The sequence below is a fragment of the Cydia pomonella genome, chromosome 14 (genome assembly GCF_033807575.1).
Source record: "Cydia pomonella isolate Wapato2018A chromosome 14, ilCydPomo1, whole genome shotgun sequence".
Classification (NCBI taxonomy): domain Eukaryota; kingdom Metazoa; phylum Arthropoda; class Insecta; order Lepidoptera; family Tortricidae; genus Cydia; species Cydia pomonella.
In genome coordinates, this window is record NC_084716.1 from 6,760,895 (window position 1) to 6,832,983 (window position 72,089).

A 72,089-nucleotide genomic window follows, 5' to 3' on the forward strand; every position below is an offset into this window, starting at 1 on the left:
GTCTCATCAAAACATACTACACAAGCTTTTTCCTTTCTGGTGGACGCAGGCGATTGATTTTTTCCCGGTTTCCTTCCGCATAGTTTATCAGGGTCGATTCGAAAAGACCGTTTGGTTTTTTTAAGTATATTTTACTTGTGGCCTGCTTGTGAATATTACTCAGTGTAAGATTCAACCACGGATCTAAATATAATGCAGCGCGAAATGGTCCGGGATCTATTAGTTAGAAGTATGACTTATATACATTCATGTTTTCTGCTTATTTTTAAATATAGCCTTGTGTTTAACTCGATCTTTCTAAGTAACAGTTTGTCCATATTATATAGAAATCGCTAAACGCTAGTTGCGTGTCTTGAAGTAATACTGTGCCTTTTTTTAGCAAGTTTCAATGACTGATAGTAGGTGATTGCTGAGAGTTTCAAATCTCACAATAATGACACGTCTTTTGTGTAAGTATCAAGACGTCTGCAAGTCTCGAATCGTTCGTCGAATTTAGTACTTGCGATATCTAATAGATAGTAGTAAAAAATACTTTATAATGTTTTTCCGCGTCTGTTCATCCTCCGCCTCATAATTAAAAAACATCTTAAGCCGCGTATCCACTAGAGGCAAACTCAGGTTGAGCAGCCTCAACTTGAAGCAAACAGCCTCAGTGTGAGGCTGCTCGCTCTGAGGCAAGGGCTTGAGCACGTTGCGGATCAGCTCGAGGCGAGTCGCCTCAGCTTGATCCAGTTCAGTTTAAAGTCAAAACGCGATGGCACCAGACGCGCGTCGTGTAGCTGCTGCTTTAATAGCAATTACCATAATTAAAAAAAAGACGAAGAGGAAGCAACAAAAGGCTATAGAAAAAAGGAAACATCGATGGTGGATAAAAGAATTATACCGCAATAGAACTCTACATGGATGTGAGCACTTGCTATTGGACATGACGTTTGAAAATGTCGATAGCTTTCAACATTTTACACGCATGAGCACTGATGACTTTGAGTTGCTACTAACAATGGTTAACCTTCCCTCAACAAGGTCCGCCTGGGTCTCATCCGGATCATGAAAGCGTCCGCCCGTGTGAAAATGTTCTGGGCGGACCCGGACCGGTTCCTGCCTGGCGAGGGCTTGACGCGAGATCGGTTCCTCCAGAGAAGCACAGAGTGCAGCCTGTTGCCAACCGTCTACGTCCCGTTTGAGCCTCGCCCCGCACGAACCGTCCGAATGCTCGATGAGCCTTTGAGGGCTCCGGTCCTGTACGGGCGTCGGAACGCCCGTCTTCTCCCGGGGCTTGAGCAGGTCCGTCGCGGGCAGCCTCGGATTATTGAGATGGCTGCCGAAGAAGATAGCGACGGAGAAGGTGGAGTGCTCGGCCCCCTCTCGTCCAATTCTCTCTCTTTCCCTGGTAATAGGGCATCCCCCGCTGAGAGCAGTCGTACTAGTGCAGCGACCGCGCGACGCGGGGAACGGGTTGAGTGGAGTCTCCCAGTACCGACCAGTCGGTCCGGACTCTCTCTTGGGGACGTCTGCACCGTTGATAGAAAAGAGAAATACGAATTTTCGTTGTGCTATTTCAGCAAGGGAGAGACTAATTGTAACGCTGAGATATTTAGCGACTGGTGACTCATATACTAGTCTACAATATCTGTTTAGAATATCAAAGCAGTCAATATCTAAAATTATACCACAAACTACTAACGCCATAATCGAAGTTCTAAAGGATTATGTTAAGGTAAGTAAAACGCTATGTTATCAAATTTAAATGTTTTTAATCGAATACAATTGCCGGGTAGTGAAAGTACTATTAAGTAAAATCAATTTGTTATATTGTCAAGGATTAAATGTAGAGCCTCAAGCTGGCTTGGTGTTGTTGTTGGTGGTGTTGGGGCTTGCGGACTAGGCGTGGGTGCTTGCGGGCTTGGTATGGGTGCTTGCGGGCTGGGCGTGGGTGCTTGCGGGCTTGGTATGGGTGCTTGCGGGCTGGGCGTGGGTGCTTGCGGGCTGGGCGTGGGATTATATGTTGAAGATGCGTAGGTCGATGCAGAAGCGGGCTCATTTTGATATGGCGAATATTGATGCGTAAAATATCCATAATTGCTCTGAATTCGTCCCATATCTGCGTCGAAAATGATGTCCATTATTGATTTTTTTACGTATGTTAACGTGCGGGTGTCATATTTTCTTAATTCAGATGCGACGAGTTTTCCGAAGGTATCGTACGCATCATCCCTTGTATTAAGTACATCCAAAGCATTCTGTAGCATCATGTCCTCTTCGTTTGTGTCTAAAACAGATGAGGCTTCTGGCTTCCTCTTCTTGGCCTTCCTTTTGGTACTGGCAGAGCTGGCAGTCGGCAGATCAGTGTTTGATGATAGTTGAGTTGTTGATGCCACATTAGAGTCATTCGTTTCATTATTTAAATTTTTTTCATTAGTAGGCAGATCAGTGTTTGTAGATAGCTGAGTTATTGATGCCACATTAGAGTCATTAGTTTCATTATTTAAATTTTTTTCATTATTTTCATTAGTTTCATCATTCGTTTCTGTAGTCGCCGAGACCCCTATCGTTGATATTTCCTGTGATCAAATAATTAAATTATCATCTTATATTTACAGTTACCATCATGTGAAGAGGAATGGCTACAACTGGCGCACGATTGGGAAAATAAATGGAACTTTCCCCATTGCATATCATCGATGGATGGTAAACATATAGCTCTTCAAGCTCCAATTAAAAGCTGTGCAGAATATATAAATTATAAAGATTATTATAGCATAGTTTTGCTTGCCTTAGTTGACGCAAATTACAATTTTATTTATGCTAACGTTGGCTGCCAAGGTCGAATTTCCGATGGCGGAGTATTCAAAAATACTGTTCTATTCAAAAAGTTAGAAAAAAATGAACTGAGTTTACCAGAGCCTCGCATTTTACAAATACCTTATGCAATTAAAGTTCCTTACATGATATTAGCCGACAAAGCATTTGCGTTAAATAATTATACAATGAAACCATTTGAAGGAAATCCACCTTATGGGTCTTGTGAAAGAATTTTTAACTATCGACTATCCAGGGCAAGGAGAGTAGTAGAAAATGTTTTTGGAATAATGTCTTCGGTATTCAGAGTATTGCGAAAGCCAATGTTGTTAGAACCAGAAATCGCTACAAAAGTGGTTCTATCAATTGTACACCTGCATAATTTCCTGCGGAGATCTAATACATCTTCACAAATATATATGCCACCGGGATGTGTTGATATAGAAATGGATGGACATTTTCAACCAGGATCGTGGAGAAATGAAGAAACGTCATCGTTAACGCCAATCCGCGCCGTTCCCAGAAGAGCGGCTGACCAACCAAAATCTATTCGCTTACATTTAGCTCACCATTTTATTACAAATGAAATATTACCGTGGCAAAATGATTACTGAAAAATACTCACCAACGTTGTCTCCGATGTAGGACGTGGAGTAAATTTGTCTGATAAAAAATCGAAATGGTCGTAGGCAAACCATTTTGAAATATATATGTCGTCTCGTCCTGTAATTGAAATAAAATATATTAATACACGAATGTATTTTTTTATGACCAGTGTTCGAAATAATAATTACGTTTAGTTTTCAGTCTGATAAGTGATAACAGTGATAACAAAAATAACGGTTTGCTAATTAATAACCTAAAAATTTTAGTTACAAGAATTCACAAAAAAAATTCCTTAATCTGTGGCAAGGCTGTTTGTGTCGTGATTTTTCTCGTCGATATGACCCTGTGAGACTGGTCATTTTCTTTTTGATAGCGTCCACTGCAATCCCTAATTTGGAACTAATATCGTTCCACGCATCCTGTTTCACATTTTTGTCGTAATTTTTTTTATTTAACGGATCCCAGAGAACACGGTGACGCTCATATAATTTTATCAGCTTAATAGCAGTTTCGTTGTCCATTGCGATCCGAGGCGACACGCCCGTCTTTATCAAATGCACGGCTCGAACTGAGGCTCCTTTGAGCACGGCAAAAAAACCGACAAAATATGGCTCGGCTCGCGGCAACGAATTTGCCTCGTGCCGCGGCGTGCCTCAGGTTGAGGCAGCGTCTCCACTTGCGCGGCCTCGGAGTGAGGCAGCCACTCGACCTGAGGCTGCCTCTAGTGGATACGCGGCTTTACGCGCACGAGGGCGGGCGGGTGCGGTAAATTCTGTTGTTGCCTCGACTTCTTCCACTACTGTTTTTGCGCTATTAAGGTTTTGCTTTATTAACTCCCCAAAAGCCGACTCATTACGGAATTGAGACAAACTCATTTTTGCATTATCAATCATTTTCACCGCTTCTGATAATATGACGTCTGACTTTTGAAGAGCCTTGCTAACTATATTTATCCTGCTTAAAATTTCGAACCAAATAAGCAGCGAACAGATGAATTTAAACGACTTAATTTTTGCCAGTAATAAATTTGCCATATTTCTTGACTCTGCATACACTACTACACTACTACTTTCCCCACATTAAACCATAGCGCTTTTACGCATCAACCCTGCTCTCCCATCAAGTATTTGAGAGTGGTTTAAGACTTAAAGTTAGCACGTCTCTGGCAAGTATTTGCCAACGTGCTGTTGAAGCAGAGAAAAAAACATAAATTTCTTGCACAATTGAAAAGAAATTGACAATTTCTAAAGAACATTTGGCAGCGTAATTTACTACCAAATTTAGGCTGTGTGCCGCACAAGGTACATAAAATACACGAGCGATGCGACACTCACTATTACACCAAATATAATCTTTATTTATGTGTTTTAAGGTTCATTTCACGTTGAAAAAACAAGTTTATATTTATATTGCAAAAAGCCGAGCCGCTCGTGGCGCGCCTTGCTTTGCTGTAATTGGCCTTCCTCGGGTTGCAGTAGCATTTGATGGACGCCTGGACCTGTGAAGGAGAGAAGTACAGTGGATCATCGTGTGTATCAACAGGCACACTGAGATAATCTCGGACGTGCTGAACGATGTCCGCTGTGTGTTGCGGGTCGGTGTCGGGATTGGGCCTGAATTGTTGCTCAAGGCTGTACTTCAGGTACGTCCGTGTCGTCCAGTAGGGGCCGAATAGTAGGGGGTTCGGGCGCCGTGCTGAGTTGTCTGCATAACCTGTGGATGGACGGAACGTGATCAGTTATGCTGTCAATGTGTGTTTCCCAGCTTGCAGCTCTGTGCTAGCTGAGTTTGTCCCTTAACAGTCACTCTAGACGATTGAGCTCAGTATTGACCGACTGAGCCCTAATCCTTTGCCACTGTTTTCTGTACCAACGCTTTTTCTCCAAAAGCGCTTGGAGCGGCTTCGGGAGAGGGGTGCGCCGGCCCGTCTGCGGGATCGTGAACTGCACCCTTGGCGCCTGAACCCTTGGCACCGGTCACACCGGTGGCATTGCGGTGGCCCGGGCTTACCTCTCCAAGGTTCGACATGAACCTTGGTGTTGATGCCGGCTAAGTCGGTGAGGTCCAGGAAGCCTGGGTTCTCACGTTCCGTCCCGGCGAGGTAGAATACGCTGCTTCCTCGTCTTCTACCTGGGGATATAAGTTTCGCATGTGATACATTACACCCCTTTTCGGCGCATGCGTCCTTGACGTCCTGCACCGTTGTTGTCGGCGGAAGGCCGCGGATAGCGGCCTTCATTGGCATGGCGGACCTCTCCGCGTGCTCGACGAACTCGAGCTTGTGGTGTAGATCCCGCTGCTCCGTGAGGTACTTCTTGACCCCAATGTATTCTACCCCGGACCTGGGGTAGAATCGGACGCCTTTTGGGCCGGCGGTCTCGATTGTGGCCGGGAACCCGAGCAGCTTGTTGATGGCCTGCACGTGTTGGCGCCAGTCCGGGAAGTCCTCGACCAGGATCTGGGGCAGCTTGTACTTGGCCGGTTGGCCTAGTCTCCTCTTGTCGCTGGCTGGTGCGCCTGTGGACGAAGAGGAAGCGGTATTAGCCTTTGGGCTTTGGCGGCGGCGATTTAGCATACGTGTCGGTACTAGCTGTCGGCGTAGGCAGCAGTACTTTACGCGACCCATATGTCACTTTTACCCCCCCCCCCCCCCCCCCCCCCCCCCCCTTTTAAACTCGTCTAGGGTAGCACACCTAGGGACCCATTCAATTCGCATCCCCACCCTTTTTTTTTGTAACCACCCGTAGATTGGCGATTATTGATTTTAATAAAATGGTAGACATATTTTCTTAAAGGACTTTTATTTTGCTTTCAAATGATACCAATATTGATAGGTTACGATGATTAAGATTAGAGCTATATTTGCTTGAAACGAATTTTGCGGGAGGTGCGATTTTTTTGGCGCCGAGTGTAGTTTATAAACATTGTGGTACGACGGCCGGGCTCAACACATGACAGTTATTTTATCCAAATTCTTCTGCCAAATACAAATGTGATAAAGGTGATGTAAGCAATGAAATGGTTCTAAATGACTATATATTGATTCCACTCAGCAATCCCCAAACACATGCAGTCATCTAGAAATGTTATATAACGGACTTTCGGAGTCTGGAAAAGAGTATTGAATTTAAGTATCGACCTGAGATGTAAGATCCTCTTGCCCAAAACGTTATTGTGGCTACAATTTAGCTAAAATTTAGAATGTTAATAAAAAAATATTATCAACAATAACAGTATTAATGTGTTAAAAAGTAAATATGTAATGCAATGCTTAGATAAATATATATTCTTATTCTTGGTCTGCTTTTATTAATATATGTGACATAAAAAAAATATAACAATAGAAATAAATAATAATAATTGTATTGCTTCATTTTAAAACTGGCTTTTTTGCATTAATGGTGGTAGACAAAAACTGAAAAAATTAATCATTATTTCTTCGCTGCATTGTTTGTAACATTATTTCATGCAATTCTTGCTTTCTAAACTCCTAGCTCGTTCCTTAAGTTCATCATTTTCAACTCGTGCTCTTCTATAACAAATAAATGTTCCCTATTTGCTATTTCCTTTTGTAGTTGGACCAGCTCCAATCGTGCAGTACTTAATTGGTCCAGCTTTGCTGTGACGCTACTTTTACAAGGCTTTAACGCCTGTGACACTTTACTCTTTAATGGTTTTGGATTCCATGTTTCCCCGTTTGTTTTCACAATTTGTAATAAAAATTGATTATATAAGTTTAAAAAATATGCCGTCATGTCATATTATTTATAAAGTCAGATACCAACTTTTTAAAACTTCACCGGCATCAGTTGACTCAGCAGTCACCCTATTTGTAGGCGGTCCAACTGACTCCAACCCTGCTGACTGTATATCGCGAGGGGTGCAACCACATTTGTTGCAATCAAACCATTTATGGTGGCATGGCTCGAATTATTTAAAAGAGTTTGATTATGAACATAAAAATACAAATTTGGGGGAACGTTTGGACGTACCAGAACTAAAAGGCACAAATAAGACGTGCCAACTGCCATGTAAATGTGAATGTAAAAAGTCAGTTTAACTTTATGTCAAAGTACTCAAACATTGATAAAATAAAAAGAATAATGGCGCATATGTTTTAAGATTTTGCAAAAATTGTAGACTACATAAATGTCGCAAACAGAAACAACTCAGAATGCAGATACTCTCACCCTGCGTTTTGTTAAACGTAAGATGTAGTTTTTTGAAACATGTTCCATATTCGTTTTGTATGACATATGTTAACGTCGTCTGTTGCCAGCCATTAGCCGATTAAAACTGATCGCATATAAAATAACATATTTTTGAAGTGAAAACTTCTTTAGCGGCTCGGTATACTTTTTGTGATGGGGAAAAAATGTTAAACTTGCGACAGGTCGCGTGACCGACAGATTCGTCAGATCGAAAAATCGTAAGACGGACACGTGACCTGATCGAAAAATTCCATGATGGTTCTAGTAATGATGATGATGATAGTCGTTGAAATTATGGATGGAAGTTGATTTTTCTGACAGTTAAACTTTTTAATATTAAATAATTGTAATAATTCAGAAGTGTTAAATTTTTAATGTAATATAAATTTTCATGTTTGTGTACGATAGCGCAATAAATGAATATTGTATTTTACCACATAAATGATAGTACTTTTATACTGGTAATTAAAATAATTCGTGCAAAATTATTCCCTAACCATTCCAAAATATCAAAAATGCACAACGTTTTTTTATACGATAACATGGTGTCAGAGAAGTGGTACAGAAAAATGGAAGTAGAAGAATATAAGAAACTTCTGCAGCAACAGTCCCAATTGGTAGCCGTGATGCAGCAACAAATGATCATGCTGCAAGAACAACTAAAAAATGCCACATCTGCAGAGGTCTGTGTCCTGGCCGCAGCCTTTAGAAGTAAATGATGGCGATCGTTATGAAAATCTTACTTTTTTAAGAGCCGCTGGTAAGACTATTGCCTTGCTACCGGAATGAATAATTGGAGTACCCAAAAAGATGAAACAAAAGCAGGCCTTCTCTTGAGCGCAATCGGTAGCAAAGTCATGAAAAAGTATATGGATTTTGGATTGCCTGAGATAGAGAAGAAGAGTCGTAATAAATTATTAGCAAAAATGGAACAGGCCATATTTCAAAAAACAAATGTAATATACTCGAGGTACTTGTTCAATATCAAAAACCAGAATGAAGAAAGCTTTAACGAGTATTTACTGACTCTAAAGAAACTGGCTAAGAGATACAATTATAAGGAATTCGAGGAAAAGATGTTAGGAGACATAATTGTTGTGGGAATAAAGGATGGTGAAGTTACCAATGAGTTATTGAAAAAGCAAGACCTAACTTTAGAAACAGCCATAAACATTTGTCGTGCTTCCGAAGATGCAGTTGCTCAAGTTACAGATTTACAGAAATCAGAAGCAGTTAACAAGATTTCCAAGAACAAAAAGCCTAATGATGACACACCTGAGAAGTGTAAAGTATGTGGAGGTATTCATATGTAACAAAAGAAAGTATGCCCACCTTAGGGACAGCGTTGGGGTGATTGTGGGTGACAAAACTTTTTTAAAATTTGTAAGAAAAATACATTTCTTCCCAAATACATGTTGAAATGTTCAAAAATACCAAAACGGTAGCCATTGTCCTCACTTATCGATGTTGTCATCGCATTGTATGCGCAAAAAGTTACGTAAGCTTTTATGAGAATTTTCGAGGGCACCTATGGACCGATGGTGATATGCCGCAGAATACTGTTTATCAATACTCAATAACTTACAAATCTCTTCCATGACTGAAGACATGAATCCCTCTGTCAGTCGCTATTGCCTTAGGTGTACCGTATCTTAGTATTCTTACTATAAAATTAACGCTTAACGCTTTTGCGGCGGTGACGGTGTGCTTTGCTGCTTAAGCATACGCTTCCACGTACTTACTGAGTTCGCATTGTATAGTCAAAATATATACATTACTATCTATGTCCTTGTCCAAAGGGCCGACTACCTATGTCTAAATATATTTAGTAAAATTCCGACTCAACTGTTGACCTTATTAGCCATTGGTTCTTTTAAAACAACACTTTACAAACATTCTTTCATCGTAAATATTTTCTCATCATTGTCGACAATAATTAATAATTGAGGACCGGTCCACTCTTTCCTTGAATTTATTTCAGTCGAAGTTTACTTTTAGCTGATATCTTGTACTATCATTTAACAATAAAAAAGTACAGGCCAAAACGACCTCGTTTTAAAAAGACAATGTAAAATAAAGTAAATTTTTTATGACAATTTTTATCATTGTTATTTGTTATTAATCCTCGAGTATAACAGTCATGCTTGAAATTTATGCCCTAATTCATAAGCTATAACGACTGCTTTTTTTAAATGTGCGATAGATAAATGGACAGATAATGGTACATTAACCAAGTGCAGTCGTGTTTGGCGTCATAAAACTTTGAAGGGGGTACATATTAAAAATGGTTGAGAAAAAACATAGGTATGGGGGACGATTTTTCGATAAAATTCAATGTACTATACGTGGTTAATGGCTCCACTATACGTGGACCAACACATTGTATATAAATATATATGCTGTAACCAATCCTTTGTTTTGTAAAGTAAAATGTTTATTACTTACTAACATACCTTTTATTTTCGAATCGTGTAGAGCTGATTTCAAGTACGAGATTAAGTCTTCTACGACTGAAAATGGTTTATTGTGAGTTGCTAAGAATCCGCTAATTCTAATTTCTGCATTGGTGATATTCAAGTGAATATTTTTTTGGAAGTAAACAATACAGGGTGTTTGGTGCATTGTTAGCCAAAAAAAATTGGAGGATTGCTGGGGTTATTTTCTATCACCTTACGCCCTCTAAAAAATTCTTGGGCAAACGTATAATTTTTTTCGTTTTTCTTGTAATTTATGAAAAATCTTCAGGGCCGATATGCTTAAATTTCATTAAAAAAATATTAGTTATGGCTAAGATCCTTTCATCAACTGCAACATTGTGTCGAACCACAATTCCTCTCGGTTCATTTACGTTCAAATTACCAGTTTCCCTTAAGCGTCGGTAAGTGTTTTGAAACGTATTGCGGTTTGGTAAGCGTCTATTGGGGAATCGTTCCTGGTAGATTCTTTGCGCTGCTCGTGCTACACCATCAGCTTTACCGTATGCCATCAACATGTCCGCATATTCTTCATTCGTAAAGGCAGCCATTTTTGAACGATCAAAACTCAACAAAACAGAGATTAACAAAAACAACAGAAAACTAACAAAAAAAACAACAGTACTAAGATCGCAAATGCTTCAACCACAAGAGACAGTCAAATCACGACTAATGTCTAATTGATACCACCACCACCCCCCAGGTTCATCTTTGCTGGGTTCTTGGGTTAAACGTCGAGTAAAAGAGAGAGACAACTGCACTTAATTGTGCTGTGTAAGAGAGAGATAGCAGTATTTACCTGCTTCGCACGTGTTGTTTTCATGATTTTTTCCTTATCTTATCATGCCTAATCGCTTACGCTCAAATTTGTGAAAGTTGACCTTGAAGTCCAAATTTACGAAAGATAAGTTTCAAATCTTTACAACCTGTAGATCAACCTGTGTGTTGAAAGAAAATGGGGACTTCAAAGCTGTCAGCAAAAGGGAACAGTGTCAATGTTTGAATCTCGATAACTTTACCGTTGCGTTCGTTACTAAATCGTGAAAAAAATTAAGTTTATGAAAGGTTTTTTTAAGATAATTGTACATCGTTAGAAAGAACACAAAACACAGTTTTTTTTAAAACAGTTTCATGACCGCTGTCTGTTTAATTTTTTTTTCATTGCAAATCAAAGTTGACTTTAGACTAAATTTTTACACGTTGTAAACATGAAGGCCAATAAAAAAAAAAAATTAGACGTTACGTGTCAGTAAATTTGATATTATTCGAGCCGTGCAACGTTAGAGATTACGATGCAGTAAAAATTGCATCTCTTTATCACTTACTTATTTTTTAAATCAAGTTTAAGCATATCGGCCCTGAAGATTTTTCATAAATTACAAGAAAAACGAAAAAAAATTATACGTGGACCCAAGAATTTTTTAGAGGGCGTAAGGTGATAGAAAATAACCCCAGCAATCCGCCAATTTTTTTTGGCTAACGATGCACCAAACACCCTGTATTTATTTTATTTTCTATTTTTACTTCTGTGGGATTTAATGACACTGATAACTGCTTTAAACGGGCTGTTGCTCCAACTGCACTTAGCCATTTTGTTGTCTACTGGGTAAGGTCTAAGGCCTGTACCGAAAAAAAACTGTAAATTTCAAACCCCTCTAATTTTGTTTCTAAGCAAGATGATTACGGCATTTTTACCGCGATAAAAAGTCTTATTATTATATTATATATTCCAATATAAATAATTATGTTTTAACGCTGTTCGACTTAACACCAGTAATAGAAGAGATGACTAAAAATTGGGCTTTTCCAAAAAGCAAGAAAATTTACAACATCCTATGTAGTGTGCCTGATTTCGAAACACTAAAAATTAACTCGAAGTTTCGTGTTATTCATAATAAATAACTAATTTAGTATGTTGTCTTTTGAATAGAGGCCTCGAAGCGGCAGATCTCTAGGAACAAGTAACTCTGGGCCCATCTCAAAGATTGCTAATAGAATTTGCGAAAACGAAGCATGCCTGTCATAATTAAATTAAATTAAATTCGACCCCAAGCTACTACTAAGTGGAAGACGAAAACATAGAGTTGTCTCAGTACCCAGTAGTAATTCAGCTTATGCTAGGAGACAATATGATGTACAATCTGCGGTCTTATATAATAAGATAAATAGTGAACTAAATATTTATTCGAAAAATTTATACGAGTGTAAACAATTACTTTGTGATTGGTTATATACATTAGACTACAGTAAGACTGAAAATTTGATTCAAAAATAATAATAAAAGTTGGATCTTATTTCATGTAAATTAAGGATAAAACTCTATTTACCTAATAATTTAATATTGTAATTTAATAACCCAACTGCTAACATGAACACACACACTCACAACATACACACACACACACACATACACACACGCGCGCGCGCGCGCGCACGCACACACACACACACACACACACACACACACACACACACACACACACACACACACACACACACACACACACACACACACACACACACACTCTTAGCTTGCAATTTTGTTACTTAGTTCTTTAGTTTTAGTTCTTAAGATACTCAATGTAGTGTTATACTCAAATCATATTAAAATGTTCTAATTAGTTACCAATTGGAAGAGCGAGACTTTCTGACACAGGTTCTATACGTGTGTCCCAGGGAGAAGTGACCGGCGGAAGTAGGTCGATTATTTGCGCAAAATTATCGATAAAAAACATTACTTAGGGGGGTCTATCGACAGAAGTTTTTTTTTAATCGTCATTTCTTTTTTTTTTGTAGAAACGGCTGACTTGTTGCACTTTTATTCAAATATTTCGGTTGTTTAAAGTTTATTTGTCATTCTGATTGATTTTATTTATTGCTATTACTGTAACATATCCTCTTAGTTACAAAAAAAAATAAAAAAACGGGGATGGACGCTAACGACAAACTTCAAATTCTAACCAAAAATTTGCCATTTTTTTATTAATTTGGCTCTAAACTCAAAAAAATGTCCCATAAATGTTAAAATTTTATGTTTTAATATTAAAGCCCATGGTTTTCTCTAAAACTTAACTGAACAATGCATTACGATATTATCAATACTTTTCGAAATACGACTATTTGAAAATGAGCCTTCACGCGGTTTGAAAAAGGGTAACGCAGGTAAAATCAATTGTCTCTTCCATTCGCCTCCCCTCTCCGTCGCCAACAGGCATCGTCCCTACCTACCTATCACTACCTACTACTTCTTTCGCCTCGTAAGTTTAAAAATAAAACAAAATCTTACTTCTTACTATTTATTACTTAACATTTACATACATAATTTAAAACTGTTCAAAATGACCACCGTTAACTGTCACGCAGGCTAGAGCTCTAAATGAGATCCTTTGAGTAGCACGGCGTATTTCAGCTGCATTTTCTGCCATTTCTGCCGCTGCAGTTTCAATCCTTTGTCTTAATTGTTCTCTGGATTCGATAGGCACCGCGTACACTTTTTGCTTTAAATAGCCCCAAAAATAATAGTCCAGGGGTGTTAGATCTGGTGACCTCGGAGGCCAAGCCACTGGACCGCCTCTCCCAATCCACCTAGGATAATTTTCTGTAATAAAGGCACGAACATTATTCGCATAATGTGCTGGGGCTCCATCCAATTGGAAGTACAGTTTGCGTCTCGTCAACAATGGGATGTTTTCTAATAACCCTGGCAAGTCGTCACGCAAAAAGTGTAGCATGGCGTCTGCGTTAAGCCTTCTTGGCAATTCGAACGGGCCAATAAGTAAGTCGTCAATCATTCCAGCCCACATGTTAATTGAAAATTCGTGTTGGAATCTTGAGTCTCTTACCGCGAAGGGATTTTCCGCTGCCCAGATGTGCAAATTTCTGTAATTCGTTATGCCGGCTCTAGTAAATGTTGCCTCATCGGTCCAGAGAATGGTTCGTAGAAAATTCGGATGAAGCCGGTGCTGGCGTAATATCCACGTACAGAAAACCAGTCTCGGCACGCTATCGTCTTCAAGTAAGTTTTGAACCCGTCGATAATGATATGGGTGAAGACCTTCTTTTTTCAATATTCGCCAGACTTTCGTTTTTGTTATGCCAAGTCTTGTAGCAATCCTGCGAATGCTCAGTCCTGGGTCCGCTGTCACTAAACGTAGCACTTCCTCGTCATCATCATCATCACGAATAACTTGTACAGGTTCATTTCTTCTTCGATTTAAACCCAATTGACATAATTCGCGATGTACTGCAATAAAGGAGCGATAACCAAGGGCGGGCCGGTCCGGATATTGTCTTCTGTACTCTTCCGCAGCAGCACGTGCATTCCCATTGCATAAACCATACACAAAGTGCATGTCACCAATATGCAATGGTGGTAAATTTGCAATTCTGGCCATTTTTAAGTTTTAAACTTAAAAAGATGGAAAAATAGAAATACGTAGCGTCACGAACACAGGGCACGGTCGACTAACGATGATAAAAGCCCATAAATACCACAAGGACCGACGACGCCTGTTGGCGACGGAGAGGGGAGGCGAATGGAAGAGACAATTGATTTTACCTGCGTTACCCTTTTTTCGAACTGCGTGAAGGCTCATTTTCAAATAGTCGTATTTCGAAAAGTATTGATAATATCGTAAGGCATTGTTCAGTTAAGTTTTAGAGAAAACCATGGGCTTTAATATTAAAACATAAAATTTTAACATTTATGGGACATTTTTTTGAGTTTAGAGCCAAATTAATAAAAAAATGGCAAATTTTTGGTTAGAATTTGAAGTTTGTCGTTAGCGTCCATCCCCGTTTTTTTATTTTTTTATTTTTTTTTGTAACTAAGAGGATATGTTACAGTAATAGCAATAAATAAAATCAATCAGAATGACAAATAAACTTTAAACAACCGAAATATTTGAATAAAAGTGCAACAAGTCAGCCGTTTCTACAAAAAAAAAAAGAAATGACGATTAAAAAAAAACTTCTGTCGATAGACCCCCCTAAGTAATGTTTTTTATCGATAATTTTGCGCAAATAATCGACCTACTTCCGCCGGTCACTTCTCCCTGGGACACACTGTATACCTACTAGAAGGTCTCAACCCCTTGTATTATTGTATCATTTTATATTGAATGAAATAAACTTTATTATTATTATAAACTTTATTATAATTATCGTAAAAACTGAGGTAGATATATGCGGCTAAAGTGCAAATAACTACGATGAAAGACAATTCAGTTCTTCGTACGAAGGTTAGGATAACTAAAGTTACAGAAAATGTGTGTTACTTAAGTCTAGGCCAATTCGAAAATCATACAATTTTCTTCATTCAAAAATCGCAATTGGTCGTTGACATAGAATCTAGTAAGAGCTTCAAACGTCCTGCAGTGCCGTTCTCTCAGCCATTATTGGGCTCAAATCAAAAGTGTATTAAAAGAGAAGAATGAAACAGCCAAAAAACATAAACAATTCCAGCAGGTGACGGGCTGATGCAGGCAAATATGAAAAACGGGTCCGTAAAAGCTGCTACTGAATGCGCTAGGAAGAAGCTGCCTATGACTTTTCCAGAAAAAAATATGAATAAAAAAACTGACAAATATCTAAATTAAGTCTCTTTTTATTGTAGTTATTCTAAAAACCCTAGTTTGTTCTCAATCGCATCAGTTTTTTTCATTTGAAATTACCAGTTTTTTTCGGTACACCCCTTAAGCCAAGTCGAAAATTCTGGATCCACGTTCCCATGCTGTGCGGTACTTCTTGCGTCCGTGGTCTTGTGTTCCGGCCACTTTTCTTTTTTTTTTTTGGAGTTGACGCAGGTTAATGTCCCTCGTCCTCGTCCTGATCAGACGAATCAGACGACGTCATATTTTCTGAAATAATTTGATAGGTAATACAAATCTTGCTATGTAGATATACCGGTGTGAAGTTAGCGGCCGATGATAACCTGACTAAATTAAGAATGTATGTATATTTTCAACAAGAATACTGTTAAAACAAGCAGAACCGCAAAATCTCTACTTATAAGTAAACAAATCTAAATATTATAAAGCGCTAATAACCAGAAATGCACTTTAGCCGATAACTTCACAACTTAGCAGCCGAAGTGGTTTTTGATATCCAAGTGAATATTTTTTTGGAAGTAAACAATTTTTTTTTTTTTCTATTTTTACTTCTGTGGGATTTAATGACACTGATAAGTGCTTTAAACGGGCTGTTGCTCCAACTGCAGCCGAAGTGGTTTTGGATAAATTTGTCATAATTTCTGCATCTTAGACAACAAGCAATTAGCTATCAAATAACCCTATTTCTAGGGTGATACTCGACGGCATATAAGAGTGACAGAGGCGATAAAGAAGAAACATCAAGTTTCTATGAAAAAGTGCATTCATTCAAGATTTGCTGCAATCTTCGCATAATATAAGTTACGTGAACGTAATTGTGATTCGTATCGCATCCGACTCACGAGGTAACCTTATCTGGACCCTTTCCGGTCACATGCCCGCAGTAAATACAATTATAGAATTCAATCGTTGTTAAACTGTTTTTTAAGAGTAGAATCTTCGATGTTGAGGAACGTCACTTGATATATTCTTATTGTAAAATACCAGGGGCTCTGATTTCCTTAAACATCATTCAGTGAAATGGGTATGGCCACCATTCTATGTATTGGATTTGTCTCTTCTTCATGATAATTTTCTCTGTTTAATTTCGTAGGTCTGGTTTTAGTAATTGCATGTATCTAATGATTTTGATATAATTTCCATCCTTAACAACTGTGCATTTTATTATTATTTTTGCCCCTTCAACACGTTTGTCTTTAAATCCCAAAATATTTTCTATGGGAGCATTGCTCACCAGCTTTTCTTTCAACAAGTTAGTCCTTCTGTTATAGCGTATGGAATAGCGAAGGTTCATAAAACGAGTTGTGATTTTATCCAATATCGTTAAATTCAGTCTGATCTATAACTTGTACAGCACGTTTGTAGAATGCGCTATTTCTGAATATGGAAGTCTTGATTTTGTCATCTTTCGACACAGACGTACCTGTAGTCCCCATGTTTATAACGGATTCCATTGTTTGAGCATCAAGCTGACAAAGTAATATAATATTTTCTTGCGCGGTTGTTGAATCCGATGAACACTAGGGATTGTAATATCGGACGGTTTCCAATTCCGGAACTGATTTTCGATTTTGGGTCCCTATTCCGGAATTCCGGAACTGGTTCCGAAATTGGGTGGCACCATATTTTTATTAGATTTTTTTATAGAAAACAACAAAAAATGTGAAATTTTAATACTTTACGTTTATCAAATGAACATTAATATTGTTTCAATGGATCTTAATTTGAAGAGAATTCCTCAAAAAGTTTGTACATTTCTTAGATAGATGTAACAAAAAAAAAATGTGATTTTTTTATTGCATATTATTAAAAGGTTCCTTACAATTCAGGATATATACATTATTTCGGGATTTGAAGTGTAATTTTATGTGTAAAGTGTATTTAATTGAGTTGGGACAAACACAATTTCCTTTTTTGTTACTATAGCTTAAGTAGGAATTATTAATAAGTAATAACTACGAGGTGCGGTCCAAAAGTGTCCGGCCTAACAAAGAAAACAAGTAGATATATTTACAAAACCTTTTTTATTTTTCGATATAGTCCCCCTCTATTTCAACGCACTTTGCAGATCTCGTGATAAGCATTTCTATCCCCTTAAAAAAATACTCTGGAGTTTTGTCCTCAAAATGGGCGAAAACAGCTTGAGCCACTTCATCATCCGAAGAAAATCGTCTTCCCCTTAAGTCTGCCTTAAGTCTCGAGAACAGATAATAGTCGCTTGGGGCCAGGTCGGGGCTGTAAGGCGGGTGGCGAATTTCCTCGAAGCCACATTTTGTTACAGCAGCTTTGGCAATTGCAGCGGTGTGAACGGGAGCATTATCGTGGAGAAGCCGAACACCTCTACTGAGTTTTCCACGTCGCTTCTGCTTGATTGCCTCTCGTAATTGCTCAATAAGGGTGGCGTAGTAAGTGCCATTTACCGTGGTATTCCTTTCTTTTATATCAATCATTAGTATTCCGTGACAATCCCAGAATACCGTTGCCATTATCTTTTTGGTGGATTGCGTTACCTTGGCCTTTCTAGGCGGCCTTTCACCAAGACGGCGCCACTCCATCGATTCCCTTTTCGACAGAGGATCATAGTATAAAACCATGGTTTCATCTCCCGTAACAATCGACTCCAAATAACTTTTTCCGTAACGCCTATACGCATCTAAAAATTCTTGAGAACACGCTTTTCGCTCAGTTCGCTGCAAGCTCGAAAGAAGTTTGGGTACCCACCTAGCACTAACTTTATTCATGTGAAGATGTTCATGAAGAATCCTAAGTACTGAAGTTTTCGAAAGCCCGGTTCTTGCCGCTATTTCTTTAGTCTTAAGTCTTCGATCACTCAGAACTTCCTCTTCCACTAATTTGACACAGTCCTTGGTGAGTACTTCCACAGGCCGGCCGGAGCGAGGTTCGTCGTCAATGGACTCCCGCCCTAAACGAAACTGCTTACTCCATTCTTTTACCGTGGAAAATGACGGAGAAGTATCCCTGTACACGGCATCTAACCTTTTTTTTATATCGGTCGGACTGACCCCTTCCTTTGTCAGGAATGTGATCACGGAGCGATATTCCAATTTGAACATTTCGAAAATTCTTCGACTTACTATCGTTAAAACGCCGTGAAATCAAAACAACAACCAACAGAAATCCCAAAACCATACACGAAAAAGCAGAATAAATGACAATCGCGATGACATATATATATATTTTTTTAAGCCGCCAAATTTCTCCAGCCAGAAATTTTTGGACCGCACCTCGTACACACGAATTAATATGGTATTATTTATTAAATAGGGTAGTAATAACAAATACGCCCATATTTATTAACAAAACAATACTCTTGCGTAAGGTAATTAAAATAATAAATTGGATTAACACTTCTTAACGTTACCATTTAATCAATCCTCGGTTTTAAAATTAGGTTGTAACGCGTATTATTTAAGTAATCTTAATTGTCATTCGAAATTATCTTATGATGTTGACTATACTTAATTAATAAACATTTAACAAGTTCAACTTCTTTATAAAAAATAAATATAAATCAATAAAATTCTCCTAAATTTTCAAGGGACAGTAACAATAATAGGATCATTGGTAACAAAGTAAGAAATCTTAGGCATAGTGTTCATTAACTAGTATTTTTCAATATATACATTTTAATGTATACATTTAGTTGACGAATAGTCTACACAAGTCTTTGTAACTGCTAAAATTATCTGTGGCTAATTCCGAATATATTGAAATGAAACACTTTTAAAATAGATTAAACCGCATATATCAACCACATCCCCACGTTACGAGTTCTTTACAGCACTCTTTGTTATAGGGTTGAATGGATGACAGGACGTAGGAATGCTGATAATATATGCGATTCAATCACGGTAACAGAAGAAAATATTTCGTATCATACATTTTTCAGCGTAAGTACTCCGAATATTGGTTAGCTATGATATGGCAACAGTGGTTTTGAAAGACTGTTATAGTTTTGAAACAGGTAAATAACTAATTATCAAAATTAATCGCCATTTAGTGACCTAAAACGCACCATAAACAAAAAAAAAACCACTTATTCGTTAATAATTAATACGTACTTAATCTAGGTAAATTAAGATTTGTAAGAGATCGTTATTCATAATTTTACTACAGTGATGCTAAGTAGTCTACGTCTGTCACTAAACACGTCCAGGAGCGCACTGCGAGCGCGAAGCGAATCCCTTTGTGTTCGTCAAAAAACCGACAACTGGCGGAACGCAGCTGAGCACGAGCGAAACGTTCGGAGCGCGCTCGTTCGAGGCTCGTAAGTCGGTCGACTCTAGACGAATTGTGTTCGGCTCGTGCTCCGCTCGTGCTCGGGTCGCCTAGCGTGGACCCACCTTTCTAATTTAGTGTTCGTTAAAGGCGATTCCCTTAAGTATATTTTGTTTGTTCTCAAATATAACTTTTTGTGTTTTGAATTGCTGATATAATTTCTATTACATATCCAATTTGTTGCGGAACCTCTGTAGATCCGGTAATTATTGTTTGGGGTTCTGTCAATTCAGGGTCAAGATGTTGACTCGTATCCGTCAAAAGTAGGGATGCAACGATATGGCTATTACGATACCGATACGAATGACGAATGTATCGTAATAGCGAATACGATAACGAATGCATTACGATTATTTAATTTACATCTAATAAAACAAGTCAATTCAGTAAAATCAACATTTACTTAAGTTTTAAGGACAATTTACCACTTAATGTCGTAATTAAAATCAATTTCTTACTTAAGTATATTTTGTTTGTTCTCAAATAGAACTTTTTGTGTTTTGAATTGCTGATATAATTTCTATTACATATCCAATTTGTTGCGGAACCTCTGTAGATCCGGTAATTATTGTTTGGGGTTCTGTCAATTCAGGGTCAAGATGTTGACTCGTATCCGTCAAAAGCAGGGATGCAACGATATGGCTATTACGATACCGATACGAATGACGAATGTATCGTAATAGCGAATACGATAACGAATGCATTACGATTATTTAATTTACATCTAATAAAACAAGTCAATTCAGTAAAATCAACATTTACTTAAGTTTTAAGGACAATTTACCATTCTTGTTAAGAAAACATAATTTTTTTAAATTATCTGTTTTGAGTCTGTTTCTTATACCTATCCGTATGGATTAAACTGGCTGTGGAAAACAATCTTTCTGAATCCACTGTTGCTGGTTTGATGGACAAATACTTATGGGCCAATTTTTTCAAATGAGGAAATATAGTATTTTTTCTCCAATAACTTGAATAGCTTGTATCCATCTCTGCATTGGGTGCATTTAAATAAGCATTAATTTCGGCCATATAGTTTTGATCTGAAACAACAAATAAATAATAAATATGAATATTATGTAGGCACATTATTTCATTTTATTAAAATAATATCTGTTAACTAAGCAGTACTTAGTAAGTATTGTATTAGAGTATTTAGAGTCTACTTCATATCAGATTGTTTTTGTTTCATTTCAGTTTAAAAAAATCAATTCTGTATGTAAAAATTTCACTGATTTATTAATTAGTTATAGGTAGTACTAGTATCTAAAAGTTATTTATATTTATTTATTTTTCTGTTATGTATGTACCAGCTTTTATCTTTTTTATTAGGTAGGTAGTGTAGTATCTAAAATTCAAAATATATAAAGAAAACTCACTTCATGAAAAGTTTGAAAGAGGTTCCACAAACTCCGTGTCTGATATTATCTGTTGACAAACATTCCATATATTTTTTTTTTGAAGTAGATGGTCCAGGGTCCGTTTGAATTTCATTTATGCATGATGTGGTAGTAGAGGCAACCAACTCTATTTCTTCCTTCAATCTCTCTTTAACATTTCCAACAGCACATGAATTTTTAAAAACTCTTGCCTTGTACCTAGGATCCAAAATAGTAGCTGAGGCATATATTGTATTGTTCTCTATGTCACCATAGCGAGCTCTCATTTCAGTCGAAAGATTTTCTGCCAGCCCACGCACTGACTCTGGTAAGGTACGAGGGTGGGATGATAAGTAATTGGCCTAAGTAGAAAATACTTGAATTTCGGTGTTAAAACTAATTTTATTTTTCGACATAGTCTCCACCTAGCTCTATGCACTTATTCCATCTTCGCTCTAAAGCTGCGATGCCCTCCATAAGTTGCTAAGCCTGGTCGTTTTTGATGAATGCATTGATGAAGCTTATCTAAAAGATTAGCATAGTATTCCCCATTAATAGTTTTACCTTTGGGAAGGTAGTCTATCATCAAAATTCCACTAGCATCCCAAAAGACGGAAGCCATAACTTTTCCAGCCGACTTTACAGCCATAGCTTTTTTGGGACCCGAACATCCAGATTCAGTCCACTGTTTTGATTGAATTTTTGATTCTGGCGTGTAGTGGTGAACCCATGTTTCATCTGTTGTTACAAATCGACGCAAAAAATCAGCTTTATTTTTCTGAAAACGATCCAAACATTCTTCCGAATTTTGCACGCGGATTCTTTTTTGATCGTGCGTAAGCAATCGCGGCACCCAACGGGCGGATAACTTTTTCATATTTAATTCTTCACTTAGAATATGATGTACCCGTTCCTTTGATATCCCTGTAGTGTCAGCTATTTCTGATAACTTCAATCGTCGATCTGCCAAAACCATATCGTGCACTTTGGAGACCATTTCCGGAGTTGTGGCACTTTTTGGACGTCCAGAGCGGGCTTCATCTTGGACACTTGTACGGCCTCGTTTAAATTCAGCCACCCAGTTTTTTACTGTGGCGTGAGAAAGAGCACATTCACCTAAAACATTCTTTAACTCTTCATAAATACCTATCCCCTTCATACCCTTCATGTAAAGAAACTTTATCACCGCTCTTTGTTCAATTTTATCCATTTTGAAAACAATCGTCACAATATATTTTCAAATAACAGAAAATCGATAAAATATTTAAGCCATCAAATTTAAATTTCGAACACAGATAGCCAGAGACACGCTTACACGACAGCTTAAATTACGCTAGTTTATTTTTAAATTCAAACTTTTTAAATAGCTAAGGCCAGTTACTTATCATCCCGCCCTCGTATTATCATTAGTTGTGTTATTTAGGACCTGGCAAATGCTGTTGACCAATGGAATTACAACCGAAAGCGTAACATCTGCTTTGCTCAGTGTTTTTGTTGCTTCCTCAAAGTACTGTAAAATCTCAACAATACTGTTTATTTTACTCCATTGTAGACTGCTTAAGTCATGCTGACAGTTGACTTTCGGTAATACAGCTTGTATTGCAACTTTTGGTAAAAATTTAGATTAAAGGCCTCCTTTTTTTTAGGGGGGAGGGGGGGGGGTACCCCCTAATACCACCCCCACCCCCCGAAACCCCATGATTATGGAGATATTCATGGTTAAAGTTTATAGGTTAGAACAGCGCTATTTCACAAAAAACATTACAATTTCAATAGGAAGGCAATGAAGAGGGGAGGGGGAGCGGTTGGGGGGGGTCCCGGGCGAAGTTGGAGTGAAGCTGTTGGACTTCCGTCACTCCGGCGCTGCGGGAAGAGCAGCCCTTTCGCCCTTGCGTGCCGAAGCACGGTCACTTCGCTCGGCTCCGCAGCTTCGGCTTTTTGGTCGCCTTCGGCGGGCGAGGGCTGATCTCCCTCCGCGCCTCCGCTTCTTTTATATACACTCTAGGGGTAGGACAGACAAGACCACGTGGGAGTGGGGTGCTCTGATTCGGATTTGGGTTATTTTCTACTTTTGAGCATGTTTTAACCTAACCTATCCGAGTCGGTGCTGCCCAGAGGTCTTACTCGCTCACTGGTACTGACTTTCAATATATTGAGTCCGTGGTAGGTAGTGAAAAAGAAACAAAAATTATGTGAAAATAATCAGATTTATTGCACAATTAATTATACTAATTAAAACTAAACTAATGCTAAAACTAAAATAAAACTACAATTTGTCTTTAAAAACATACTTTATTGCCTTAATCATTTAACATATATCCTACGCCTCCATACTGACTCTATCATCCAGTCCTCAAAATAATTTTTATTTTGCTTACATCTAAATCGCTTCTTTAAATTTCGCCATTGGCTTTCAATTCTTTGTGTATGTGTCCCGTCTGGTGCCACAAATTTATTCGTAGGGTCACTATGGTTTACCTTCTTGTGGACGTAGCCATATTCTGGCAAACAGTCATACGCCCTCCAAAAGTCTGTGTGTATGACTGACCCTACCTCAACGTGCTTTTGGATTAGTGGCACCAGTGCCTTCGCAGTTCTTGAGTTGTCGGGACACACCTCCAGCCTTAAGTCGTCGCTGCCATCTTCGATTATTCCAATGACCCAATGTCCTTATGTGACCCAATGTGCTATCTGGCGACCCCTATTATATTTGCGTTTTCCAAATTTTGATTCATCGATCTGCACAACTTTGTCAAGGCCGCCAATCTTTCCTGCTGCATTTTGGTAGTGGTCAATTTCATACTGTGTTACCACCTCGCGACAGTAATTAAACCAGTCATTGATTGTACTGCCCGAAAGGACTGTGTCATGGTCCCTCGAAGACACCTCATTTTTAGTAGAGTTGTAACTCATGTCCTGCGAGAACGCGTACATCACCTGGAAAATGAAGACCAGGGCCAAGCGCGCGTTCTCAAACCAAGTCCCCTTGGCTTGAGAGACTGGTTTGGTGCGGCACCCTGCCTTTCTGCACCGAAATCTGCCCAGTTGCCCATTCTCTTTTGTCGGGAGAAGCGGCCGGCGCTCCTTTGGCAAGAGAGTCCGTGGTGTCCAAGGACGTCGACGTTAGTGCCGCAGGGGCACCTATGTGGGGCACAGACCCGGACGCCGAGTCGCAGGCAGGCAGCAACGCGCAGAGTGTGCGGTTCCAGGAAGGTACCGGTATGTACCGACGGGAAGGCGTGTAACCAGGCGCCGGATTCCCTAGCACCTGCTGCTAATAGTCTGGCGCGTGCTGAACCTGTACTGCGGCTTAAGAGAGAGTCGTAAATGATTTTACATTGAATGTCGTCCCAAAATTGATTTGATTGTATTTTATTACATACAATCAAAGTAATATAAAATGATAATTCAAGTTTACTTACATTCTTGAACAAAGTATGCACTTCATCTTAATTCCATAGTATTCGCTAGGACGAGGGTACTGATTTTTGTCGTCAGCCTTTCGCATCCAGGGACTAAATTGATAGTAATTTAATTTCGCAGTGACGTTTTCCAGACGGATTGAAGTCCCCTCCATATGCCTGCAGTGTTTCCATTGATCTATCGCCTTATCTGCTATAGCACTTTTTATAAACTGTTCCGGAAATACTTTCCATTTTTTCGGAATATAACACGTGTACTGGTTGGCCATTCTTTATGAGACGCAGAAATCCAATTGACACTACAAAATCCGATTATAAAGTGACGTCCGGTATTGGCAGCAGGTATATTTATAAAGGTAACACGGGATTAAATATAATATGCATAAATTATAGATTCGATGAGTGTATTCCGTTAGACACTTAGACGTCTGTGGGTCTAACACAATCATGTATTCACTGTAATATCAATAACGTTGAATGTTGTATTGCCTTTTTGATCTCTAACGTGTCAACTGTGAATCTCATTATTCTAATTAAGTTTCAACTCCAGTGGCCATAATTATTCGATTTTACGACTTAATAGTCGTAAATGTTTGATTTTATAGACTTCAATGAAATATTAACTGCTTTTACATTTGTTTAGAGTATTGAGTGAAAGTTTCTTAGGCGCTCTAAGTACTATTTTTCAAAAAAAAAACAATAATCTAGGACTATGCTTGGCCTAAAAGTCCAGATGCTTCAAAAAACAAACCAGTTTTTGTATTAGCTTTATGGCTCTAAGTTTTACGACTTTTTAATAAATGCAAATGGATACGGCCAATTTAATGCTACATACAAATGGAGACATTATTGATTTGAGAGACCCGAGTAGTAACGCGTATGACGTTAAGTCAAATAAAGTGAGTAATTGATGGCCATAAACCTGTCAAATCGAGACGTGGAGGATCCATATATATTGTTTTGGCTAACATACCAATATAGAAATTGTATAATAATTTTCTAATGGTTAAGACAACGAGCATGATTGTACTTAGATTGTAGGCATCTTGACTTTACTTATGTTCATGTACAATATTATTTAATATATTGACATTTATTTTAATGCTGGGAGCAGAAATTTCTCTTGAATTAGCACCGATTCGGAATGTAAACAAACAAGATAGATGATCCACATTCCACAGATTACACGCGATTTTGGAATTATTCGAACACAGTGTTGCTAACCCGCGATTTTTCAAATTTGCCGCGTTTTTCTACTGACAAGATTTGCTTGACCAACTATATTATAAAAATTCATATAAAATCACAGGCAACTGTTTCTTATCTGCTAATAGAAGTAATGGGCTTTAGTTTTCAATTGCAAGGGCAGCACATTCCCGAATTAGGTCACTCAGCGTCTCTTCACTCTAGGCAGGGACTACAGAGTGCCAAAGCAACTGTGCCCGCGCCAATGCATCTATGGCATAGACGCTTAGCGCATCTGCATCGCGACGGTATGTACGTTCTGGGTGGAGGAGATCAGTATGTTGGTGTTGTGTTTCAGAGTAAACACGATTTGCCAATCAGCTGCGTGCCATGCCTTGCTGAGAAGATGTTTGTCACAACTGTTCTTAGGCAAGGAAGTGGACGTGCTGCTAAACCACTGGAGCTGATCCACAGTGACGTGTGCGGTCCGATGCAAATCAGCACTTGGAATGGAGCCCGCTTTTTGCAGACATTCACTGATGACTGTACCAGGAAAAGCTTCGGTTATCTCATGAAGAATAAGTCAGAAGTAAGTTCCCGTTTTATTGATTTTAAAAATATGGTAGAGAAACAGACTGGGTGGGTTACATATCAAAATTTTACGTAGTGATACAGAATATTGTAATAGTAATTTATCCAATTTTCTTAAACGTCATGGTATAATACACCAAACGTCCCTTACAATCCAAACCAAAATGGTGTATCAGAGAGATTAAATTTAACAATTCTTTCATAAGCTAGAGGTATGTTGCAGGAAAGTGGTTTGGATGATCGTTACTGGGGTGAAGCATATTCCCATGTACCACATCAGAAAAGACGAAAACTTGACGCTAAGGCTAAACTATATATATTTGTTGGTTATGGTGAAACATGTAAAGGCTATAGATTAATTGACCCCAATAATCCTCGCAAGGTAATTTACTCTCGAAGTGTAACTTTCTTAGAGGCTGAATTTATTGACAAGACACCAGTTACGAGGCAGGATAGGAGCATTTTATTAAAAATGATCAATTAAATTTTACCAATTTTAATAATAACTGTTATAGTGATATTTTACAAAATAATGAAATTGCTATTTTAATGATAAAAATAATGACGATCATGTAGTAAGTGACAAACGGTGATACTAGTTTTAATGAGAAGTTGTAAAGATTGATAATACTGTCAGCGAAATCAAAAGTATCGACTTTGGCGTGCCACAAGGCAGTGTATTAGGCCCAATATTATTTAGTATTTACCTAAACGATTTCAGTTCAATACTACAATCAGACACATGCCAGTGTATTTGTTTTGCTGACGACACAGTAATAAGTTTTGTGGGTAAATCTTGGGATGAAGTAGGTCTTAGAGCATCGGAGGGCTTATCAGTAATACAAAATTGGTATGAGAGAAATTTATTGAGTCTAAATATCTCAAAAACTAACTACATATGCTTCTCGCTAACCAAGACAGGACAACCTAAGCAAAACATCAGTTTAAAAATTCATAAATGTCGTCCTACTCCCGACGTTGCCTGTACATGCACTACAATTGATCAGGTACACTCAACAAAATACCTAGGTGTTGAAATTGATGAGAACTTAAAATGGGATCTACATTGCAAACATATTGCTAATAAAATTAGACAAACCGCGTATATATTTCTAGAACTTCGAAATATAATTGACCAGAGAACACTTGAAACTGTGTATTTTGCCCTAACCCAGACTATACTTTTGTATGGAATCATAGCGTGGGGTGCCTGTAGCGCAAAGAATATAGCAAACATAGAAATTGCACAGAAACTAATTCTAAAAATTATTAAAAGAAAACCAAGGCGTTTTTCTACTGAAGCAATCTATAGGTTAAGTAAAGTGCTAGCACCACGGCAACTATACATCTGGCAAGTAATTATGTATATGGGAAGACATATAGATGATATGGTATTAAATGTTAACCCAGCAAATCTTCGAAACACAAGAAGTAAATATAAGATACCAATTAAGAACAGCGCTGCAGCTAAGAGACACTACTTATATATTGGACCTAGGATTTTTGACAAATTACCAGGTGATCTACAGGACATACTGCAATCGAGCTATTCAAACGGGCCTACTCAAAATAATCAAAATTACGTGAATAGGCTAAATAAAGAAACGAAAGTGTTTCTCCAGAGTTTTTCCTTTACAGAATTTAAGGAATTCTACACTAAAATATTTCCCCAATAAATAGATTGCTACGTAACTCTGTGTCATAAGTATTTCTCCATTCTTCCATAATATATATATATGTCTCTGTATTGTATAACAAATACTATATATATCTACTTACATAATTTTAATACACAATATACGTATGCAGTATGCTATATATATATGTAATAAAATAATAAGAAAACTACACTGTATATAGCCAGTAATGCATGGTTAATTAAATAATCAAGCTTTTTTCTTAGACTGAATACATTTTATATTAGGTATAGGAAAATTACTTATCCAAAATCCGATCGCTCTCTAAACTTGGGTCACATATATTGTAACTAGCCCTAGCACAGGCCTCGGTCTTTTTGGGCTGTTACTGCACACTATGTCTTTAAACGCTGGTTTCAATTCAAATGTATAATTAGATATAGTGAAAATTTTGCTGTACATATTTAATGAATAATAATAATAATTAGTGATAAGTCTAGAATAAGCTCTAAAAATATTTCAGATGCGGAAGTAACGCCAACTGCGCAGTCTCGGCTCTCTGATCAGTACCTGTCGCTTGATGAAGATGGTGATGAGGGTGAAGTGAACCTGCACTCAGACACTCCATCCTCGCTGCCAGACCCATCACTTCGAGGAGGAGAGTCGATTTCACCGGTTGCTGCCAATGCGTCGACATCTCGCCCCGTTCGTAGTACGAGAGGTAATTTCCCAGAGAGATTTAATGATTTTGAACTGTTGTCGGTATATGTCACTGATTGTTATCAAGATGAATCACAAACATACTCCGAGGCTATCAGTTCCCCTGAAAAACATGAGTGGCTAACAGCTATGAGAATCGAACTTGATTCAATGGTAAGAAATAATGTATGGGAACTGGTAGACCGGCCTATGAATCATAATATTGTTAAAAATAAGTGGGTTTTTAAAAGAAAATTAGATTCTGCAGGTAATATTGTTAGATACAAAGCTCGTTTAGTTGCCTGTCAATAGAAGGGTAAAGATTTCTACTCAGACTTTTGTTTAGCATTTCAAATCAGCTGGCGCTACATATGGATCATATAGACCAGGGGTGGCCAACAGGTCGATCGCGGTCGATCGCGACTGTTAGTCCAGTCGATCGTGGCAAGGCAAAAAATATAAATACGTAGACCAGTTTCATTTAAGGTTTCATGAAGTATGCAATTGGTAGATCGCACAAGGTTTCGTTAGTAAACAGGAGATCTTGGGTCTAATCAAGTTAGACGTTACAACCGCGTTGAACGGTAATCTTGATGAAACAATCTATATGGAGCAACCGGCTGGATTTAAAACTGACAAAAATAGTAATAACGTAGGTATGTTTATTGAGAAAAAGCATATACGGCTTGAAGCAAGCAAGTCGTATGTGGAATGTAAAAATTCATAAAGTGTTAAATGAAAATGGCTAAAAAGTAAATGTGAGCCTTGTGTTTATGTTAAGAAAACCAAAGAGGAATATATTATCTTAAGGTGGCGACTGACTTGTAACATTTCGGTGTAATGTAACGTGTTACAACCCGAGCATTACAACAGTCAGTGCAGCGAGCCGAGCCGCTCGACGCGAGCACCGCGTGCTCCACTCAGCTGTCGGTTTTTACGCGAATCCCTTTGAGTGTTACATTACAAGTCAGTACAGGTTCGCAAGTCGCCGCGAGTGCACTTCTTCCGTGATTGTGCTTTTGGAACAGGATTTTAATAAATATGGAATGGGATAAAGAGAAAGTTCTATTATTTATTGACAAATACAGAGATAAAGAAATACTGTGGGACCCCACGCACGGAGATCACTTCAATAAGTTAAAAAAAAACGATGCGTGGGTAGAATTATCCGAGGATATGAATATAACGGTTGAAGAGGCCAAGAAAAAAATTACCAGTTTACTTGCCTCACTAAGAAGAGAGAAGGCTAAAATAAAGAACAGCACTGGAACGGGCAAAGGTAAGTTTAAAATGTTTTTTTACGCGTCACTGGGCCTGGGCCCCGATTTTTGAGCAAGTGAGTGATTCGATATCACGTTTTTTCCATACAAAAAAACGTGATATCGAGTCACTCACTTGCTCAAAAATCACCCTCCAGGGCGGTAAGTGAGATTTGCCGCGGGGTAGCGGCAAATCTCACTTACCGCAAAGGACAAGACTTAAATTCGAACCACGGGCGGTAGGTAATAAACAGGGAGCGTACCTTTCGTGCCGATGATAGCAAATTTACGTCACGTTGCATATAAATATGTAGGATAATTCCAGTTAGTCTTATTGTAGTCATCAATCATTAATCATCAATCGTTTATTCATATGTGTTACATACATCATAAGTATCATGATGAATGATTGATAATTTCAGAAAAAATTGTATCATCCTATATGCAACCTGACGTCAATTTGATGTCATCGGCATGAAAGGTACGCTCCCTGGTAATAAAAAAAGGCCTCAAATCGCTTGTTTATAGTATTTATTTTTAAAGTGTCCTAATGATATTATTTATTTTTCAGGTGCCGACGAAATCTATACTAGTACATGGTTTGCATTTAAACCATTACTATTTGTGTTGGACCGAAATAAACCACGAAATACAAATGATACGGTAAGTTTTTCTAAGTATATCTTTCTTGCCAGTTCAAAGCTCCCTCCCGTGAACAGTATTCTGCAATTTCGTGGCGTATTTGTTTCGCTGTTGTACTTGTTCTACGCGGTCGCCTCTCCAAAGCGAAAAGGCTTGTAAGTTCGCTGTCGTTTCTCCAATTTCCTGGTCTAACAACTCCTTCTATTTCATGATCAAATGTCCCTGAAGGTGTGTAAATGTCACTGGATTCATCACTTTTTCTGAGATAGTTATGAAGATGCGTTATTGCCATTACTACTGAAGAGGCGTGGTTTGGTTCTAATAACATAGGCTTTCTTAACACTCGAAAAACTGCTGAAACTATACCAAATACGTTTTCCACTACTCTTCTCGCTCTGCTAAGTCTGTAATTAAATGTTCTCTCTATAGACCCTTTTGCATGGAATCCCGAGTAAACTTTCATTACATTTTCTGAAAGGGCAAAAGCTTCGTCACTAATGAAATAGTATGGGATGTCTAGAGTTCGCAAAGGTAATGGGTTGGGTTCAGGAATATTTAACGATTTATTTTTTATTCTTTGACAAAGTTCAGAGTTGTTAAATACACCGCCGTCCGATATTCTTCCTTGACATCCCGCATTTACATATACAAAGTTGTATTTAGCGTCAACTACAGCAAATAATACGACGCTAAAGAAATTTTTATAATTATAAAAATCACTTCCACTATTCATCGGTGATTGTATTATTACATGTTTGCCATCCATAGAGCCCAGGCAATGGGGGAAATTCCATAATGTGTCATATTGTTGTACTAAACCTTGCCATTCCTCAGGTGTTGTTGGCATCTGCAACAAACAATAATAATATTTTTTTATGTATTTTTTAGTTAAACCCCGATGAAGAAAGCGAGCAACGTGGTGCGACCGTGGATACAGTTTTGGACAACGGGTCACATACCGAGCGACCGATTCATGTCGCTAAAAAAAAGAAAAAAGCAGTCATGGATCCCGAGGAAATAATGGCTTCTACATATGACATTTTAAAAAAGACGTCAAGCGAGAAAAGTTCGAAAAGTTTGGACGAGTGTGACAGCTACGGAGCTTTCATTGCAAACAAATTGAGATCGTACTCTAACCAGACCAGAAACTACGTACAACACCATATTTCAAATATTTTATTCAATGCTGATCGGGGACAATATGAACCCAACTATGGTTACGGTTATTCGACTCGTCAAGGCTATTTTTCTACACCTGGACCAATTCAAACTCATTCTACAAGAACAACAACTTCGCAGCAATACAATTATTCCACACCTTCACCTCAAATGTCGGATTGCAGTCAAGATAGTGCTGGATTACAACGCCCAGATACTCACACCCTCACTTCAGCCCGCAATTATTCGTCACCTTCACCTCAAATGTCGGAGTGCAGTCAAGATACTGCTGGATTACAACGTCCAGATACTCACACCCTCACTTCATCCCAACGCAATTATTCCTCACCTTCACCTCAAATACCGGAGAACAGTGAAGAAACTGCCAGGTTCTTGCGAGAATTTGGCGACTTGATTGATTAGATATATAGAATGTGTAAGTCTTGGTTTCCTATTTTCAAATTACATTTTTAAATAAAAAATAACTAAAGCACATGTTGGTTTGCTTACCTTTATACAATTCTTCAATACTTTCACTATTGCTTCACTGACTTCCTTTACTATGAAGCCTATTCTCTGTCTAGAAATTTTAAAAAGATATTGCAAGCTTGTAAAAGAATCTCCAGAAGCGTAAAAACGTAGTGTAACTGCTAGCCTATCTGTAACAGATATAGCTTTTCTCAATCTTGTATCTTGCTTGCCCACTAACGGTCCAATTAAATTAATGAGTCGGTCGAAATCGGTAGACGACATCCTAATAAAGTTTCTGTATTGTCCAGTAAACTCTTGGTTTCGAAGAATATTCATTATATTCGTATCATAGTTCCTTCTTTGGTACAAATTAGATATCCAATATCGTTTCGTTTTTTTCTTCTTGTATTTTAGATAGCAATAACTTAGTACAATAAGTGAAGCACACGCGACCTCCATATCCGACATTTTGAAACAGAATGGAGCACAAACGAACAGAGCGCTCAGGGCGAGCGTTCGCCGCGTAGCTGTAATGTAACTGTAATGTAACACGATCGCCGCGAACGATACATTACACCGAAATGTTACTAGTCAGTCGCCACCTTTAGCATTATATGTGGATGATTTTTATGTGTTTCATAAAAATCAATGTATTGATAAATTGCTTTCACTTTTAAAGAACAATTTTGAGATTCGACATAAATGACAACTGTAACTGTGATAAAGGAAAATAGAAAAATTGTCTTGGCATGAAAGTAACTGTAACAAACAATATCACTGTATTAGATCAGTCAGACTACATAAGGCGCATTTTAGCTACTTAAATTTAAAATGAGTAATTCTGAACCTGTATCTACTCCATTGCCAGTAAACTGCAGGCTAGATTTATCTGATAAGCCATGTTTAGAAGATGAGACATTTTAATACAGACATCTTTTGGTGTCACTTATGTTATGTACCTACTAATCAGTGTACACCTACTCTGATGTCTTACCTAACTTCCTTACCTAAATTGTTTTCGAAATCCGATGGATGATTTTTTTTCTTACTCCTCATAAAACACCATTCAATCTTTCCCTAACGCACCCTATATTAATCTTTTAATAAGGGGGACCTCTAGATGGGCAATACTATTGCGGAAATGTGATTACTGATTATTTTATTACGGATTGTGTTATTTCTTTTTTTTTAATAAAACAAATACTTATTTTTAAAATATTTATTGTATTTTCATTTAATAACAAACGAATTTCTGGAATCAAACGGAACTATGCTCGAAAATTCGAATAATTTGTCACATTATTTGCCGTCTTTTAATGAGCGGTACATTGGAAAGTTAACGACCCACAAACAAACCAAATGATATATTTGCTTCTTTAAGGTTATCTACGGATTTCAAAAATTCGCTCTGAGTACCTACAGATATACAGCGTACAGCTTTTTCTTCCGTAATTTCATTTTCACCGTTTTTTCAATTGTATGTCTATATTTGTGTTTTCTTCATTCTCGTTAGATAAATCACTTGATTTATGTTGAGAATATTCATGGAACTCCCAATCTTGAGTATATTGTGTATTAAAAAGATCAATTGAATTTTCGGCACCACCTGAAACAGTCATAATAATATTATCATGATTAAGATTAATACACAGTACAACCCAGTACTGTATTCGTATAATAAATTTACCACACCACATTTATTTCAAAAACTAGTTACGTACGTTTCATTAGCTCAATGCAATTTCGTTTCGTTTCGTTCGATGAGAACCGATTTAATATTTAAAATTTCAAATACGAAGAACTGTGAATAATGTGATGATGATGATGATGATGATGACGTGTGTCAAATCAAGCATGTATATGAACTATTTAAAATTGTAAATACGGAGAACTGTAAATATGTACAAATTGATTATGTATATAAAATCAACTTGTAAGTACGCCTGTAAATGTAAAAACGCTTGCAGTCAGTCCTAAGCCTGAACAAAGTACGAAGGGAAGTTGATTATATTATTTATTTCAAAACTAGTACGTAACGTTTCATTCGCTCAATGTAATTTCGTTTCGTTTCGTTCGACGGCATATCCCTGTATGCCGTCGAACGAAACGAAACGAAATTCAGTTATTTTCGAAAGTGTTTTTGAAAACAGTTACGCGATTTAAAAAACGGTTGTTTCGTTTCACGGAAAACTCGAAACGACCCAGCTCTATTGAAAACGTGTCTGCACCTAGGGAAGCGTAGAGGTAGTTCATTATCAAAGCCCATCTCATCATCATTTTTAACAAGTGTTGCCATTGTTGTCTTTCATTAACTTCATTAGCAATTTACATCCATTTTTTGACAGATAATCAAGCCTTTTCAAAATGATTAGAGTGACTGTCCGTATATTAAGATTTATAAATAAATGTAAAGGAAAATCAGTTTCATCAAACCTAATTTCTGTAAAAGAGTCTAGAGACGCTCTAACCTTAATAATAAAAGGTGTGCAAATTCACTATTTTCATAACGAGTTTCTGTGTATTGAGAAGGATAAAACTATAACCTCCAATTTAAAATCACTTAACCCTTTCATTGAGTCGGTACTACCGGCTACCCGATACTAGAGGCATTGATACATAAAAACTACCCTCAGGGATGAAGTTTTACTAGATGGGTTGAAAACAGGGTGGTGGGCAAGAAGATATACTACTTCACCTTCTAAGTTATACTCAGAAATGTCGACATACTTTGCATGGCCCAACCGCACATACTCATCAATGAAAGCTTTAAATTTTATTATCTTTTTTAAAACGCAATTCCAAATTTAAGAATCGTTTTAAAGCACATGACAGTGCATCACCCAAATACAGATCATTAATATTCTGCTTGAGTGGCAATGCCACCTATTTATTATCCAAGTCTACAGTCTCCTGAAATATTGTTTCAGCTAACTCTTGTTCAGAGCTGATCTCTGTATATGTTTCTGGAACTTACTCAGTTAACCAAAATTGGGATACAAGATTATCTAATTTACCTATGTCATTATTCTGTGTCAGCTGTTGACAGCAAAAATTTGAAGCTAAGTTAGTTGCCGCGGCTGCATTGGAGCAACCGGCCAGGCCAGCTACAATAAACCCGAAGCGTGTATTTTGCAAGACCAGCTTGCTAGGCAAGGCAGGCAGCTGCTCCGGTAAAAGTACCTGGAATAATACGTGGGATGCTAATAATATATCGATCCTTGAAGAAATATCAAAACTATCATCGGTTAATTGGATATAAGGCGGTATGTTTATTCCTGAGAGAGAACTGTGGTATATTAGCCGTTATATTTTTAACAACATTGCATGTCACTGTGACACTATAATCCGTTACCATGGAATGAACCTTCAATGAGGTTTGCCTGGCTTTAAAGCTGGGAGCTTCGCACACCCCTGAGAGTACCGAATCATCAGGGTATAATTCACATCCTAAGATCTCTGCTACATCAGAGCGCAAAAAGGTAATCTGGCTACCTGTGTCTAGAAGACAAGTAACAATCATAAGTTGTCCGTGCTTATCATATATTCTTGCCTTTATAGAAGGTAAAACGTCATTACCTCTCCTACTTAATAATAAACTAATATACCTAGAAATAGGGTTTTCGGTTGTTTCCATTTGCGACACAGTCGCACACTGTCGAGCAATTTCCTCATGCAATGCTTATGCTTGCCCTTGCAAATAACACACTTAAAAGAGTAGATGCATTTTTGACCAACATGTTCATTTAAACAAATGCTACATAATTTGTTAGACACAATAAATTGTTTTCTCTTATGAGGCTCCATTAATTTTAAAGTTGAACACTAATGCAGCTTGTGAACAGGAGACTGTCTACTTACATTTATTACTTGATGTTGAACTTAAACTAGAGCATCGCCCAGTAGGCGTGCGCTCTCCCAGTGACTCCAAGGCAGCAGCTCGTTGCTCTCACCACTAGACCCCTTCAAATTTATAGGTGGCAGCCTGAATGGCGACGCGTTACAGCCCGTTCACACAGAGTCTCCGTATTTACGGTACCCGTTTTAACGGATACAACAAAACTGTATGCTTTGTTCACACATAGGCACCGTATAGCGTTTAACGTATCCGTCATTAACTGAGAGCCCGTTTACAGCCCGTTCACACAGTCTCCGTATTTACGGTACAAAATTCGCAGTATAGCACCGCTAGTCTACCAGGATGGACGTTGTCGTTATGTATTGGTACTACCGCCGGCGGAGACGGTACAATCGGCGTTATTGGCAGCATCCACTCTTGGTGCAAAGAGCTAGAGCAGGTGCTTACCGTTTACTCATGAGTCAATTGCGGGGAGACGACTCAAATTTTTTTAATTACTTTCGTATGTCGATGTCTTCTTTTGATCATCTACTTAAACTACTGGAAAAGGATTTAAAAAAGCAAGACACTAATTGGAGGAAAAGTATCTGCCCTGAAGAAAAATTAGCAATATTTTTAAGGTAAGTACTTTTTATTTTTATAAAAACGTTTACAATATTAAAACACAGACATATCTAGCGTATTCTCATCACTGTACGGAGATTGTACTGATGGCGATGGTGTATTATCACTATACATTACAATCTGGTCTTGTAAAATTGTTATTTGGTTACTATTAGCACCAGATGCTTGGGTAAAATACCCTTGTGTTTGGTGATTGCTAGCACCAGATGCTTGGGTAAAATACCCTTGTTTGGTGATTGCTAGCACCAGATGCTTGGGTAAAATACCCTTGTGTTTGGTGATTGCTAGCACCAGATGCTTGGGTAAAATACCCTTGTGTTTGGTGATTACCAGCACCAGATGCTTGCGTATATGGAGCTAAACAGTTGGAGTTGGGCTGGTTAACTTTCCTTCTTTTAATATCTTGCAATAGTTTAATAACTCCAGACTGAAATTCTAGAATTTCATCATCATTTAGCACAGTCAAGGATGGCAAAACGCCTTTGAAGAATGAGAGATTACGATCATCCGGTTCAAGTTTCTTGGGTTTTATCTGGTGGTCTATGTAGGTCATCATTTTATTCATTAAATTTTTTTTTTGGTGCTCTTCGTTTTGTCGGGGAAGATTTTGTTTGGTTGTCATTGCGAAGATGTTCTATCTCGTCACTGTCATCTTCGTTTGTTTTATGATTTTCGTTTACTGCAGTGGTGTCAGTTTTTTCAGCAGAGGCACTTTCGTGCGTGTCAGTTTTTTCAGCAGAGGCACTTTCGTGCGTGTCAGTTTTTTCAGCAGAGGCACTTTCGTGCGTTTAACCAGGCTCAATAATATTTTTTAAAAATAACATCTGATGATGATATTTGTACAGCTTTGTCTTTGAGGCAGCAGAACCAGATGACTTGCAATTCTTTTTATCTTTTAACGTTCTCACCCAAGCATCTCTAATCTGTCTCCACTTTTTTGTAACAAATTTTCCTGAAACAAATAATATTTTTTTCTTTCAGATATGCAGCATCCGGATGTTCTTTTAAAGATCTACATTATACCTATCGTGTTGGTGTATCGACCGTTAGCAACATTATAAAAGAGGTTTCAAGATGCATATGGAATAATTTGAGTGCTTTATATATGCGACTTCCTACATCAGTCGATGAGTGGAAACAAATAGCAGATGGATTTGACAAAAGAGCAAATTTTCCACACTGTCTTGGTGCAGCAGATGGCAAACACGTCAGACTTAAAAAACCACAAAATAGCGGTTCAATGTATATGAATTACAAGGATTTTTTTTTCCATCGTATTATTAGCGATCGTAGACTCTGACTATCGCTTTGTATACGTTAGTGTTGGATCTTATGGGAAAGAATGTGATTCATCAATATTCAAGGAGACAACATTTTGGAAAATGATGCTAGACGGCAGTTTACAAATACCAGCACCATGCTCATTATCAACAAACTCAGAGTTGAGAGTTCCATATGTGATCATAGGAGATGAAGGTTTCGGATTACATGAAAATTTACTTAGGCCGTTCGGCGGGACGCACCTGGATAAAAATAAGCGAATATTTAACTATCGCTTAACTAGAGCTAGGAGATACGTTGAGTGTGTTTTCGGTATCTTGGCTAATAAGTGGAGAATATTCCATCGACCTTTAGACACTCATAAAACAACAGCTGTATGGATCGTTAAGGCATGTACTGTTCTACACAACTTTATCAGGGATGAGGAGGGTTTAATCTCAAACAGTGATAATATCAGCGTATCTGAAGAAGTTCAACTCGAAAACCTACCTAATGAGAGAAGGACACGAGGTGGTAATGCTGCCAATTCAGTTCGAACAGAATTTATGAACTATTTTTTGTCTGAAGCTGGATCGGTTTCATGGCAGGAAGAATCTATCTAGAATATACCTCAATTCAAATATAAAAACGAAAACTTACCGAACTCTTGTCTTTGTTTTTGTTCCATAACTTCAAAATTTTGGTTTAAAATTACGCATATTTCACGCCAACCAGCAGTACTAGCAGTCTTGTCTTTGTATTTATCCAGCGTCTTGTCCCAAAGAACTGGTCTCTCTTCTACTAAACTAATTAACAATTCCTTGTCTATTAAGTTAGCCCACTCCTTCATTGACATGGTCGGTCGCAACAATAGCACGCGTTCTTAATAAATGCAAAATTGACAATGCGTGCATGTTCAAACTTGTTTGTCTCTGCACCGCTCCCCCCGCCCCGCACCCCACACACAGTTTATATCCAGTAAAAACGTACGCATACATGACGGATACGTATTCCGTTCATCCAGTATTCGATAACAAAACGGAATGTCATAATTTAACGGACCGATATTTTTTACTGTATACTGAATACTGTGTCATATGTGAAGTCGCTCATACAACTCCATACGCCACCAATGAAAAAAACGTATACGATAAAACGGAACAGTAAAACGGAAACCCTGTGTGAACGGGCTCTTACAACCCCCGGGGGACGTGAAGGATCGCTGCGGGCGATGCGACTACCATGATCTGTAGCGATGCTACGTATTTGCCTAGGATAAATACATGTTTTTCCATACAAGATAACCGGTACAACATGACTGTCGCATTTCCAACAAAATAACATACACCAGAGTATGACACTTATGTAAAACTATAATGTACCTTCTCAGCTGTAGGTTGATTAGCATATCCTGCTTCCTGGTTAACTGGTTTCGAAGAAACAAGTCTAAAGAGTATGCCACTTGAACGGAACTTGTCACCCGGATTGCGCGGAGGTTGTTGAACCAAACCTGGCTTCATGCATATCAAAATGATCCTCCTGGTTTACCCTAACTGCTCAAATAGGTCACATCCTAATTTAATTAGTATTTTAGAATCATTTTCGGAATTTTTATGAAACATAAATAGAGATTATGAAAGTGTCAAAAGGTTGAAATTTTTGACAGGAGAACTGTCAGAGAGTAGACTATGCGTTTAGTTACCGCATCGGAAAGAAGGTATTCTGAATGAAACAAGGTAGAAAACGTATGATAAAAATATAATTATTAGTAATTATTATTAACCACTTAAAATATTACAAGTATTAATGAGCATTGATATTTTTTCGAGAGTCATATGATTTGGAAAAGGTTTAAGTTGGTTTGACGTTTGATGCGTCGATATGGATCGAAACGGAGGGCGGGGGATTTTTCTAGAATCGACGATGGATGTGTCAGTTGGTACTGGGGCACGCTAGCAGTTATACAGCTCCCAATTGAATATCGAAATAAACCGCCTCGCCCCCTTCCGCCGCCTGCCCTGGCCGGTGGAGGATTGGGATATATGTAAAGTGCGCCGTGTGTGTGTGTGTTGTGCGCGAAAAGGGCGTAGCCCACTGAGTGCTTTCCGTGCCGCCGGCGTGCGCAAGCATGGCCGACGGTCGTGTTGCTCCGAGCGCCGTTGCGCGCTCCCTGATGTGCTGAGCGTCTTGGGGACGCTGGTTTTCACCGCAGGGCGCAGTCTTCAAGGCCTGTGGACTGCGTGCCGCCCGGCGATCCCGAGGTGCTTCACACAAGCCTCCCCCTTCACTTGCGTGGCCTGTCGACTCCGAGGCGCGTCACGTTGGCGCCACCATCAAGCCGTAGGGCACGGCCCTGACCCGCGAGCCGTGTGTCGGACAGCCGAGCCGCGGTCCGACGACCCCAAGGTCTCATCGCGCGGGTCCTTCTTGTGGAACTCCTGAGCGCCGCGGGTTGTTCTCGCCCGGACTTGCCAAAGCCGGAGCTTGAGGAACGCCTGTCGCCCACCGTCAGCGATCCGCCTGCTGCGTTAAACACCAGCGGGCCTGTGGATGATAGCTACGTTCGGTACCCGTGAGTGCGCTAGACTTTTATCCCAGGTTTTGGCCAAAACCCCGCGTCTCGTCCTTCTCGCGATCGTAGATTAAGCTTTACTATAGTGTCACCCCACAACCGCCGACAGTTTAGGGAAACTGATTGTATTCTGAGCAGCGCCCGCCCTAAAGCGGAGTGCATTGTAGTAGTTAGCGAATTGTATTAAATTGCATGTCATATATTTGGTCTTATCTTTTCAATATCCTATTAAGTTCCCATTAACCAGGTTAGAGTAACAAGAGGACCCTTGCACTCCAAAAGTGAAATGTTTTACTGCGGATCTTATCCGAGGCATCACTTCCATTAATCATAAAGACATCTTAAAAACCTTATTATTTCTCATACACAACAACATTATTTTTTATATACGACAGATCGCATCGCCCACAGCGATCCATTCACCCAACATTTACTATGCCAGCATAAAAGGATCGAAGTACATCGTACTCTTCTTCGATATCTTCGATACGCTCGGCATCATCTGGGTTCATTAGCAAGATTTCAAGATTGAGCTCCTTATACTCTTCAAAGATTTTATCCAGCCTATCCTTTTTTGTCTTAAAAGCAAAGGGTCCGCGTCACTGTTAGGAGCAGCTTCTGTTGCTGCTTTAAAGGCTGTCATTCTCGTGAGAGCTCCTTTCAACTGTCCCCTGGCCGCCCGTAGCCTCTTGAGATCTTCGTCAGTCATGATGACTTGACAACACCTCTGTAGAAAATTACATGAAATATAGCCCGAATGAAAACACGCACGAAACGTTTAGCCATTTATTTTAGAGTCACATGACAAAATCATGAAAAAATATAATTTAAAATATTTGACATTGCTGATCTCAAAAGAGTTTGCAACATCCTCCCACCTTGGGCAAGAGGCCCAAAACTCTTCTCTATATGTCGCCAGCCTGTGCTTCGCGTGGGTACAGGCGTTGCACTGCTCGTGTGAACTCTCCATCTGTTGTGCGCATCTTAGCCACTCTTACGCAACCGTCTGTACCGGAGAAAGTTTCTACAATCCTCCCTAAAAGCCACATAGTACGCTTTGTGTCCATCTTTATTAAAACTACGTCACCTACCCTTAAATTAGAGTCCCTCTCCTTGCCCCTCTGGATAAGCAACTGTATGTTCTCGTTACTGTGAGCCTGTTCATCACTGTGGAACTGGCAAGGTAAGTTTCGTTTCATGAGGTCCTTCAAAGAGCGTATGAGACGCTCCCACCAATTTTCCCGCCATGGCGCTGCAGGAGAACTAAACTTCCTCTTAATGTTCCTCACGTTCAGAGTCATCAGAAGATTATCAGCTTCGTGGAAGTTAGAATTATCCGTGTATTTTGTGTCAACTCTTCCACGTCTCGGGATAAATCTTCGTAAGGCTATGAGAAAAGCTTCTGTCATTAGTGGTTTGGTGAATTTGATATGCACGGCTCGGTAAACTGCACACATGAATAAAATTATCCAAACCTTCCCTCCGGACCGCAGAAAAGAAAGACCGGCAAGGTCTGTAATGTACTTAAAGATGAAAGTCAGTGTAGATAGAAACGTACTATAATCTGCAGTGTTGTTAGCGAGCACTACTTTCTTACTTTCTTTCATTTTATGTTCATTTTCTAATACTACGTTCATTAGCAAACTGCATGTGTTCATAACAGGTCCTTGAAGCGTCCATCCAAATTTAGTTTTTATTGCCACGAGGTTATTGTTCAGTTTTAAGAAACTCTCAGTGAGCAACACGCCTGCATGGTCTGCGCCGATCAACAGCCCGATGTCAGGTGCTGCCGCATCGCCGACGTCGCTCAGCGTAATATTATATTTCTGTAACTCTTTAAACATCTCATGGTCTACATTTAAACGAGGAACATACCCGCAGAGCGTAGACTTGTCTCGCGCGGTCATTGTACATTCAAATTTCTTATCCAAGCTTGCTAGCTTTAACTCGTAGGTATGAAATAGTTCCGTCTTAGTTTCAATCCCGCCAAAAAGACAATTTGACACGATTTCTTTGCCGACAGGTTTCAAGTCTAAATTTTCTATTATATCGCGACGTAAATAAGTCTTCTGTGCACCCGAATCAATAAAGCATCGTACCCGTATACATTTCTTATCGGTCATAATATTCGCCATGAACGTTTGCAACAGTGTAGTACTAGCCTTATATTGAGTTACGTTATTATTTAAATTTGACGTTTCAACATTCGAAGTTTTTTCAGTTTCATTTTGACTTGACATTTTAATGTCAGGGCACATCAATACAGAATGACATTTGGAGCAGAAAAGGCATTTTGTGAAATTTTTGCACCTTTTCGCATTATGTCCGGTTTTTAAACAAATAAGGCACGCTCCTTTTTTATTTAGCATTTCCTTCCTAGCTTCATACGACATTTTGTTAGCTTTGTAGCACTCGAAGCTGCTATGCGATGCCTTTTCACACCAAACGCAACAAATCTTCTTACCTGCGTCTTCCGTTGACACCATGCATGCCGCGGTGGGTTGAGTAGAAACGCTATGCAAACTGTCACCCGATGCTATCTCGGTGCGCGCGAGCTGGATCCGCTCTTCCGACTCCACTTCGCGTTTCAGGAACTGCATAAGCTGGTTCAGATGATCGTCGCCCTTCTCCTCCAGTACATGGGATCTCTGCCATGCTCGTAAAACAGATTCGGGCAAGGCGGACTCAACTAAAGGGAAAAGTAAAGCAGCGTATTTATCTATAGTGACACCTAAGCTTTCTAATGCTTGCAATTGCGTATTTAATTTATCGTATAAGTGGCCTAATTTATAAGAAGTATTACCTTTTGCTTGTGCTAGTACAAGATTAAGCAGTTCACGCACATAAATGTCGATCAACATTTCGTCACGTGCAAACCTGGACTTCAATTGCTCAACAGCCTTCTTGTAGTTATCTCCCGACGGCGGAAAGCTCTCGACGATCTCTCGCGCTGGAGTATCTGGAACAGTGCACTGGTAAAGGTACTGAAACTTATCTCCATCGTCTATTGTCTCGTCGTCGTCGATTTTCTGAAATTGACACCAAAAACCAATCCAATTTTTCGTATTGCCGTCAAACTTCCGTAACTCAAATTTCGGTAGACGGAATCGTCTTGAATGACAAGCACTATTGCATGCCGACTTCTCACAACATTGATGAGATTTTTGTGTGTTATTCGACACATCGCTGCCGCTAGACTTGCAAGACCTCTTCATGCGTTCGTTCTTCCGAGAAACGTTTTCGTACATGACTTTTATACGCTCCCAGTCGTTTAGATACTTATCGCTCGTCATGCAATCTTCATAAATTTCATCTTCAGTCATCTCGTCCGTTTTTAGCCACTGTTCTTTTATACGTAGGTCAACGTTGAACAGGGAATCGGCTCGAAGCTGGAGTTTGTTGAAGGCCGCGGTGATTTCGTCGATATTTGTTGACTCTAAATTAGCTTGAAATTCGTTTTTCGCGGTTGTAAAAAGCCTCCTGGCTATACCTCTTTCTTTTCGTAATATTTCCATTTTAATTAACGGTCGCCAGATGTAGAAAATTACATGAAATATAGCCCGAATGAAAACACGCACGAAACGTTTAGCCATTTATTTTAGAGTCACATGACAAAATCATGAAAAAATATAATTTAAAATATTTGACATTGCTGATCTCAAAAGAGTTTGCAACAACCTCGATGCATAAACACGAAACTGCTGTTTACGCCCAAAGCGTATATCGATACCTTGAGGATCAAAGGGCGTAAACGCCATTTACTTCAAAATTATTTTTTGATGCAGTTATGATCAGTTTTTTCTCTCTCTATCGAACTGTGTAGTTAATACTGCGAAAAGCGCAAGTCTGAGGCAAACACGCCCCATGGATTTTTAGGAGAATATTTAAATGCAATAGGCGTCTTTGAAATATTTTTTAATTTTTTTGGTTATTTGTGTTATATCGACACCTTTAGACTCAAAGGGCGTAAACGCCATTTTGGCCAAAATGACTTTTTAATGCAGTTTTGTTCAGTTTTTTTTTTCTCTATCGATCTGTGTAGTTAAAACTGCGAAATTCGCAAATTTTTGGCAAATACGACCCACGTGTTTTTCGTAGACTTTTTCGATTTTGTAAAAAACCAGAGTCGTATTGTATGTTATCTTTTTAATTAGTGATTATTTGGGTAATAAGTGTAATGTGGATCTTGATTTTTTGTTAAGCTCGAATGACCATGAACTGTCAATATTGGTCCCGGCAATAGTTCAGAGAGGAAAACTGCGCATGGCGTTAGATCGAGAGAGAGAACGCGTGAGCAGCTTCTTTTTTTATATGTACCTACTTGATCCATAATCTAGATCTATTCATTACTTTGAGTCAATTTTATTGATAATACTTTACATGTCCTTAGTTTTAAGGCCCAGCTACACCAGTAGCGTATACGTACACGTATGCAATAATCCTTAAGATATATATAGATCCTTAATTAATAAAAATATAAAAAAATTACATAGGTATCATGTTTGCTGTACTGTTTAAACATTATTTAATATATTAGGTAACATTAGTCATATAATACAATACGAGACAATATGAGACATGGCATACTGATTGCGTTACGTACGCATGCACGTTTCCAACATTTTAGAATTTGCGCACGTGGAGGTCTTCGCATAGATACGCAGCTGGAGTGCCTGGGCCTTAAACTTAAAAAGAAGGGGGTTTTAAAACACGAATTCGAAAACAGTTGCATACACTACTGTATATATGTTAATGGGCATTATGGTTAAATTAATCACTTCTAACTTTATTTTGTCTTTATAGAGAGGAGTTAAAAATTATCCGAGGGATGTAGATGTACAGCTTGCTGTAGCTACAGTTCAAAAGCAAGACTCCTTCGTGTTTCCATAAAGCAGCCAAAAATCTAGTTTATCGTCTGTTGTTACAACATCAACTGAATTATTGGTAATTATAATATTTATCTGTATTCTTTATTTAAGGTGGATCATGTTTTTGTTATGCAGGGGGTCAACTATCTCTGCAGCTGACTGTACATGTGTTACTATTTTTTTTTAACTAACGAGCGGTCAGCCTAGTTTGTCGTAACACTGTGCACTGCCTGCGAAGGTGCGGTCCCAGGTTCGAACCCCGGTCAGGGCAAATATTTGTGTGATAAACATGTTTGGGTGTTTTCTATGTATTAAGTATACATTTAACTATATAAGTATTTATATAGTCATCTAGTACAGTCAGCATCAAAAGTAGATGATCAAATAACGTTTCATAAGTATCTACCATTCTGTAACGGCTTAACAAAAAGTGGTGTCTTTTATATAGAACAACTAAGACTGTAGATATACTTTTGAGCGCGAATTTTAACAATTTATCTTTATTTGGAAAAGTTATCCGGAATATCAGATACTTTTGGCGCGTTGTTTCATCCGCTACTTTTGATGCTGACTGTACCCATATTAGAAGCTTTGCTTAATTTGGGACTAGGTTGATTTGTGTAAGATTGTCCCCAGATATTTATTTTATTACAATGTTATGATTGTGCCCAAATAACCACATGACCTGACTTCTAGTTCTTTAGTTACTCAGGGCTTACTTGATTTTCAGGAAAGGGGCATCAATTGTGACGACTTACAGTTTAGAGATGCAGGCAAACTCCTAGAGACTATACCTGATGGATCTCTTGAACAAATTTTAGAGACATCTAGTATTGGGAAACCTCTCCTCAATAAAAAAGTTTATCCTCTAGTGACCGAAAGATACTGTCGGCCCTTATTGTTGAGGCTGAAGTGCGGACATTGAAAGATACCACTGACCCAATAGGAAAAGAAACTTGGGATACGTGGGCATCAGAAATTATGAAGATTTTCCCAGGTGAAACAAAGGGGGTATATTATAATCCTTTTCGTCTTATAGATGGAAAAGCTATTCAGGCCAGTGGCTTAATAGTAAGAAGGAAATTGAAATCGCTGCCGCAGTAGAAGCCGTCACAGAGGTAGCGACAAAAGCAGTGACAGCAGCGAAGACCAAAAGAAGAGGAAAAAATCTGCTGTTAAATTTCCTGCACGGGTTAGACCTTTTCCTGACTCTTTTCAAATAATAAGTAGCAATTAAGAATCTGAAAAAGATACTGTGCAGTGGTTGAAGCACTCTTCTTCATTGAGAGAATTGGTAGAAACAAAATGGAACAGCTGTCTACATGAACGCATAGCACAACTACAAAAAGGCGACCATGTTAGTTATTTGATCATCTTCTTCTATTCTTCCGATATATGTAACTGTTGTTCGGGCATTGTAATCTTTTAATATGAGGGTAAGTCGTCCCGGAGCAAATTCGGGGGTAGACAAAAAACCTCTGACGTTCTCCTCTCGGCACGGGCGCGGCCTGCAACGCATGTCGTCTGTGCGCTATTATTTCCAAAAATCGGTATTTTGGTGTTTTCGGCGAACATAATATGGACATACTGTTACTTAGAAAGTGCCAAGATAAGCACAAGGCTATCTTTAAAATTAGCAGAACATATGAAAATTAGAGAAGTATAACTAATGGAATAAAAATGAACACATATAACCATACAGCATCAGACGTTTTCTTTTATAATATACAGGAAAGGATTTTACGAGCGATTCTAGTAAAGGAGCCGACGGACAACTCTCGAATAAGCATTAATGTACGCTATGGAACAAGCGCACTGTACTTTAAACATAGAAAAGTAGTATAACCAAAACGGTATAGGAAGCCTGTTCTGTTTTGGCCGTATTTTGCCACGTGCCACTACACAAAGAAAGCTACGTGGTATGAGACCAACAACCTCGAATTTCTGGAAAAAGACCATAATCCTCCCGTTGCCCTGAGTTGCGCCCCAACTAAAAATATTGGGCTAACGTGAAACAAAGGCTCTTAAAATATAAAACTAATGCAACGTCAGTTCATAACTTCAAGCGAAAGTGGAACGAAGTTTCAAAACTAATCACGGTTTCAGCCATACTGAAACTACAGACTGAATCAGTTGATTTAACAAGTATAATAGTCAATCATGTATTTCTATAACCTCTACTATCATGGTATTTTATATTCACAGTGAGATCCTTTTAAGGAAACATCTGTACTCCAATATGTAACCAACATTTTATTGTACCTGCACGTTCCATGTATGTTTCTGTGTTATCTCCTTGATAAATAAATAAATAAATGGCAATGCCAAAAATGAATTATTGCAGACAGCCGAAATTATTGAAGATTTAGATCAGCTCATTGACTGTACAAATGGCCCGGTTAGTTACAAGGTCATAAAACAAGTTTTCATCAGAACAAATGGAAAAACATATAAAGAAAAAATAAACAGTCTAAAATTTTGAAAGCTGGCAATAATGTTACCTTAAAAAAATGTTAGGTGTGTTAAAGGATACATAATACCAATGTCTTACCTTCAGGATATATGGGATTTTGTAAACGCCAGAGGAATAAAATATTTGAACCTGCGTCATGAACCAGGATTCGCTGGAGAATCTTTTTGGATTAATAAGGCAACACAGTCGGACAAACAGTAATCCCACATGTTACCATTTTGGTTCAGCATTAAAATCATCAATTTTGACGCGCTTAAGTACGCCCGCACTACGTGGTGCGAATTGTGAGCAAAACGACAGCCAAATAATTTTTGATTATCACGATGTCGGTTTGACACAAAAGGTGCCTTATAAGAACAACATAAGCACCCGCTGATATCTGGACCTACAAAAACGCAGTGCGTGTGCGTAGTGACTTATTGCCATGGTATGTGGTCACTAGCGGTTGTTCATGGTGTACCAGGGACCCGAATCCCTTACCATTATAAGGGTTTTTAAGCGCGGTTTATTATCATAGCTCCTCCATTCATTCTTATTTGAAAAACCCGAACGTGTGAGTTAATCAAGTTAAGCCGAAACCTTAACCTATAGGGTTAATGAGTTATTCAGCATTGAGCGCAAACAATATTTGGCTAAAGTGAGTGAATGAGTGAAGTACAGATACGACTTATTTTTGATTGAAGTTCTTCGAATAATATTGTGCTGCACAGGTTTGCTCCGACGCACGCGCCGGCCGGCAGCGGCGGCGTTTGTCAAAGACACCGCTACATGCTACCTTTTGTTTGTTTGTTTAACAAATCTGCACCTAATTATTAAATGAATAGATATAAGTTCTGTCCGAAATCAAATCTATCGCACTCGTTCTCGTTTTGGTAATTTGTTTGTTTGCCTATAAAGTTTGTTGCGACCAATCGCGCGCGTGATGCGAACTCATCAACCAATCGCGTTGTGGCGTCAGACTGCACGATTGGCTCGAATTCGTGTGCGTGACACCGCTGTACTGGCCCCATTCTTATTGACCGTAAGGCTCGTCCTTATATTTATATGTCAATGGTGTCTATAAAATAATAATTCAAACAAATTGTGTTCTGGCTCTAAGTAGATTGGTATTTCACTGTACACGTACCTACAATGCCACCAACTACGAAAGACGCAGTTTATCGCTATTTTATATAATATATATGATGATGATATGATGAAGTGTCCAATACTAGTTTGTGTCAACTATGTAATAATAAAAAGGTAAATAACTATTAATATTCGACCTATCTATAAGTAGGTACTCACCTACAGGTAGGGGCTCTAAAATAGGGCATGACCTTATATGCGTAGAATAGAAATGATTTTTTTTGAAATTTCGTTTAGTAGAAGTTTTGTACGTAAATCGTTTACTCGCTCTAACTTTTTTGTAATGCGATTGCTAGCAATGAAAACTAATACCCGACATAGATATATGCTACCAGAATGCCAAATTTCATGATCCTACAGCATGTCGTCTTAAAATGAGCGCGTAACTTCATTAATGAGAGCAGCTGCTTACGTGTGACTCTTAATTAGTCAGTACTTTTGTTACACCTTGTGCAACAAACGGTATAAATAAAATATATATTGCTTAGTACCCAATACCCTTAGTAAAAGCCTACAGCTTATTTTGGAACTAGACCAATCTGTCTGAAAGTGATATTTATTCAACTACAGTGTAAACTCTTTATTTAGTCTTCTGACCGAGCATTTCTTTATCGCTATAAAGAGTTATCGTTATATGGAGTAAATAAAAAATAAAAAACAAATTAACAACGAAAAAATGTATTTGATTTTACAGTTTCAAAGTTCGTTTACGACATGGACTACGGCACACGAGGCACCTGGTGTGTTTAGTTCGACACCATCATTTCCAAGTAAACCATATGCACCTAACGTAATGATACGGGTAAGGTCGTAAAAAAATATACTATTTAAACATTTTGAAGTGAGCCCACGTTTTCATCCGAATAAAAGGTGCTTAATCAATGAAAAATCATTATTGTTTTATTAGAATGTCGTAATTATATCCTAAACTTAACGTAGCAATAACTAGATTTATTCTACTGTCGTCTACAAAAATAAAAAATATTTCGTTATACTGAACAAAATACAACCTCCATAGAAAAAATAATTGTCTCCTTACTACCCAAGAATAGTATAATTTGCATAGAAAAAAAAATATGTGTAGTGGATTTAAATTTCCACTGTACTTTTTAATAGCGATAAAAATGTCGTGTAATAATCTATACATTATTTAAATAAAGCAATCCTAGAACACAAAAAACATAATCTTGAAACGTGTCTCCAAAATGTTTCTAGTGTGTTATTCGAATTTGATATTACGGTAGATTTTTGGTTTACTCGACTAGGCAACATATTCGACCAATTTTAGGTGTGGCAACACCTTACGTAAACTGTCAAATATCACTTTTCACATCACTATTCATTTTGTGGTCGCGATAGTCATCTGCAGTAAATTTCTGGTTTTAGTGCGCATGTTTCGGGCATTTGTTTTGTGATTTGTATAAGGTAAGTACGAAATTATTGTTTATTACACCCCGAATTATGAAAGTACAGGCAATGAACTGAGTAAACTCGTGGTTTAAATTGAAATCGAAGTAAATTTCTGGCTGGTATTGGTATTTTCGAGTGTGTTTGTTCCAGTTCGTTATGTGTGTTATGTTGGTATGTTATGTCACACACCGGAATTTTTTAAGGTGGTTGTACACGAAAGGTAACCGATTTTGGCGAAGTCAAAATGAGGGTTATGTTATTCTCACAAGTGAAGTGTAACTTTATGCAGATATACACGGTTCTACATGAGGAAACCGAAAGATTTTGACAGTGTATTACTGATCACATTTAGAGACTAAAATGTCATATAAACTTTTCTGGATTTCGCCTAGTTTCAGAGTTAATACCAATGTAAAAAAAATATCTTCTTATCGTAACTTAGTGCAAAACGCCTTTTTGATCGCGATGATGACATTATGGGGCGTAGTCTAAATATCCTTATTGATAGATGTTAAAAAGTGACAAGTAACCTTTGCAAGAACTAGTTTTTACAAAAAAAGAATCGTAAAAAAATATTTTCAGTGCCAGTTTTACCATAACATTAACTTTTTATGTACAAATACGTTCAAAAGTTGAAAAAAAAAAAAAATTTTTGGCGTAATTTACTGAAACTGATATAACATTTTTTCCTTCTTTTGGCCTCAGAAGTACGTGGTTAAAATCTTTCGGGTTCCTCTAAGCACCGTGTATAACGATTATGGTATGTGCGATATTTATCAAACTTTGTATTGGTGTATCCATGGTGTATCTTTAAAATTATCTCGGTGTATTCGTTGCGCAACTGTATGAAGAATATTGTTGGCTATTGAATGTTATCGGCTATGGGTATGGGCTGGAAGTCTGCTAAAAATTTAACTTTTACAATATTTAATGAAAACACAAAGATGTCATTTATCTTATTGATGTTTATTTTAGATTTACGTCTCCGGTGTTTTATTATTTTTATTTATTTTGTTTCAGATGCCTACTCCGGCCGAAAAGCAAAAACAGTACAGGGAACGGCTAAAATATATAAATCCTCTATGTTGTTAATAGTATGTGGAGCCCAGTTCAGTCGAACGTAAACCATTAATTTTATTGTGATGATGACGTCAAACAAAGATTATTTTAGCTTTTCGAATTATTTTTTGTTATTACTAATGCAAATGAAAAGTTTGCTTCCTATTGTTAATTAGTGGATTTGAATTTCGTACAAATAAAATAAATATATAAAATTGTAACTGCATTTTTTTAACCTAACATAGTCAAATGAGCACTAAGCTTTACAATATTCCAGTGCGTTATTGTGTTATAGTGTGTTATATCTTCCAGTGTGTTGATTTACAATTATTTGCGACCTTACCCATACACGTGTTTAAGGTAATTAAAAATAATAAAAGAAAGACGGCTGTTTATAACCTCAGAAGTTTCGGAACCGCAATACACGTGTTTAAGGTAATTAACAACAATAAAAGAAAGGGCTGTTTATAACCTCAGAAGTTTCGGAACCTCAATACACGAGTTTAAGGTAATTAACAATAATAAAAGAAAGACGGCTGTTTATAACCTCAGAAGTTTCGGAACCTCAAAGATTTGCCGGTATCTTTTGTTAAATGATTAGAAAACATGAACAATAACACCAATAATAAATATTTACTGTGTCAAAAATGAACACATTTCTTCGTAATAGAGAATGGCGGTTGCGCTATAGAGAGTTTATCAATGTATGGGTTTTAAGTTCAACCAACCAAATTGTTCTCACTTCTACGTTATAGGGAATTTATCGTCGTCAGAGTAAGCAACCACAAATCTCAAGAACCACCTTAGCAAAAAACATGCAACTGAATATCAAATTGTTACTGGTCTTAATTCTCAAACATCCAGTCAAAATAGTACTGAGAGTGACATACCACCTATAATAGAAAAAAAAACGTCTTAGTCTAAGAAAAAATGTAGAAATTAAAAAGTGGCAACACTATAGTGTCGTCCCTTTCAAATCAATCCAAGTGGAGTCCAGACGGGGGGCTGGTGACATCAACCGATTTGATCGGAAAAATTACTGGCGCCAATCTCGTCTTAGCGTCTACACGTACACAATTTCATCTCCAATTTCAAATTTATGGTGACATTAAAGCGCTCTAAATTAAAAATAATGCCCCCAAATGCGCATACTAGGGTCACACATTGGTATTCCGCATAATCATCTGTGGAACCCCTAAGAACGACAAGTGACATGACATTACTTTCGTTCATTCAATCCATTCGTGACAGCTTTAATAAACACTGATGCCAGATGGGAGGTAAACCTACTTTCGTATTTTTTTAAATTATTATATGTAGGGCTCCCAAAAATAATAAAATAATGATTTTTTTAATTTGTGTTTCCTTACATTCCATAGTTTATATTTAAGACACAAATAATTGGCTCAGTATGAGTCGAACACGCTCACTGGTCTCCTATATTTTCAAAGTATGTATTTCAAAGGTCTCCTATCGCCGCATAAAGTTTGCCCAGCAAAAAGATAAAAACCTGCAACTTCGAACCCCTGAAAGAGGAAGACATAATGGACAATTATGAAGACTATGTAAGAAATTTGGCCATAGGTTATGGCGAAACCACTATGCCTTTATTACAAACATATGAACCAGCAAATGTTCATGCAGTGGAGTGGGATCATGGGTATGGTCAAGAAAGTTTACAGGATACTCGTAGATTGTTCAAGATTTGCTACTCAAAGATATAACTAATGAGCAGATAAAGGAAGTGGAACTACAGATCAGGCAACAAGATAATTCTTCGCTGTGGCATGAAATGCGTTCATGTAAAATAGTAGCCAGTGTATTCTATATGGTCAGTCATTGCACCCATATTTCCAAAAAGGTCATAATCATAATACCTAGTCTAGCCATAAGAAAAAGGAAAAAGAGAAAACATAGATACGTTTTGAAAATCTATTGAAGAAAATGCGGCAAGGATGTCGAGTGATCGTCAATGTACTCCGGCAGCGATCGTTTCGCACTTTCGCCGAATCGTGCAAGGTCGCGCGCCATTGGTGCGAGCGACGTTGCTAAGCAACGCGCCACGGCCGCTTCGACGTCGCGAAACTCTTCATCAAGCTGATGTCAATGACGTAATTTAGAGTCACTTCAGTAGTCACTAATCTGACATTAAACTGTAAAAACAACATTACTACCGTTCTGTTTACTAACGTTAAACAACTACATTAATTCATTTTTTTTTCTGTTGTAGATAATTTTTATTACAAACGAACTTAAGAACCAGTGTATGGAGCATTTAGCTAATGCGGCTTTACCCTCAAGGGTAACAATAGTCAACTGTCCGTGGTTTGATTCAAAGCTTCCACGACGAACTCTCAAAGTTCGCGAGCGGAACGCGGTGTGCTTGCAGCGAGTCGATGACGGCCCAGGTACTCATTGCGTAGCTGTAACCGTTGCATATTAGGCCCTTCGCTCACGGAGCTACTCAAAAAGAACTAGTTACAAACGTAAATTGCTAACGAGTTGCTTGAGCGTCACCGCCCATACATTCTCATTGAGGTTCGCACACGACGCGACTAGTCACAAACCGTTTAGTAACGCGTCAGCAACTGATCGTGCATGACGCGTCGTGCCGGTCTCCGCGCTACTGGTTACCAGTTTTCTGTGATTTTGGAAAAAAGCGAGCAAACCTTAAATATTAAATTTGTGCAGGAAGTGGAAAAGTATCCATGCTTATATAATTATACACTGTCGGATTACTCACGAAAGGACTGTAACCTAAAAACATATAGACCGCGAGCCAGGAACAGATTTCCATGACCAATCTCGCCTTCCAAACGATTACGCGTATAGTTGCCGCTGTCGCTCCGTTGATGGCTTGAGGAATGGCAGCTACCAAAATCGATCGTCGACTCCCGCTTGATGATAGATGATAGTTTAGAAGCTATTGTGAATTTTAAAAAGTCGTCAGCCGGTTGTATCGCGGTGTAATCAATAATTATTAAAAATAAGCGCTTTACCTTTTTATGATAGTGATAACAAAATCATGATACTTTGCATGTAGCACTCCATCAGGCGTTTCAATAAACGGATTCATTAAGCATACTTTGCGGACATTAAGTGTAATGTGGTAAATGGCCACTTGCCAGTGTTTCGCAGCGACGCTAGTTTGTGGCGACATAAACGCATATTGCTTGTCGCGGCGTAACCTCAATGTATATAAAAATAGGATGATCTCAATATTTCCGACTACCACACTTTATTACCGCTATCTCTGTGTGCTGTTTTATACCTTTTTATTAGCTAGAGAAGCTTCACACAATACGGTAGTTGTGGCATACTAGATCTTTCGTATGCACAAAAAATGCGGGTTGAAAGCCGGTTGCGGCGATTTTGCGACAGAGCACGGCGGAGGTTTTTCGGCTCGCTATTTTATTGAATAAAAATCAAAGGTTTGGTAAAGTTGCTATTGTTATGTCATGTGTAGTTAAATGAATCCTCAACATTTTTACGGCAGTCCACGTAAGTTAGCACATTTGTATTACAATTATTTATTTAATTAAACTTTGTGACATATTCGGAACACTATGCATTAATGCCTTTTTTAACTATTTAAGACAAATGTTGCACATCATGCAGTCTGGTTATTTACTAAGGTCAACTCGGCGAAGACCGTCTGCCGGCGAAGGCCGTCTAGCAAGAATTACAGCAAATTCTGTACGAGGATGGCAACACAATTTACGTAATGATAAAACAGTTCTAGTTCTTATAAATTTACACAGATGGCGCTACCTCTAGCATGAAGAGAAAAACCGGCCTTTCAAGTTTAGTCAGGTTGGCAACTCGTATTGGGAGTACAACACGCTGTCGTTAAAAAAAAATTTAAGTGATTAAACTGAAGTGTTTTTAAGATCGATACAGGTAAGTCTATTCTTTATTAATGTATTTATATGAATATTATATTACAATAACCTTAAACTGGTTATTTCACGAAGATATTTCTGGTGGAAAAAAACTAACCTCAAAATGTAGTAGTGTCGAAGTCCGTCAAAAGTTTGGAGGCTAATATCGTCATATGCCGGTCTTCACCGTTTTCAGAAGTTGCCAACCTTTTCTGTATGTTTTTTTTTTTATTATTGACCGTAGCGTTAGCGAAGATGCCGAAGATCTACGTTTTGACTCGGGCATTTTGCATTCTCTACAGGTCGCAACTCTCAACCGATTCTCGTGAAATTTTGTGGCCAGATTTTAAAATTTAATAGACTTTTTTGTCGATCTAATTTTAGATTTTTTTTTAAATGTAGAATTTCATAAAGAACTTAAGCGCCAATAATGTCTATGGCGCTTATGACTATTATGAGTTTAACTGTGATAATGATATTTATCATTTTTACATTTTCTAAACTTAACGCGTCAACAGCTCACAGAGCCACTAGTATATAATATATAGTTAACTAGTATACTTGCTCAAAATGTGACAAGAAAAGGTCGTGGACAATGGACATACTTATAAAATTCTTGATAGAGCAGTCGCCATGGAATTTAAGATCGTGAGACTAAAAATGCCATATCTTAAAGGTGAAAACAGTAAGGGACCAACCTTGGTCAGCTGTTAAGCATTTTGTGTCTGTCTACCTCGAAATAGTTTATATGAATCAGCAGTTTATTTCACTGATGAATGTTATCACTTCCATTTCAATGCAATATACATTTGCTACTTTTTGTGGTATTCTTGGCCTCAATTTTTAAGAGTACTTAAATCAATACTCGTTTAGTATTTTACTTAAGAATTGTATTCATTAAAATACATTTGTATTGATCTCAATGTTTGATCTCATTGTTTTATTAATACTTACCTGCGTGTTTTCGACCCCTGTATGGCGATGTATGCCGGTCTTACCCCACAAACGAAACTTTGCATGAAATCAGCCATAATAAACCCTATTCTTGACATATTAGAGTCTACATTCAGTTGTTATTGTAGTTCGCACTCGTACAAACATCTATAATTACGTAGGTTGCCTATGTGTAGGTAAATTCGCCATTAGACGATCTTAGCCGACATTGGCGCTGAGTTCGACCATTGCGACGTGTTTTAAAAACGAGTGTTTATTTCACTATCCGATGCCTTAAATGAGAATTTGGCAAGTTTAATTAGAAACCAACGAAATATTTTATCAACTAATTTCAGAAAATTTTACTTTCAGGCAACAGGATAGCTAAAATTTGTCAATTAAGTTCTTTTTAAATAAAGTATGCCGGTCTTCGCCGAGTTGACCTTACTTATATTCATATTTGGAACTGTATGCAGTATGATGCATTTGAAGTAGATTAGGGTTTCGTAGTTAAAAATAATATTGCATCGATTGAAATATACACATACGAGTATATATCGAAGTAGCTGAAGATGGTTTTAACCATTGGCCAGAATGGATCTCAGCTCGCCATAGATGCAAGTTAGCTGCATACAAAAACCCAAGTAATGTGCCAAAAGTGTAAATGTTTCTTATGTCTAAACAAAGATCGTAATTGCTTCAAGGAATTTAATTTTAACAATAAATGTTTGCAATAAGTATTATACTAAATCAACAACAAACAAAATTTTGGATGAAAGTGTTGATTAAGTATCTACAGCAGTACTGCATATTGTTCCAAATTTGGCAACTACAACATTCTACACTGCAGTGCATTTGTTCAAGATTTGTACGCAATTGTTTTTTCCAAAATGTAGTTATTAAAAACAATTATATATTTTTTTATTATTTTTCCTAGGCATATTACTTGTTTAGAATGACATATATTTTTAACTAGGTGATTAAAAATCCCATGCGGTAAAGGGTTAAGTATTTGTTCCGTTATTAACACAATTTCAAAGCAAGATTTATATGTACCGACTGATATCTCATGCGTTATGTGCCACTTACACTGAAATAAGGAGGTTGCTTAATCCATTTTTAGGGTTCCGTACCAAAAAGGTACAAAAGGAACCCTTATAATGCGACTCTGTCCGTCCTTCTGTCTGTCACATTACTAAATATCTCGAGAAGTACTTAAGCTATCGATTTGAGATTTGGAATAGTAATGAACGACGCTAACCCAGACATATTGGAAGCGTATTTATTTTATCTTATAATTTAATTTAAAACTGTAGTACACGAATTTTTCAAGAGATGGCGCCACGACGCTTGCCCACTCAATGTATCTACAACCAGTCAACGAACATGAAGTGTATAAAACTATACAAGGTCTAAAAAGTAAACATAGTAATGACGTGGACGAAATACCTCCAACTTTGTTAAAAGCTTGTGCCAAGGAGCTGACCCGACCTTTATACATATTAATAAACCAATCGTTTGACCAGGGCATCTTCCCTGACTAATTAAAAACCGCACTAATAAAACCTATTCACAAAGGTGGAAAGTCAGAGGATATTACAAATTACCGCCCGATAGCACTCCTGCCGGCGATATCAAGTTTTTGAAAAGATAATGTGTAACCGGATCTGTAAATTCTTCGAGAAACATCAATTTTAGACGATAGCCAGTACGGATTTAGGAAAAAGCGATCCACAACCCTAAGCTGTTTTCAAATATACTAACGAAATCCTCAATATTATGCAATCTTAACAACATGCAATAGGCCTACTACTCGATCTAAGCAAAGCTTACGATCGAGTATCCCATGAGTCCCATGACATCCTTTTAAATAAAATGTACGGACTGGGAATCAGAGGCGTCGTCCACGATTGGTTCCGGTCCTATCTAACTCATCGCGCCCAAAAGGTAGTCATTGAATACTACAACAAGAACACCAATGAATACGAATCGATCCACTCGGCAAAAAAAGAAATTAAATGTTCTATACAACAAGGAAGTGTACTTTGGTGTATACTATTTCTCATTTATATTAATGATCTCCCAAAGGTAATAACAGCTAAAAGTATACTATTTGCAGATGATATCTCCCTTTAATTTCAGCACAAACGTTAAACATAATGATACACTTGAACACGCATTAAACTTTGTAAATGACTGGATTAGTGACCATAATCTAATTATTAATTTAAAGAAAACGAAACTAATCCAATTCCATCCACATCAAAAGCGCTCACTTGATCTACGTTTAAAAATTAAAGATGTCGCAATAGAAGAAGTAAATAATTTTATACTATTAGGTATAACAATAGATAAATACATGGATTGGAAGGAACACGTTCTACGTATTAAAACAAAACTTCCCGATTTACATATTTGCTAGCTACACTTCGAAGAACAACAACTTTAAAGACTTTGCTCTCAGCTTACTTACTATGCGTATGCGCACGCATGGATAAAATACGGTATTATTATGTGGGGTAACAGTACTGACGCGCACGATATATTGGTTATGCAAAAAAAAAATGCCTCCGCATCTTATTACACGTTCGTCCACGTGAAAGTTGCAGACCCCACTTTTCTGGACACGGTATATTAACCCCCCCGTGCCTTTTCATTCACGAGCTATGCATTTTTGTCCGTAAAAACCGCCACCTCTATAAAAAAAAAAAAACGATTCCCACATACACTTGTTCTGCCAGAATATAATATGCAATTATTCAAAAAGGGCCCATACTATACTGCAGCAAAATGCTATAATCATTTACCACTCCACATTAAAGCGACCGAAAATGAAACTACATTCATGAAACAGTCGTCCCTAACACAAAAATGCTATTATACAGTAGAAGAGTTTCTGCAAGACAAATGAATACAATTTTATTTATTTGTCTTCTAGGAAAACCTGCATTGTAATTATTTTTAAGAATGTATTTATTTATAAGAAGCATCTGTCATTGCCACACCCGATATGGGTATCATGTATTGAGACAATTTTATTGTTACCTGAGACCTGACATATGTACATACATGTAAGCAATTAAAATTAAATAAAAATAAATATTTTATTAAGTCAGTTCCAAATTTTCCATGTCTCCCACAAACATGCATCATTTGAGTTATGAGAATTTTATTTAGGTAGATAGGTATTTTCATTCTTAATGAAACTTACCTCGTTTAAAACTGGCATCAAGACGGTTCTAATGGTACCAAACACACAAGAGTAATCTAGACAGCTTCATGTGGAAATTCCAGAAATATTCCATTTTTATTTAGGCAGATAGTCCTATAATATCTATAATATTTATAGATATGTCCTATAATATCTATAATATTTTTAGGTATTGTATATTATTTATTATATGTATATTTTCAGTCAGTTTGGGCTGTTCATGTTTCTACCTTAATAAAACTTACCTTACCTTGTTTAAAACTGGCAAGATGGTTCTAATGGTACCAAACATAAAGTGTAATCTAGAAGGCTTCACGTGGGGATTCCAGAAAATTTAAATTTTTATGAGATTGGGCAAGTCACATTATTTCAATCTTGATGAAATTTAGCTCATTTAAAACTGGCAACACGACGGTTCTAATAGTTACAATCACAAAGTGTAATCTAGACAGCTTCATGTCCCTTTTATGAGATACTGGAAGACTATCTCGAAACAAATAGTAAGCATTTTATTTGAAATTCACTGATATCTTAATTAGCATGCCACATACCTTAACACATTTCATTTTTTATATAATATAATGTATTTTGAAAGCACTTTCGATCGAAAAACAAGATAATTGAACAAAAATTTAATTTTGACCACCTTACTAATGTGGTACAAAATAAATTTAACTATGTTAGAAGGAAAAATGAATCCTTTAACCGAATAAAACATAAATATAAAAACCAAGTGACAGTGTTAAAGAATAAAATATATAATCTAGAGAGAAGCACAAGAAAGTAACATCATACTCCATCCCAGAAGAATGCGAAGAAAATAGTCACAACCTTCTACTATTAGCCCTAGAAACACTCAAAAGCATCAAACTACAAAATAAGCTAAGATAATAAACCTTTACCTGTTCCATATTTATCAAAGTTTTTTATATGTATTAATTACTAAACAGATTTTGGTAGACAACTGGGAATATTATTTTTTATTTATTTATTTAAATCTATCATTACAGGTTTAGCCTAATGTGATAGATAAGCGACAAACCAATAATCAAGAGTTATTGACAAAATAATTATAAACTTAACCTAATGTTAACATTGCAGCCTTAGTGAGATCATTTAGAGAACACTTAAATAAGTCCAACTTCAATGCAAGTCCATTTATAGTGTGAATGGCCCTTGTTAGCGGGCTTCCCTCAACAGTTTTGCAGCATGTATTGTTTTCCTTCAGATTTTACTGTTGGTAGCAGACATCAATATTTGAGATGGTGGAAATAGTGTATCTCTGGCTGCAAAATTGCATGGATACTTTATATTATATTATGCAATTTTGCAGCTCGTACATCAGTCACATTGTTCAGATTATATACAAGAGAGAGACTAGCAAACAAATAATCATCCTAGTTTTGATTAGCATTAACACACATTGACAAGTCTAACAACACTTTCTTTAACTAAAACCATTTTCTTAGCTCAAGCTTTGGCAAAATATTTATGCTATGACAAATGAACAACACAACCAACAGTGACAACAATTAACGAACATTAGATCCCTGTATTTTCATGGAACTCCAAGAAAATCTGTAACAAGCACAATACTGACTGCATGGGAAGCCATTGCCACTGCTAACAGTACATATTGGGTATCTTGCATTACAGTAGGTATAGGCAATTCAATATTTCCAACAATCTGAGAAACAAACCAAGACCGATTTCAAAAAGAATAAGGAGGATAATATTGCATTTGACTTGAAAAGTACAGGTCATAAGAATGGGGCCAGTACAGCGGTGTCACACACACTAATTCGAGCCAATCGGTGAGTCTAACGCCAAAACGCGATTTGTTGATGAGTTCACATCACGCGCGCGATTGGTCACATTTAGTTGTGGTAGACAACACGATTGGCTCGAATTCTTGACAGACACCACTGAACTAACATCATTCTTACTTAGTGCCGGTAAGGCCCGTCCTTAGATCGTCGTCGTCGGTCGGTCGTTTTTTGACGACCAGTCTGGCCTAGTGGGTAGTGTTATATATATCGTTGTCTAAGTACCCTGAACACAAGCCTTATTGAGCTTACTGTGGGACTTAGTCAATTTGTGTAATAATGTCCTATATTTATGTATTTTTATTTATTTTATATATATGTCACTGCACCCAGCACTCTGATCTGTGACAAATTTGAGCCTGTAGCAAATGTGATATTACGGATATGGTTACGCTAAAATAAATTTAAGATGAACGGATATTTTTCTATAACCAGAGCACATCATTCATCAGACGTTCAACAACCAATATAAAGCAACAACACTGAGTATAACTAAACGGATCTAATACTAAAATTGTGATTAGCTAAGACTACAGAATAACCAAATTAAGTAAATAATGACTATCGGGAATAAGAAGTAACCGACAAGTACCCATCGTTCGTAGCCGTGAATAAGATGACACCAAAGCAAGTGTGACCAATTTCTTATCAAATATAAAGTCCGTAGTGATGTCAAAAAACCGGCATGCACCATTAGTATTAATATTAAGGACTCCACAGGCGTCACGACAAACGCATCTAAAGTACCCTCCAGACTATGCGCGTGAATCGCGGCGCGACTTCGCGGAGCGAACATACCGCGACGTTGACTCGCACAACTTCACGGCGATTTCGCAGTTTAGCTCGCGGCAAGATGGTGCTGAAGCGTCAGCTGATCGGATTTAGTTTGCAGCAAGGCCCTGGGGGCCCACCACGAAAATCGAAATTCGCAAATTGCGGGGATCTTTCTCTTTTACTCTGAATAAGACGCAATAAGATTGACAGAGAAATATGCCCGCAATTGACGAACTTCGATTTTCGCGGTTATAGCCCTGATTCAAACTGGGAACTGTCAAATTGATTTGTTGGTTGATCAAGTTCGCACTCAAAGAAGAAGAAGCCGCCATAGAAGGTTATGACTGTTCAGATTAACCGACTCGTGAGCGAATCGCGGCGCGAAGCGATCGCGAGTGTGGAGTCTTGCAAGTTCGCGCTTCGCGTCTCCTTTGACGGGGGCCAAATACCGACAAAAAACGGGGAATAGGGCGCGAAGGCGTGAACCATCTGCGAAATCGACGCGATGGCCCTCCACCCTCGCGTTCGCGGCTTCGCGCCTCGATTCGCGCACTAGTGTGGAGGGCCCTTAATATTGAATTCATAACAGATATATTATAATATTCCTAAGGACGGAGTCTAAGCTAGCTATCACCGTAACCTCATACAGCCACATTTTTATGTACGATTAACGAGGAACCAGACGTTGTGGCCATGTCGATAAAGTCATATCTTAGAAACGGACCATCGGCTTCATAGGCAGGGTGACGATCGGTCTGGCCTCGTGGGTAGTGGTAGTGACCTGCCTAAAGTGCCTATGAAGCCGATGGTCCCGGGTTCAAATCCTGGTAAGGGCATTTATTCGTGTGATGAGCAAGGGCATTTATTTGTTCCTGAGTCATGGGTGTTTTCTATGTATTTAAGTATTTATAAACATTTATATATTATATATATCGTTGTCTAAGTATCCTCAACACAAGCCTTATTGAGCTTACTGTGGGACTTAGTGTAATAATGTCCTATAATATTTATTTATTATATCGTTCGGAAATTCATGGTACACCCTCCAAATCCAACTAAAATATGTTTTCCGCAATAATTGAGTTATTTTATTATACTGTGTATGTCACTAAGGCATATACCTACTACGTAACTAACTACATATAATTTCCGGTTGTTCTCATCTTGCTAACGGCGAGTACTTGCACATACATAATCTCGTAGCCAGGATTATTCACTAGCAACTTGCTCTTCTATACGGGTTGTGGGCCGCGAAGTACCATACTACCAGTACTCAACCGCGGCAGTCCTCGAAAATAGTCATGCCCAAGCATTAGGAGAAAAGACAATATGATGCTCCACTGACAAACGATGAAACGACTCTTGCGTAACTATAATAGGGTTGTTTCCAATTTTTTGAAACGCTTGTATTACGTTCTATATTAACTAAAAGTTGCCCGGCAACTTTTATACTAAGAACGGCTTTAAATATGTTAAATTAACAAAATATATTTTGACAGATGCTTTCGCGCCCAAAACGCTCTTTGAAAATTGTGTGACGTCACAGTTTACGGTTTGACACATAGCTACATACACACGTAGAAGATACGAACTGTCAACTGACATTTGTCATTTATTATTTATCGCCTAACTGTCAACAGTGTCAATCCGAGAGTTGTGACGTCATCAGAATCTTCAATGACGTTTCGAGTTTGGTCACGTGACGTGTGCCAAAAGATATTTTAAATTCAATATTTACAAAAATATGGTCATTACAGGTCCCCTAAAAGTAGTTTAACATGTTCTTATAATCCAAAAGAATTTATTGGGATATAATTCTGCCCTGAGATTTGTAGATGGAAACAACCCTATTGTTTAATAAGCTGATTAGCTGAACAATACGCGTTCATGTCTGTACATTATTTGGTAGTACATTAAGCGACTGTGTTTTTTTTATTTAACTGGCAACGCTGTATTTGTCAAATTGACATAAGAATTATAATGAATTTTTGTAATCTTTGCTTTGCTATATCAATATCGGTATTCACTAGGCTCATGAATAATATATTTATATTACAGTGTGGTCGCGCGAGGTCAGTGATATCATATACACAAATTTCACATGGTTAAAATATACATTTCAACCAAACATACCAATTAAAATAAAATGTCAAATAAAAAAATTAAATTACAATTTAGTTAAACAACAATGCAAATAAAAATAAATTTAAAAAGTCAAAATGTCACAATAGTAAAGGTCTTTCTTTCTTTATCCTGCCCTTTTCCCAACTTCATTTGGGGTCGGGCCTCCTTGTGCGTCTGCGCCAGGACAATCTGTCCCGTGTTGTCAGTGGTGGGATGTTTTGCGTCTTCAGGTCTCTTTTGACAGTGGACCACCAGGAAGCTGGAGGACTGCCCCCTGCTCTTTGCTTGGTGGTGATATTGAGCTCGGTTTTCACGGAATAGTTGTCGTCCCGTCTCATCACATGACTGTACTACCGGAATCTGCCCTCTCTGAGTTTTTCAGTTACAGGTGCCACCTTGAAGGATCCTCGTACGTACTGGTTCCGCACTCTATCTAAGCGCGTTACGCCATCTGCCCAACGAAGCATTTTCATCTCCACTGTATGAAGTTGTTGCTCATGTTTCTTCAAGGCGCATGATAACAAATCAACAAGTATAATATAGTAACAAATCTATACTTATACTTTTTATTTTTTATAACTAATTATCTAATTAAAAATAAAAACAGTGTTTTTAACATATTTACTGGATCAACTACTTATAGATTTAATCTTTGTCATTTATTGTTTACAACAGTCTTATCAACTTTGCTTACAGTACAGTAAGTTTGACTATAGTATTTATTTTACGTATTAATCAACAGATAGTAAAATAATAATTATTATAGTTACTTAACTAACGCTAACAGTCTTAGTAATCGAAGTTGAACAGTCTTATATTATTTATATGCCAAGAACAATAGTTTTTCCGCATTTTCTCCAAGCAGATTACCTCGCCTATCAGCATATATTTGTCCAGAAGCGCTAAACAACTGCTCGCTAGGTACACTTGTCGGTGGTGCTGACAGGTATTTTAGAACAGCATTTCGTAATAAAGGATGAGGGCTGGAGTTCCAATAGGAGTAAATATCAGCATTACGCTGTAACAAGGGTTCTGATAGGTAACATTGTAGAGTCTGAGTGTCGCTGTTGGGTCAAGATTTTCATCGGTGTGCATCTGCTCGATATTTGACTGGTCATGTGTATCCCAAAGACTCTTTATTTGGCTATGGATATTTTGACTTTCAGAGAACAATGTCGCATTTATGTCGTTCTCTTGCTCACGGTGAGTATTTTTGCTGTACCTTGCCAGAAAATTAACGATCTCATTTGTGGCAATGTTAACTTCGTCTGTGGATATATATTTGGATTTAAACCGTGGGTCAAGTAAAGTTGCAGCCATTAGTAAGGGATGTCCTTTCACAAAAGAAAATCTATTATTTAGAGATTCTAGGATGCATGCTTCATATTTATGCACGCTTCTGCTTCATTTTCTGATTGTGTTAATAATTTTCGATTAAGCAGCGATATCAGAGGGATTACTATTGAGATGCAGGCGTTGTCGAATGATAGTTCAAATGTCGCTTCGTAAAAGAATTTCAGCACATTCGTTAGGTGTTTTATGAGGTCCCATTCGTCAGAAGTTAGCGTCTCAATCTTGCCATGTTCTACACTATACAAGTTCACTGCACTTTTTTTGCTCTAGCAGCCTCTCTAACATCAAGAAAGTACTATTCCATCTCACCTCGATATCCTGCACCAAAACATGTTTCGGGGTTCCACATTGATGTTGACATTCAGTCAATTTTCTGGTAGCTGGCTCACTATGGTGAAAGTGGCCTACAATCTTTCGACACTTCTTTAGATTCTTTTTGGCTAAGGCATCAATAAAAAGCGAATTGTTAATAACTAGCTGCAGACTGTGCGATACACATCCAATCGATTGGTAATTATAACGCATAGCGCTATTCATATTAGGTGCATTGTCACGCAACACCAGAAATATTTTTCCTTGCAGGTTCCATTTTGTAACCATTTCCGAATATTTTTGTTCAATATATTCACCCGTATGACTCTGTTCTAGCACACATGCACCTAAAATAACTTTCAGACTCTTTTCTTCCAGAATAAAATGGGCTGTGAAACTCAGCAGTGAACAGGTTTTAAAACTATTTTTAGAAAACAATTTTTTAATAACCTACATTCTTAAATATAACAAAAGTAAATTCCACTAAATGCTATCACGCCTCACTGCAAAATCTTGTTTCTTCTCTGGCTCTTTAGTTAAATCCGGAAGCGATTTTGCTTTAGATTTTTCTGGTCGATGTGGAACTCTACAACAACGACCAATTTTAGAATAGAAAATATAACTAAGAAGCTTAAGGCTCCAATAGGTAAAGTATAGATGTACTCACTTCCCTTTACAGTAATTGGCGCAGAAAGCAAACAATCTCTCGCGCATTGTCTGAGAATTTGAATCTTCGAACAAAGGAACTAACACCGGCGTCGATTCGTTTAAAACTGATCCCAACTGTTATCAACCAGGATAATTTGTGGTAGGGAAAACCAGTGAAGTATATTAATTAACAATATTCAGCTCTATGTGGTTAGATACTAAAACAATTGGCCCACGCTATTAGTACTCGACTGATACAAGTATTTAAATATTAAAAATTATTGCGGTTTTGTCGAACCGATATCAATACACTGTTTTTCCTGCTGTTATTAATAGCATGTTAACTTATTAATAATAAAACCCTTCTGACATAATTAATGTAGACCTCGCGTCAGTAATGACAATCGTCAGGTCAGTCCCCGCTGCATGTGCGTAAGATATGGTATTGTTTATGCGATGCCGGATACGGCATCACCATCAGACAAATAGCAATGGTGATGCTCAGTTTGGAGACCCGGCGTTGTTTTTATGATTGAGCTATAATAGACCCATGGTCCCCGCATTGAGTACGGACGGCCATGGATCCTTGTTGAGATTTGTTTTGAGTTAGTTTGTGTTTTTGCGAAATTTTATTTTTGGTTGTTGGTTGTAGTACTTTTAGATAAATTTGAAGATAATTAATTTGAAGTGGGTTTGAGATGTGGTTGTAATTTTTGAATTGTTAGGGCGAAATTGATTGAGGTTGGTGGGACCGCAGTAGAAGTTAATAGGAGTACTCAACGGACGCCGCTGCCCATCCGTCGGTTTTCCCTTAGTCGGCTTTTACGACACCCATGGGATGAGATGGGGTGGTGCTATTCTAAAACGCCGGCACCACACGGCAAAGAGAGATATGGTCGGTTGACTGGGGCTCACTAGTCGCTGCTTTTTGCTATCTCCTAGCGGGGAGAAGGTACCGTCTCGGCTTGTGCGAGCTTATCGGGCCAATGTTTAAGTGGGGCTGCGCGGCCGTACCCGCAGGGCTACTGGCCGACGTCCCAGCCTTAGGGGGTAGGGTGGAACTTTTCCCCTTCGGCGGAGACTTGCCAGCAACATCCTGCTTGTTCGGCGCCGGTTTGGGTGCCGGCTTTAGGGAAGCCTGTACCCCCTCCTGTGCAGGATTGTGTGTAATGCCCAGCTGCTGCTCTCATGCTAGTCGAGCCCCACGCTGCTGCATTCTTGTTTTTCTTCTTTTTAGCCACCCTACTATGGCATTGAACAGGGGGGGTTCGAAGATGAAGATTTTACACGTCCGGCAGAGTGAGGCTTCCCACGAATGGGTCGCTTCTTGGACTCGTGGTCCACTCCCTGCCAGTCCTGGAAGGTTTTTGGGCCAGTCTGCTCCCCAGATGAACTGGATTGCGGACGAGCCAGGATGTTGGTTTGACCCACTGTCACTGGAATAGCTTGTCTCGCTTGTGTGGCCTCACCATTAGCGATTGACGCTGTTGGATCAGCTTGGGGTTTTTTCTTCGACCTGTTCGATCTATGGTTCTTACGTATAAGCTTCATCCTCATCGGCTCCCACCCTACAAGGGCCCGCAACTTTGGGACCGCCTACTCACACATATAAAAGGTGCTTTTAATCGTTAGGACACCGACTTGGATATAGAAGTGAGTCAGTTGCGCGACATCGGAAATGTGTGAATGAGGGACGTAGGGTCGCCCAGGTCAGACGCCCTCCGCCAGAATCACCTAAACGCACCTCTTTAGCATGACCTTTCACCCCCACATCAGCAGCCGAAGCTGCCTCTGCGGCCCCACTTCTTGCCTTAAGCCCACCAACGGTCACTTTACCATTTTCTGGACTATGACTAGTACCTCGGGCTACCGTTTTGCCCGAAATTAGGGCCAAAGCAGACGTTTTACCACGCTGGTTGGCAATGGCTGAATCCCCAGGATCCCGTCCTCCTTACGGCGCTCAGCTGTGCTGGTCATAGCACAGGCGGGTTGTATATAGGTTGTCAGCAGTAACCCACACCTACTGACAACACTAGTGTGGATGTTAGCCGCCACTAGAAAGAGGCACGAATGCCAGTCGCGAGTGACGTTGCCCAGGGTGCACCGAAGGAGACAGACGGACCTTTGGGCGAGCCAAAGCCCACCTAAACTTCCTCCTGTCGCCTACTCGGCTCCCCGCAGCACTCGACCCCTTATTTGTGTAATAAAGACACAAAATATTAGGTACATACCTAAACCTTTATTGATATACATTTTACTTTTCTCTTGTAAACTTACAGTTGTTGTATAGATTGTTTATTTCATCGATGATTAATAAAATCCGAGAAACTTAGTGTTTGTAAAAGATAGTGAGCGTCACTTGAAATTTTATTATCTTGCCATGTCGATATTCTCTCCGGTGCGTTACAAATTTTTACCGGATTATCACTCTGGAATAATTTTCTTTCAACCAATCGTGTTTCGCATATACTTTGAAGAGTTCCCTATTGCTATGGATGTCATTGCTGAACAGCTGTCCCTCCCTCCCTACACAAAAAGCTAAATTTATTTGTAGCAATTATTGTCTACGATTTTTGCTGCGGTGCCTGTTAACTGTAATTCTTTTGTTCCGTCTGAACTATCTCCTTCTTCACATGGAAGCGTTTTTCATAAATGTTGCAGAATCATACCAAGTCTTCCTTAATAAAACCATCATTAAAATGTCTGAATGAATAGACTCATCTGTTCTGTATGAGAAATATCTGTAGTCTCGTCAAAAAGAATAGGCTTTTTCACGTTTTGTAAAATAGTTTTCTTAATCTTTTCTTTACATATGTAAGATCGTTTTGTACAGTTTTGCTTATGTAAGCTGCAGTAAAACTTGTTGATGATAATTGGCGTTCGAAAACTGAGTCGCCAGCATTTATTGTAAATTTCATTTCAACAGATCTCGTACATCAGTACATCACTATGTAACGTTTCTCCCTAGGGAAAAAGTTTGCTAGGGTTGTTGGCAGGGATAGAAATAAGAACTACCAACTACGGACCATGAGTAAGCCGGTGCACCATGAGCAGAAAGCGTGTTTGTGTTCACAAGCAGAGCGGAGTTACAAAAGCGAAAGGAAAGCACAGAGTAAAGAAAGATAGAAGAAGAGAGAGCAAAGAAGTGAATTTAAATACGTAGGGGGGTACGCACATATACATATTCGTACTCGCTCCTGTGAGAACAAAGGAAATTGCACTATCATTCTGGTAAAGGCATTTAGCAACAAGTGAAATCTATGATATGTACTACGCTAATTAAAGAGCGATTAATAGAGCTACTTTAACGCTAAAACTAAGCTACTTAATCTAGTTAAACATTCAACACTTTGCACTTACCAATACGTGGGTGCGGGAATATCATTAATGCGCGAAAGCGTTGCGGATTAGGTTTATAACGAATACAGTTGTCCGCGCTTACAAGTATTAAAATAATTAAATTTACAAATTTAAAATCGTACGGCGCGCGAGACGACACGGCTCCGTGTGCGCGACCGTACGTGCGTATCCTACCTGTACGGGTCGTACATCTGAGCTGATAAGATTCTTGATGGTTGATTGTAGCCTTGATAGAAACACTGATTTTGGTATATGTATTTATTGATAACCAAGGTACATGAGTACTAGCTAGGAGCACGTATAAACGTAAACTAATTCATAAATCGATGTATGGCGTAATCGCAAATACAGCAATTATTATAAAGTCATTACATTTAATTTTAACGCTGACGCGAGAAATGTGCGATGCTTGCATTGTAGAATGAGGGTAGACCACCCGCACTGTCAACAACAGCTGTGTTTAGTTTTGTCATTATTAATTATTTTGGTTGGAAAATCACCTTAATTTGTATTTTTTTATGATGTCTACGGCACAACAAGCAAGTGAAAATGTTATCTCGCGCCAGCATCCGGTAACAGTGGCGCAAAACGTATGTTTTGATAGCTGGCGTTGGCCGTCCGTAACAACCAAAACAATAGTGAAACACGCAGAAGATTTCAATTCGTTTGTTGATTTTCCTGATTATTGGTGAAGATAAACAGTGTTTACGTGACGACAGTGATATTAGGAGGACTTGTGTGCGTTTTGTATTGCGGTTTCATCATTTAAGCGGAGGGTATGCTTATAATGGTCTTAACTTTTCGATATGGACGAGTGGATACCGCGTTCGACGTAGATGGTGTCGCGCTGTATGTGAGCGTAGGTTCGTGCCCTCGATTTGCTAGAAAAATAGGAACAACGATCTTTTTGCTTTTATTTGGACTTCATTTTATTTTTAACTGGACTTTTTTGTTCGTGAAAATATTTGGATAATATTTATGTTTTTTTTTTTTGGTAATTATGACGTCAGTTATATTAATATAATTCATTTGTTTTTTTTTTTTCTCAATGATAATATAATTGATGTAATTGTAGCATTTTGTAATTTATATTGGCACTTTGTATTATTTTATAACTAGACTTGTTTTATTTTGATTTGCTGATGTTTTATATGGCAGTGTGTTTCACCTTTTATGTATGTTCTCAAGGGTTTACTTGATACGGCTAGTTAACGTAACATAATATGATTATTTTTGGACGACCATAGTTTAAAGCAAAATGTTTAATTAGTTAGTAGAGATCTGTAATAAGTTATTGTCGTGTGTCTTGACCATATATAAATAGTTTTTTTTTTTTTTTTTTTTTTTTTTTTTATTCTTGGAAGTATTTTTATGTTTTGTTTTAATTGGTTTTTATGTGCTTGATAATATGAGCAGCCCCGCCAAAGCAACATGCCCGTATTGTCCGGGGTCACCTAGGTTGTACGTAGTGCCTCGGGGACTTAATATTCACATTAGTAAAGTGCACAGTAGACCAATAGTGGGACCGGATTTTTGCCCTATAAGTTTCGATAATTCTAAAGAGTGAAAAGTGATGTTTATCTGGTATGGGACATATTTTTAAGCATATTTGTAATATATGAAGAAAATTTAGAACGAGCGTTAGGTATAAATAAGGTATTTATGTATTTTTATTGATGAATTTTGAATATTGAATTAAAGTACAAAATTTAAGCATCGTCTTTTATAATATGTATGAGGCTTTATGCTATCAAATTTTTAGAAAAAAAATCAACGTGCTACTTTGTCAAACTCAAATTAGCTTATCATTTTGTCAATATTGAATTAAAGTTTGAAAAATCCACAATATCATATCTAAATTCTTAAGTTAATAGGCAAGGCAAAAAATTAGAAGAATAGGATATGTGCTTTACAATTAATATGCGTTTTTTGTCCTGTAAGATCTAATATTGAATTAAAGTCCGTAGAGATAAGTC

At 38.1% G+C, this 72,089-nt stretch overlaps 3 protein-coding genes, 2 long non-coding RNA genes and 1 pseudogene across 5 annotated transcripts; 2 read left to right on the forward strand and 4 right to left on the reverse strand.

Moving 5' to 3' along the window:
- Positions 1–1,707: 1,707 nt before the first annotated feature.
- LOC133524811 (protein STIP1 homolog) lies at positions 1,708–3,551 on the reverse strand. The gene is made up of 2 exons (XM_061860960.1): positions 3,425–3,551; positions 1,708–2,561 (listed from the first exon to the last, which is right to left on the reverse strand). Exon 2 carries the CDS (start codon positions 2,250–2,252, stop codon positions 1,800–1,802), a length of 453 nt encoding a protein of 150 aa, XP_061716944.1. The 5' UTR covers positions 2,253–2,561; positions 3,425–3,551; the 3' UTR covers positions 1,708–1,799.
- Positions 3,552–20,739: 17,188 nt separating this feature from the next.
- Positions 20,740–21,632, reverse strand: LOC133524813 (uncharacterized). Its single transcript, XR_009800448.1, has 2 exons — positions 21,378–21,632; positions 20,740–21,041 (listed from the first exon to the last, which is right to left on the reverse strand). It is a non-coding gene; the product is annotated as an uncharacterized LOC133524813 (long non-coding RNA).
- A 1,533-nt stretch (positions 21,633–23,165) lies between these two features.
- Positions 23,166–40,955, forward strand: LOC133524816 (uncharacterized). The gene is made up of 5 exons (XM_061860963.1): positions 23,166–26,573; positions 28,736–30,190; positions 30,742–30,833; positions 31,701–36,917; positions 37,903–40,955. Exons 2-4 carry the CDS (start codon positions 29,953–29,955, stop codon positions 32,391–32,393), a joined length of 1,023 nt encoding a protein of 340 aa, XP_061716947.1. The 5' UTR covers positions 23,166–26,573; positions 28,736–29,952; the 3' UTR covers positions 32,394–36,917; positions 37,903–40,955.
- Positions 36,858–39,037, reverse strand: LOC133524818 (uncharacterized; annotated as a pseudogene).
- Positions 40,956–41,525: 570 nt separating the features above from the next.
- On the reverse strand, positions 41,526–44,419 carry LOC133524815 (uncharacterized). The gene is made up of 2 exons (XM_061860962.1): positions 43,557–44,419; positions 41,526–43,442 (listed from the first exon to the last, which is right to left on the reverse strand). Exons 1-2 carry the CDS (start codon positions 44,344–44,346, stop codon positions 41,659–41,661), a joined length of 2,574 nt encoding a protein of 857 aa, XP_061716946.1. The 5' UTR covers positions 44,347–44,419; the 3' UTR covers positions 41,526–41,658.
- A 5,879-nt stretch (positions 44,420–50,298) lies between these two features.
- Positions 50,299–51,912, forward strand: LOC133524819 (uncharacterized). The gene is made up of 2 exons (XR_009800450.1): positions 50,299–50,647; positions 51,653–51,912. It is a non-coding gene; the product is annotated as an uncharacterized LOC133524819 (long non-coding RNA).
- The last annotated feature ends 20,177 nt before the right edge of the window (positions 51,913–72,089 follow it).

Bases quoted from the DNA above. Each gene is read 5' to 3' on its own strand.
- LOC133524811 (XM_061860960.1), bottom strand. From the start codon at position 2,252: ATGATGCTACAGAATGCTTTGGATGTACTTAATACAAGGGATGATGCG.
- LOC133524816 (XM_061860963.1), top strand. From the start codon at position 29,953: ATGGAATGGGATAAAGAGAAAGTTCTATTATTTATTGACAAATACAGA. The intron at 30,191-30,741 runs GTAAGTTTAAAA...TTTATTTTTCAG, and splicing joins CAGCACTGGAACGGGCAAAG to GTGCCGACGAAATCTATACT. The intron at 30,834-31,700 runs GTAAGTTTTTCT...TGTATTTTTTAG, and splicing joins CACGAAATACAAATGATACG to TTAAACCCCGATGAAGAAAG.
- LOC133524815 (XM_061860962.1), bottom strand. From the start codon at position 44,346: ATGGCTAAACGTTTCGTGCGTGTTTTCATTCGGGCTATATTTCATGTA. The intron at 43,443-43,556 runs GTAATACTTCTT...TTTTCCCTTTAG, and splicing joins TGTACTAGCACAAGCAAAAG to TTGAGTCCGCCTTGCCCGAA.